This window comes from Onychostruthus taczanowskii, unplaced genomic scaffold (assembly GCF_017590055.1).
Source record: "Onychostruthus taczanowskii isolate IOZ18803 unplaced genomic scaffold, ASM1759005v1 scaffold8, whole genome shotgun sequence".
NCBI lineage: Eukaryota > Metazoa > Chordata > Aves > Passeriformes > Passeridae > Onychostruthus > Onychostruthus taczanowskii.
Window position 1 is genome coordinate 9386691 of NW_024505892.1, and position 72089 is coordinate 9458779.

Here is a 72089-nt window from a genome sequence, read left to right on the forward strand (position 1 = left end):
AAACCTTCACAAACCAAAGGCAGCTATTTGTCCTGTTCCACTGCCCAGGACTGTATCAGTATGCCAGTTTCTTCAATTATGACTACAATTAACAATCTCTTTCAACAGAAAATTCAATGATTATCAATGTAGGTCTGAAAAAAAACCCCACAACTCACAATTTTCTCTTCTTCTAGAACAAAATTAGGTAGAGGTGATAACTTCTCAGTGGCTCTAAACAGATAGAAGACAGTTGCCAATACAGGAACCTTATACAGGAATTGCAAGCCAGTTACTTTCCTCTTTAATAATGCAATTATATTAAAACTTTCAAGCAGTTAAAAAAAAAAAAAAACAGATAATCTTGCTGGTAAGCTGAGTATCAGACATACATGTGCCAATAGTAATGTACTTAAATGAGAAGCATGTTGGGATAAGAACCATTTTTAGGGGCTGAATTTATGTTCTGTTTGAGTTATCAGTCTGAGGCTTCTAAAAACCACCTTGGAAATATCAATTGTTGGCTAACACTACACTTTTTTCCTCTGAGTGACCCAGCTAGTACTTTCTACATCTGTCCTTAAATGTGGCATTTTGGTGCCTGAAAGGGTTTGACCCCAGTTTACAGATTAGTTACTGGTGTAGACTTCATTTTTTTTGCCTCAAGGGTTAAAAGGACTGACCATATTCTTGGCATAATGGAAAGAGAGAGAATGAATGGGGATGAATGAATGAATGAACTAATGAGTGAATGGAGCAGCTTATCTGCTCCTGCTCCAGTCTGTTTAAAGAGAGGGTTGTCGTTTTAATCACTCAGGAAATCCTTTCCATAGTGTAGTCCCTGCTAACAATCTCTTTCTGCTGCTTTGCCTCTGCTCTCTGGGTCTACCCAGACTTATCCAGAATACCTGTCCTGCTGCTAAATGGAAATGACTTTGTTTCTCAGGTCAAATAAAGAGTGTGCAGTATTGTCACTAGAAAAGAGTCAAAAAACCAGAAAGGACTTAGCTAGTGATGAGATAGAGTTACACCTGTATTTCTTTGTGGACAGCATCAAATAAAATGCTTAGAAAATATTTTCTAAATTCTGATATGTCTAAGTTAAAGAATATAAAAGAAAATAAAATCCAGGCGTAGCTCAGCCTTACTGTTTTCTCCTGCATGAATTATGATTACAGGCAAATTACAAGCTGTGAAGTATTTTCCTGAGCTCACAAATGCTTCTTTGTTCTCTTTTTTCCCCTACTTTGTGAAATGATGAATGGATGAGGGTAATGCTACATTTCAGGAAAGTAAATGGAAGGTGTGGAGGGAGTCATCACCCTTGGTGGATGTGGAGGAACGAGTCAGAGACAGGCTGCAACATCCCTGCACTCTGCTTTGGAGTGCATTATCCCAGCCTGAATAGCTGCCTGTATTGCGTCAAGCCCTGGGGTCAGCTGTGACAGAGATACACATTCCACAGCAAAGAGTGTTGATGTAATGACTTTGGAGCCCCCAGCCTCGTCCCCCTGCCCTGCTCCTCTTCACCTACACGGCTATTGCCCTTGGTGTTCAGCAGAACTGCCCATGCCATGGGCTCCGTAAAGTAGGAGACCAATGCACTTTCCTTCTTCAATGACTTTCTCGCTGCTCTGGCTAAGTAAGAAATACAGCAATAATAATAAAAATTAAAAAAAAAAAAAAAAAGGAAAATCTTACCCTCTTCTTAAAAAACTGAAAGGCTGAGCACTTCTTGACTGGAAATCCATTCATGTCTTTGTTGACCATTTTCCACAGTGAAGGGTACACAGTGATAGATCCAGTGTGCCAGTGTGGCACTTGCTTAGTGCATCGGTTTTCCTCTGTGTTCTTTCAGCTAATGAAGACAGAGCAGGGCAGGAGGCTCACCGGCACGGCTCAGGCAGCTGTCCTTTACACATTCATCCTGCTGCACCAGCTACTGCAGCAGCAGCAGCAACAGCAGCAGCAGCAGCAGCAGTAGAAGCAGCAGCCTTTTCAAGCTTTCAGATGCAGCTCTGTATTAGCTTCTTAAGACCATCCCCTAAATACATATACTCCTGTAAAATCCCGTGACAGCTTTCAGATCAGAGGCAGCAGACCTCAGGCTAAGTGGGGCTCACATAAACCCAGGTCCATCCATCCTGTGAGAGTTACTGGTACCACATGCTGTATAAGCACAGAGGATACCGTGCTTGATTTGCTATTCTCCTTCTTCAGGTGGTGCGATTCGCTGCTGCTTGAGATGAGAGCTGGTTTTGATTGTGCAAATTTCAGTGGGAGCTGCAGTTCAGCAACAGCAGAGAGAGAGAGAGAGAGAGGGAGGGAGGGAAGGAGGGAGGGGAAGGGGGGGAAGGAGGGAGAGAGAGGGAGGGATGCACAGGCAGAGCAGCCGAACACAAATAACCATACAAAGGATAGTAGGAAGGCTCAGGGAAAGAAACGCTGAAAGGCAATATCTTTCACCTGGGAGAGTGACAGGGGTAGCTGCCGTTTTATATGTGAACAGTCTTTGAATAAGACGAAAAGAAACACGGGTCAATTAAAAAAAATGTTTTCCTATGTTGTTCTGATTTAAACAGTGGTATTTTGGAAAAAAGCCCATCCAGTGATCAATGCCATAGTGGGTTATGTGACAGGACATGCTGTAGAGAGTTCAATGAGCTTAAAGGAAACCCACAGTTCCTATAAAGTACATTTTTTGTATGTGGTGCAGATAAATGTGAACCAAGCAGACACCGACACATTTGTCCAGATATTTCTGTAGAAACATAGATATATAGCTTTTAAAACACAAAGGGCTTTTTCATTAGAAATAGGACTGAAAGAATCTTGAAAAGGCACCTTTTTAACTTCCTTTTTATTAAATTCAATTGAGTTAAATGTCACCAAGTCAAATGAATCCAATAATATGTGTTTAACTAAACTGTAAAGTATATTTTAATTAAGCTATATTTTCCAGAAAGATTTGGGGGAAAAAAATAGGGTTTTCATGACCTCCTATCAGCCCATGTTCCAGGTTAATAAAAATCAGTTTCAAGAAATGGACCTAATTTCTAATATTGATCTGGCTTCTCATTCGACCCATAACTTCCAAGATTGATCAGCCCTAAAGAATGTTTTATATTTATATATATATATATATATATATATATATATATATATGAGGATACTGCTCTAATGTAAATCATCTCTCTGTTTAGGTAAATAGCATTTAGCATTTCACATTTTCAGTGGAAGCCATTTTCAGTAGTCTTTGAAGATATTGTGTCACTCTTCCCTGTCCCCTTTCATCCCCTCTTTTGAAGATCCTTTAATAATAAGAGCTGTATATCCTATCCAGTGCAAGGTTCCCCTTATTGCATGTAGAGAGGTGAAACTGTGAACATACATCTACTACTATGGCTGTTCCCCAGAAAATCCCACAGGTCTTTGGACCTGTGCAACTCGCTCGAGACCCCAGGCTGAGCATCTTGTAGCCTATGACCTTTTCACAAGTCAACAACATTTCCCAACTTTGTACCTTTAGCTCTCCATAACTGTTTATAAACAATTTGGCTGCACTCATCTTAGACTTGGAATTTCTTAAGGACATAGTACCACATCATTCATTCAAAACCTCTTTTCCTCATACCTATTTTCCCAATTTCCCTTTTCCTTTCCCATCCTTTTTCTGACCTTTCCTGCCCTTTTCCTGTCTTTCCCCTTTGTCTTTAATTGCAGTAGTCACAGTTGTCACAATAATACTCTGAGAAATATTTCTTGGGCTCAGGTTAAAAATTCTGGTCAAAATTATAAGGGAAAGGTACAGCCTGATCCCAGGTCACAAATGAGAACACTCATTGGGAAACTACAGTTCAAGATCCAAGCAGCACAAAAGACATAATCTTGATTTTGGATGTTCTTATAGGACTGTCTGAAGCAAGGGGCTGAAAAGCCAATATCTCATCAGAATTGTTTCACTTTATATAATTAATTGTCACTGGAGCAAGGACAGAGGGAATTTTCCACTCTGCTCCTCTGTCTGGGGCTAATAGATTTTGCCAAGGAGCAATTCAGCCCAGGCCTTGAAAACTGATCAGCAATTCAGAGTGCCCAGTTAGAGGGACATAGAGGAGATTTTTAGAAAATATGGAGTTCTCAGTATGCCTCTGCCAGGCTTCCCTGAAGTGAGCACCACCCTCCTCCACCTTGCAGCCAATCCCTCAGTCTCACTGATCTCTCATTAATCCTCTGCTGTGCTTTAGAGCTGTCAGAACTATATTCTGGTGCTTAGAGATGTAGACAATGGCGAGTGCCCAATTTCTACTGGTGGTGTCTCTCACTATTCTGAGCACCATGTGCTTTGTTGGCTAATCTGAAATGCAAGAAAACGATTGTCAAAAGAATGACTTTCACTCAGGCAAACCAGGAAGCTTGCTATGCACGTACATTTATTTTTGAGATCTTTGATCTATTCAGCCACAGCTTTGATCTGTCTCTCAGCCTCAGATATTTCTCCTGCAGGCACTGCCTTCTCTTTCACAAAAGCATTTGTGTTGTCTCTACCTCCTCCATAAGATTTCCAGACTGCTGACTGAAACGCCATTCTCCTTCCAGCCTCCTAAAGCCGGCACCCTGCAGGCTGCTGGGGGTGGTGACTGCCCCTGTGAAAATATCTCATGAGTCCTGGTGCCAGGGCCTTGACCTCCAGACCTTTTTGCTGTTTATTTTGTTTGGGTGTTTGCCTCTTTTCAGCTGAACAAACTATGCACTTAAGTTAATTTCCATTAGAGAGAAAAAATTCCAGCTGCTTTTAAAGTAGTGTAGGAGTTATTTTTCAATGCAGGTGCATTGCTGCAAGGGGAATGACCTAGGACACTATCCCTGAATCCCACAGAGCCCTCCTTGGCCTCTTCAGGATATCCATATTTTGATTAGAATTCTTAGTTGAAATTCTGTTGGCTCTGTGGCCTCCAAAGAGTTTATTTGCAAACATTTTTTTTTTTTTTTTTACTACAGGTATCAAAGTGCAACTCAGTGCCTGTAGAGCTTGTATCTAGCATAGGAATCAAAAATCTAAAAGAGGAGAAAAAGGGGAATACCGCATATTTGTTTTTTACACCAGAAGCCAAAGATTTAAAGCCAGAGATATTTTTACAAGAAAAAAAGTGTTTGACTTGTTTTATGATGCCAAAAGCATGGCTTCATAATTAAACCTTAAATGAGCATAAAACTCCATGTTCACTGCATTTAACTTCAATAAAAAGGCATAAAAATTGAGTAGGAAAATAAGAATTTCAGCCAAGACAACCCACTCAGCTGTGCTTTATTGTGATTGTCACGAAACATCAAGGGCTTTCATCAGCTTGGTGGACTGCCAGATATACCAAACACTAAACAAGTCCTACAGGTACTTCATGCTTTAACAGCCTTTAGCCGTTCCCATTAAATTGTCATATACTCCCTCAATGATAAAATAAGGTTTTTATTAGGGCAGTCAGGAGAGAAATACACATATATTCTAGCTACAGAATTTTGGAGAGCTGCAAAATACATGGTAGAATTTGAATCCCTGTGAGGGCGCCCTTCAGGGAGAGCATAAAGGTGCTTTTCTTGAAGATCTTCTTGAAGAAATAATATAACCTTTGACTGACATAGTATGCAAAGGGCACTAAGCCTGGACCAGAATTCTCATTCTCTTGTTGTGCCTCTTATGAACATAGCATACCAATAATTTGCCTTGCTTTTAAATGCTTACAAGCGTAATGTCACAGATAACAGGTGGTAAATCAATCCAGGGTTTATCATGGAACAAGTAGATTACATTGACGGGTTTAATTAGCTGCAGCCTTAACAGACTAAATCTTTTTCTCCCACTGACTAAGAAGAATGCTCAGTATGAAGTCACAGTTTTAAGCATCACAGCCCTTTTTTGTAGCTCCCTTTGCTGTGCTTTCAAAGTCGCTTACATCCCTGGCAGGGACCAAAACCACATGTGGCAAATAATTTCTAGAATATTATGGGTTCTTACCAGCTGCTCAGTCTGTGAGTGCTGCTTCCCTCACTTCCTTTGTGGGCAGGGAAAGGTGGATGTCTTCCAGCACGCATGACTGATATTTTACCCTGGTATCCAATGATGAAGAAAGGCACAGCTCATTTACCAGAGCACCCCAGCTCAGAAAGTAACAACAATAACTGAAGAGAGCAGAATGGATGTTGGAACATTTTCTATGTCCAGAAATGTAGTTGAGTGTCCATACGGCTTTCTCTCTGCTCTGCCTTAGAGCAGTTCTTGACACTCCTGCAGTTGCTCCTCTAGCTTTGGCCTTGTCACCACCTACCTTGGAATACTGTTGTGTGGACACTACCCTCAGGCCAGCTCTCATGTGTTCTTCATCTTGTATGGCTCACAAGCATCACTTGTTCCCCAGTTTCTACTTGTATTTGCCAACCCTGTCCCTGATCATATGCAGCTCAAGACCTCATGGACTGCATGGTGCAGCTTGTCAACCAAATTCTCCCACAGTTCTTCCTCTGTGCTTGCTCCGTGCTCTCCCAGTCCCTGTGAGGAATGGGGCACTGAGTGACATGGCAACAACTCCAACAAACAGCCACCACATTCACACTCTAGAAGTTGAAGGTGGAGTTACAAGGCCTAGAAATAAAATACTAACATTAATAAAATTGTTGGGAAGAAAGAAAAGCATTTTAGCACTTTGGAAGATTGCTCAAAACCAGCACTAGTTCTTTTAGGGGAAAACTAAGGTTAGGATCCTAGGGAAGTTATGGCACTTTCCTGCAGTAAGATAACACTCACAGTATTCTAGAAAGACAGAATAAATTGGGTAGGGGTGTTTCCTTAGCTGGGAGAAAAGAAGGATGAAGATCCTTCTGTACAGTGCTGCCCAGAAATAATTTGGCACAGCTAGAGGTCCTGAGCTGGGCCCTGCCAGAGCACTCCTGTCTTTCCTTCACCTGACCCAGTTGATTATACCCAGGCTTTCACAGCTTGTGCTGGTTGAATAGAAAAGGAAATCTATCTCCTCCCTAGCACTTCAAACTTCTTAAAAATGGCCTACAACACTTTCTATGAATACCCAATATCAGAAGCAATTTGAAGGTCTGATAGTCTGAAATCCTTCCAGGCCTGGAAGCAATATTTCATAGGGGAGCTGAAATCCCCTTCTGTCCAGCTGTATGTAGTTCCCATTTCTAGCCTACAGAGAGCTGGGGATATAAAACCTATTCCACAGGAAGAAAACATCAATCTATATACTATAGGCTACAAAACAATCACGAGAAAATAATGAACTTTGCTTGCTGCTGACCTGAGCAGAATTCTAACTGTGAAAATTTCCATGTCCAAGATCAGTCAGCTTAGCTAAAGTGCCTAAGTGAGTTTAATTTTTGCATACTTGACTTTCACTGTTTGATTATTTCAGGCATCTCATTTCCTCGAGTATTTCGTAGAGGAGGAATGAAAATAAAATGATACATGAAACCATGAAATGAAATAAAACTGACATTCACAAAAGAGAGAGAGGAGATCTGGTTCTAAAGCAAGCAAAATTTCACTGGAATAGACAGATGCTTTGTTTGTTACAGGACTCTGTTTTTCCCAGAGAAGTCCAATACAGAAAAAAAAAGAAAACAGGATAGAGGAAGGTCATCATTATTACTGTAGGCCCTAAATTAGATTTGCTAACTGTATCTTGATCGATCTCTAAGGTTTTTAGAGATAGGGAGCCAAAAAACATTAGGGGGAAAAATTGAATTTTATGGAAACCCTACTGAGTCAATAATTTTCCCTGGCTTCTTTTTCCACTCCTTGAAGCCATTCACAAAGCAAAACCTCCCTCCAAGCCCGGCAGTGCCCTCATGGCAGTGCCTGCCCGAGTTGGAGCCGGGGCTGAATGAGCTCTCTGTGCCCACTGAGCTCTCCCTGCTTCACCCACGGCGCCCAGGGCACTGCTGGCCTCGGCACAGCGCTCCTGTGCCACAGCCCTGGGATTTTCCCAGCTGCCTGCAGGCTGCTGCTGGGTGTGTTAACCCAGGCAACAGATAGAGCTTGTCAGGTAGAAGGAAGCCTGCAGGGAAGTAAAGCCCCTGCAAAATACCTTCACAAATGACAAATAAAAAACCCCATTAAAACTGAAATAAAGGTCTTACCATGAGAATATTTCACTTACTGCCCTTGCACCAGGATAGGGCTGTGTCATAACATTTACGGGGATGGGGATTTATGAACCATACAGCTTCTCAGCAGACAGAATTGGTAAAGGTCCAAGCTGGGACAGATTTAAACAAATCCATGGTGTTTTGAGAGTGGGTTAGCAGCTGCCCTGGACCGAAATCCGGGACTGAAAATCACTAAAAATACCTAGCTACCCACAGAAGACTTTGACTCAATCCTCCACCACTGACAACTGAAATGTGGAATCATTACTGGGTTTAGATGACATTACAAGTAAGCATGCTTTGTAATTTTTTTTTTTCATCATTTTGTAAGGATTTGGTAGTCTAAGCTTCCTGCTGCAGGTTCATTCAAATGTGTGCATTTTGTTTAAAAAAGAAAAAACAATCACATATAGGACACACACTTCTCTAGGACATTTGCCACTGCTGTCAGGGTGGAGATAGTGTTCATTTTCCTCAGCAGGCTCAGCATGCATGCTTGAGTTCTCATGCTGTGGAAATCTGCTCACTCTGACTAGCAGGTGGGGAAATGAATTACAGCTACTATCCCTCCAGGCAAAAACAAAAAAAAAAATATATTGGTTGTCACAGCAGTTAGGTGTGAGCTCTCATTGTCCTTCACTTTTGGAGGAATTCCTTTTGTCTGCAGATCAGCTACTATTGCTATCTACTTACTATTCAGGGTGTTGTTTTATCTCAGCTGCCTTTTTCAGTCATATCACAGAGCCATTAGATACAAACTGCACTGGATTGCCTAACCAAACCCAGTGACCGCCACCCTCAGTTTTTGCTCCCTCTCCCTAGCCAGCTGGCCCTTGTGGGAGTACCTCTAGATGTCCCTTTTTTGAGTCCTCTTCACCTATTCTAGGTCAGGCCCTCCACACTCTCTAAACTACAGCAATTTCCCTCTGCTTTAAAAAAGCAATTCAGTAGAATGGAATTTTCCAGCTGCTTCAGTCAAGTAAATAACTACATTTAATTTGACACCTGAAATTCCTTTGTTTCACTCTGCCTTGCCATGTAGCAGCAGAAGAAAGACACGATGGTACAAAATCAACATTTTGTAGACAATAGTATGTAGTCCATCTAAAATGGGCTGGCTTATGAGTCTCTGGCACAGGGATGAGAAAAAGATTCTGATATCACCAACATCAACTTGGAAATATTCTGAAGAAACCTGATCTCTCAAAAGTATCAGATGAGTCACAATTACTCATTCTCTCCTTCAGTTGGCTGGGGAGAGGGACTCAGAGAAATAGCTTGTTAATGCTGGCTCATAATATCTAACAATTTCAACAACCCACGTGCGGTACAGTTACAGTAGCTGTCATGCAGGGGAGACAGAGCCAAGATCCACTCAGTCTCCATTGCTTCTCTCCCAAACTCGCAGCTCCACCATTTCCCGTTACAGTCAGACCCAAGGTATGAGCTGTCTGTGTAGGAGTGTTTGCAAGTGGTATTTCTCCAAGGCAGTGTAACACTGACACATTCTGATAAGCCACATCATCATCCATCCCTGCGAAAGGGCGACTGAGGATAGCTGATTTTTGCATTGCAGCTCCAGAGCTGCCAGCCAGCTCTGCCTGCTTGTAAGACCTGGGCAAAGCAGTGCTGGGGTCCAAAAGAGCGTGTGACACATTCTCAGGAGGAAAGGGGGATAGGTTGCCTGTCCAGAAGACTGTGCTTTTGGCGGTTTGAAGACAAAAGAGGCTTGTATCAGAAAATATTTGTGTACAGGCCATTTGAAAACATTCTGGTAATGTTACAACTGAATTACTCAATTCTATTTTCACAGTAAACTCTGCTGTAGCAAAACTCCCTTTAGAGCAAGGCAAATTAAAGTCACTAATTGTTTCATATGTTCAATGTGGGAATTGCAGTTTCATTTATAATGAAACTTTGATTACACTGGAATTGTTCTAGCAGAAATTTTTTTCCATTTTCTGAGGCTTCTGCTGTGTTTTCAGACTCTGTGTCTGCAGTAATTTTTATACTTCTTGACTAGCATTGTGTACTCACACATCTTTAGACTTCCCCAGAACGGTGGTTCATATTGCCTGATTCTAAAATTCTGGACAAATGCAACTGAACCACTCTTCTTTAGTGGGAAAAACTAACAGAAATGCAGTGTTTTGGATAGCCTGCCCACGACCCCTGTGCAGAATCCATGGGGAAATACCAGCTCATGCTTTTTACTTTACTCAAAAGTATTCTGCACTTGACATGTCCTCTAGTGCTTTTCCAGTAACAGAAAGCCACTCTTCCCTTCCAGAAAGTGCTTCCATGACTTCCTACCGGAGTTTATTTAGTAATTGCCTACAAAGTGTGAGCATGCCTGCACTGAACATCTGGAATGAGAAGGCATCATTGAAAAGACCTTCACAGACTTGTTCCCAAGGTAATTAAATGCATGAATGACATTCCTCATGACCTTCTCCCTACTGTAATATGTTTTGCTTCACGCTCATCCATGAAGATCACCTCCAGGTGGTTATTGGCATAACTTTGAATGTTACAGTTGTTGATATTTCTCCTATATGTTTGTACTGGTGAAAGAGCGGTTTAGGACTCTGAACTGTTTGTAGAAGGTATCCAATTTTCTTGGATTTCTATGTCCAGTGCCTACAGGCCTGAGAGCTTCATAGAATAATACATAGTAATAAGCTGATGTTTATCACTTCTGTTTCCTTTACAGCTCTCCTATTACAAATGAATATTGTAGCTATCAGGTGGCATAGGAGGGGAACCCCTTTAGTTCCTTAGAAAGACTAGGGTAATTACACATTTTACAGTGAAGGAAGAAGTCTTTGTAATTGATGTCAGTAGCTATGAGCATAAAGTGACTGACAACAATGTGCAATTGTGGCGCAAAGCAGGGGGACTTGCAGCTGAGACCAAGGGTGTTGTTTCCATGTCACTGATATCAGGACTGAACTGTGAAGTGAATATTCACATCACTGGAGTGAGAAGTATTCAGTTTCCTCAAGATAAACTCTCTGTAGTCTGCAAGTGTGAAGAAAATGTGTCAGGCCACTTTCTGGGCATCCTTTTCTGAAAATGAAACAGGTTTTCAAGATATGAGAAATTAACACCCTAGATAAAGCTGTTTTGCCACGTGACTACAGCCTTTTCATATTAAACACTCTTCCACAATAAGAGTTGAATTCTTTTGAGTAACAGTTGTGGGCCTCAGAAGTAATGTCCTTTAGCACTTAGCTGGCATTACTAATGAATTTTTATGTGTGACATACCTCTGGGTGGGAAGGCTATTATACGAACCATTGAAAAGTGGAATCATTTTAATCTGGATTATGTAAAGGCTTTTCCTATGCTTCCGTTTTATAGATGACATGACTAATGACATGTTCTACTACTCATGTTATAAATTGTCTATGTGACACAGGTATTCACTTCTAAACATTTGACTTCTATGATGAACAAAATATGTCACTATTTTAGATTTCAGTGCTCTCAACTAGAGGAACTGGTATTTCTAAAAGTCTGTTCATCCCTACATAGGACTTGCAATCTTCTAAAAATCTCAGTGAAAATCTCTCTGATGACATTAAAAATCTGTCTTCAAATTTCTTCTTGTGATTTGTATTTTATTCTGAAGGTTCTTCATATTTATATTCATATATTTATCTCCTTGAAATTTCAGTAATTCAACATATGCAGAGGCTGAATTTAGAGTAAATACATCTGCATCTTTCAGTATATCTCAAAGTACCAGGTAGGCTAAAGAAATCCTTTGATCAGTTATAATAAACGTCTTGGTTCAGATAATGTCAAAAATATCCATTAGCAAATAACATTAGTGCCGAGATACATACCATAATGGATTATGTCCAATTCTTGATCAAACATGGAGACATCTGATGATGCTGGGAAAATATAATTAGCAAATTTGATTTTAATATATCATAAACAAAATTAACATATGGAAAATGATTCAGATAATACTTTAGGAATCTAAAGAGAATTCTTATTATATTACAATGTCATATGTCAGACATTGCCTTGAAAAGAAAGAAAGGTAAAACTAATTAGAGCATTTCCAGTAAAAAGCACTTTTCATTACAAAGTTCCAGATGTCAAAACTGAAGCTATTCACAGAAGGCAGTTGGTTTTAGTAAGTCCCAGCATAATTTAAATTTGAAAGTGTCAAAATACCTCTTTTTGGTTCTTTAAAGCAAAAGTCTTCTTTTCTGACATAAGACAGTTTCTGGGGTTTTTTCTGCAGCAATTTTTATTACTATATCATGAAAAAGTTTAAAAAATAAAAGTCAATTATCGGGGAAAAAATATTTTGACTAAAACAGTCTTTTTTATTATTATAACATCACACAGAATTTATTTTCTTTTTGTCCTGAGTAAGGACAAAAAGAAAATAAATTCTGTGTGATGTTATAATAATAAATCTCAAAAATTCCTATAGATCTGCTTTGCATTCAGCTCTTGCACAGATGTCAACATTTGATTATCTCAGCATACTGTACCATTGGTTTTAGTTAGGAGTCATGAGACAATGTCCATGTTGGGAAACCTATCCAAACTTAAAAATTCTTTATTTGAGGGCATATTTTTTAGCCTTTCTTTTCAGACAGATGTGAGTTTAAAATGGTTAACATTTTTCTCTTTTTGTTCTGACTGGACCTTTTTACTTTACAAACACAGTTATTATGTTAGGTCTTTCTCTATCATCCAGCAATAGACAGATGATCCATCAGTGTGTATTTCATGTGCAAATCCTTTGATTTTCTGTTATACAATTCCGTTGCTGGTTTCATGTTTTGTTTTTTTTTTAATGTCGTTCCTTTGATCTTAAATAAATTAATTTGGAATCACAAGTAACTGACTAATTTTTCTACCAAAAAAAAAAAAAAAAACATTTAATTTATTACTTTTTGACCTCTTCTCTCTCACATGCTAAGAAGAATGTTAAAATTTATATCACGTTTAGCAGACTAGCAAATCCCAGCTTCTCTACTTCTCACTGCTTAACTGGATGTTTTTAGTTAAGACTAACATGTTGCCATGGCCAAAAAGAAACTGCCTCTTCAGTAACAGCTCTGAAATCAGTGCAGGAACTACATGATGAAAGCAAAACTTTGACCTTCACACAGATCCTTATCATGAACCAAACCTAAGCATAAAAGCACAATGAACAACTGAGACTTGAATCAGAGGCAGCCATCTGTTGTATCAGCTTCAATTTTGCAGGATTTTATCATGAGCAGGAGAGCTGCCCATTTCCAAAGTGACTGAGAATTTTGGTCAAGAGTGAGGCAACACCTGTGCTGTGTGTTGAGGCAAGACACATCCATGGCCAGCGTTCCTAGCTGGCAGATGCCTTGAGGCCCTGAACCATCACTTTATCCAGTGCTACATCTTGGCTTTGAGCTCCATGAGTGATGGCTGTTCTTCATTTGTTTTACTCAAAGTTTGACAAAGCAATCTGCCATGCAGACCTGTCCAAAGTGACTGCAAGGAAGGTTTGTACCTCATTCACCAGCTGCAGATGGAAAGGTCCTCACAAGTCTAAGAGAACCAAATGCAAACGGCTGGTGCCTCTGGGCCAGTGGCACAGTGAAACTCTTGACAGTTGTTGTAATGTAACTCATTCTTTAACTGTTCATCAGCTAATTACTGCTGGCAGGACAGTCACTGAATCTGTGCAGGCACCATGTCACTTGTTTTGGTGTGTGGCAAGGCTCAGAGCAGATGGACATGCGGAGCCAGGATTCATTAACATACTGATGCATATCTATCACTAATTAATGAGCAAGAGTCTTATGCATGTTCCGCTGGACAGTTAAGGGGTCACAATGCCACACAATAATGCTTTCAAGGCAAACTGTGATCCTCTCAGGCATCATGTGAGGAAAGGAACAATAGCTTCAAATCATCAAAGAACCAATTAGGGTCACCTTGTCAGTTGCTGTCAGATTCTGCTGATTTCTACACTTACCTGAATTAACCTAACTTTGACTTGGGCCAAGGTCTCAGTGTCTATGACCCATATAGGAAACCTTGGACTTGATCTCCAAGAAAGCAAACTGACAAAGTTTTCTTCAGGATCTGGGCAGGCTTGAGTTGGGGCTACATAGGAAATAGTCCCCTATACTAAACAGCCTTCCAAATCTCCCTGCAAGGCTCTTCTGAGGGAGAGAAATGCTCTCTTGGCACTGTGAGAGCTGATGAGAACTATTAGCAAAATCTGGTGACCTTCATGTCTTCTGAGTGTGGATGGACAAGTGAAGGGCAGGGAGGACATGGGATGAGGTGCATTTGTGGGGGATGTTCATGTCCAAGTTAATGTAGGTGCTCAGACTCTGGCAGCCGGCACACAGGATAAACCAAAACCCAGTCAGTTCCTATCTTGCTTCACTTTTCTGAGAAATAAACTAGAAATAAGTCAGCTACAACCCATAGATTGTGTAACATGTGCAAAAAGGAAATTGAAGTTGGTTAACCTGTCATTAAAAGAACAACTATCCACTTCATTATCTGATAGCCTGTAGAGGGACTCTGAGGTGTCCTGAATACCACCTGGACTCCTAATGCACCATATTCTTAACTTAATTTCTCAGAAAATGAATGGCTCTTTCTAAAAGACTCATGTTTTCAGTCTAATGTTTGCTAGAGAGGGGCACCACAACAGCCTCCTTCAGACTGCAAGCATCCAGTCTGTGGCTAAAAACATTCTAATGCCTTCTTCCTCTCCACAATTGCTGCTTTTAATATTCCCTGTCTGACCAGCTGGGAAATCAGGCAAAAAAGAAAATCAAAATACTTTGATATTTACCTTATTGGAACATCTTAATGGTATGGAACTGCGTGCAAAGAAGAACACACAGTCACAGAGGCATCTTCATGGCAGAGTTAAAGACAACAATAATTTAGCAGCTCAGTCAGCAGCAAGACATTAACAGCCAAATCCAAAGGCAGATGTCTTCAGCTTTGTAGCCTTAGCGTATACTGTGGCTCACCTCCAGCCAGCCACCCTGCTATTACAGGAGATGAGATTTTGCACCCTTACACTCAAGCTGCTCTCAGCACAGATGTCTCTCTTATACAGGTTTTGCCATGTCCTTGAGGTTACGTTAAATATGAGAAAATTGTATCAACCATGTAACATAGCAGGCATGTTAGAGGCTCAGCATGCACATCTGTGAGCCACTATCCTAGACCACCATTTGAAACGCTGAAGCAGAGACAGTGAATTCTGACTGGAAGTCATCATTCACCTTTTACCCCTCAATTTTGACAGATTGGTCTGGCCTTTTCTCAGTATGCCTCCTCTGAGATACAGAGTCAAGAGGTAAGAAGGTTTGGCGTATTTGGGGTTAAAGCTGTATGACCCTCTAGAATTAGCCGGTGCTCGCTGTTAAAAGGTGAAACCTTTTCACACCAGCCTCAGCACCATGCATGCAAATTTTGGATCAATTAAAGCCAGATCAACTTTGAAATTAAAAAGGAGTTTTCCACCTGATACAGATCTAGATGTGAGGACAAGCAGAAACCGTAAAGATCACAAAAGCGATAGCAGAAAATATCAGCATCTCTTCAGGCTTCATCCAGAACAGACATTATGTTATGCTGTGTTATGTTTAATAGAACCCAAAATCTATCTGTGACTGGGTGAAATGTGCTGAAGTTTGACTGCTTCCTGTCATTATGCATAGAGATTCCACTTAGTGATGATAAATACTGAGCCATAAACCTCCTCAGAGTTCAGAAGAGATTTCTTGTTTTCAGAATGTTCTTCTGATGACACTACAATGTGACTCGGGACTTATTAAGTACAGCTGTTTCTTTTAATCTAGTGTACTTAGCTTCAATTTTAGGCACTCCCCCTGGAGCTACATGAAAAATAAAGTTCTTCATCATTGCCCAGCTTTATGGAAATTCAATGCAAGCAATCATGAGCTGAACCCTGAGAAGGTCACGCTTACAAGAGTGAATGAAGAGGCTTAGTGAGAATGACTGCTCAGAGTACTGAGCAGCCAAAATGAAGCGTAGGTGTGCTCAGGCTGCTTGCTGCTCCGTGGTGCATGCTGGCCTGATACCAACCATCCCCTTACCTCCGGGATCCCCTCCCCTCACCACTGCCTAGCTTTTGAAAGGTTTGGGGCAGGGTTGCCTTTTCTGAGGGATCTTTGGTTGCAATTTTAAAAAATCCTAATTTCAGTGTTTATGTCATGATGAATTATTTTGGCAGGAAAGAACTTAATCCCTCTCCTCCTTCTATTTTATCTTTATTTAACACCAAGTAAAATAAAAAAGTACAGATTAAAAAAAAAAAAAAAGCTTCTTTGTATTTTATTGCATTTTCTTTTTGGCTTTCTACACCATAACCTTAAATTTTTCCACTGTTTTTTGAAAAGTTGCCTAATGGTAACAAGTGAAACAGGACATTGCAGTGCTGCAGTAATTGATTCATTTCAAATGAATACTTTTGTGATGGAATGTTTTCCAAAGAACTCCTTTTTCATTCTGCCAGCCCCACTATTCAACTTGTAGACCTTGAAATTAAATAGATGTATAGTGTTCTATCAGTTCTGAGTGACTTCTGAAGAATTAGGATTGCTTATATATTTTTTTAATTTTTATTTCATAAGTCTTTAAGGAATATTTTGGGAACTGTTAAGTGCCTGTAATTTATTACAAGAAAGAACTGTTGAAGAATGAGCAGAGGTATCATTTATCACTTCTAGCCTACAGCAGAATTGCTGTATTACTACACTGTAAACATACTGAGATAACTGTTAATGTTAAGTGACAGAATACTCAACAGTTTGGCTATGGACAGGCTCACTCTGGGTATCACTGACACTGAGGAGTTCTCATGTACCACAGAGAAATTATTGTTTCTTTATGATCTTTCAACATAAAGTTGTGTTTTTATACAAACTGTAAACGTAGTAAAGGTCTTATATAGTATTTAAGGTGTTGTCCTGGTTTAGGGCAAGTTTGGGAGATAACCCCCAAAGGGGCTTCTCTACTAAAGCAGATTCAATTGCCCCTCCCCCCCCCCACCGGTTCGGGAGAAAATATCTCCTTGGAGAAAAAGTGGAAAGAAACCTGTTTATTAAACAATAGAACCCAAACAATATTAAACAATAAAACTTCTCACTGCTCCAAAAAAAAAAAATGGCAAACTGAGAACAGTCCCCTCCCCGGGTTGCAGCTCGGCTCACTCAGTTTTTGATCAGTCTCTCTGGTGCTGGAAATGCCGCGGCCCAGGCCCGGCCAAGGGGCCTCAGGTGGAGCTGCCGGTGCTCTGCTGGGTGTTCAGTCCAGAGCAGCGTTAAACAGATCCAAGAAAAAGGAAAAATCACAGTCCAGGGAACTTCTTTGCCTCAGCTAGCTAAAACTAACTAAAAACAAAAAAAGGGGGGAAAGAGGAACTCTGTCCTGCTGTCTGTACATCCGCAGACAACACAGTCCAGGAGCAGGAATGTGGAGGAGTGAGTGCAGTCTGAAAAACAAACTGCGCGCTTCTTCCCTCCCCTCTTCACTCTCTGGAAAAGAGTCTTAAAGGTGTAAAACTTATTATTCAGTATAAACAGAACAAGACGACTGGGGATAAAAGCATCATATAGTCAACCCAGGACAGGTGTTCAGTTCACAGGGTTTGTTTTGGATTTTTTTTTTTTGCTCCTTATGGCTTTGTATTTGAGCTAATAGAGATGTAAATTGCTACTGTTCTGCTTTCATTGTGTTTCAGACACTAACTACTAAAACCAAGAATTATGCAGCTTATATTTGTGAGGTGATTGGCAAAAGTGCTGCAAAAGCTGGGACAGTATAGGCAGGGAGTCCCAGTATGTTTACAAGACACATGTCTTTGTAAAAATTATGTCATGTATTTTCTGGCTATAGTTCATAAAAATTTATTTTATAGATCTGCTAACTTCCTACAAACAATATATCAGCCTGCCACTCATTCTTTTTTTCTGGTACATAACATTTCTACAGATCCTATATATTTTGGCATTCACAGGGATGATATTGAAAACCAGGGAAAAGAATCTTTTCATATGCACACTGTTTTAAGCCAGGAGTCTTGCCATCTAATATTAGACAGTTGATTTCATACTTGACACAGATTAGTAGTGCCTTAGACCTAGCATCTCTAGACCCATATTTGTCCATTAAATATCTTAGAATATTTTGCAATGCAAACTAGCTGGACGATAGTTTCCCAGGCATACAGAATTGCTCATTATGTCAGAATAAGTGTCTGTTTTGTGCTTTTGGCTCTGGCAGCAAATGGACCTGCAACTCCCATTTGTGCTAGATGAGTCTTCCTAGAAGGAAGAGAAGAAAATCGAAGGAGTTTTTTTTTTTTGTTGTTGTTGTTGTTTTTTTATTTTTCTTACTTGCTTTAGTCTTTATTTTTGTTGTCATTAAATAGTGGCTTCTACCGCCAGATAATAACATGGAAGTGCAGGTAATTAAATCAAAGGATTGTAAAATATTCAGTGCTGAAAAGAAAGCTGCCACAAAATCCATTTGCACAACATATGGAAAGAAAACAATAAAATAACAACTGGAGAAATTAATAAAACTTGACCACTGGAATCTTTTAGGGAAGACTCTTGAGAAGTGGGTGCACATGGACCTCATGAGGCTCAATAAAGCCAAGTAAGGGCTCTGAAAATGGGTCAGGGCAACCCCCGGTATCAGCACAGGTTGGGGGTGAAGAGATGAGAGCAGCCCTGATGAAAGGATTAAAGGTACTGATGGTTGAAAAGCTACACATGAGCTGGCAATGTGCACTTGCAGTCCAGAAGGGCAACCCTGTCCTGGGCTGCTTTGAAAGCAGCGTGGCCAGCAGGGTGAGGGAGGGGATTCTGCACCTCTGCTCCACGCTGGTGAGACTCCACATGGAGTGCTGTGTCCAGCACTGGAGCCACCAATATAAGAACATGGATTTGTTGAAGTAGGACCAAAGGAGGGCCATGAAGAGACTGAGGGATGGAGTAGCTGTCCTTTGAGGAAAGGGAGATGGGTTAGTTCAACCTGGAGAGGAGAAGGCTCCAACAAGACTTCATTGTGGCCTTCTGGTACCTAAAGAGGGCCTACAAGAAGGCTGGAGAGGGACTTTTCACAAGGACGTGAAGTGACAGAACTAGGGGAAATGGCTTTAAACTCCAAGAGTGTAAGTCTAGGTTAGGGAGTACAAACAAATTCTTCTCTAGGAGAGGGCGGTGGCACACTGGAACATGTTGGCCAGAGAAGATGTGGATGACTCACCCCTGGTTCAAAGCCAGACTGGATGGGGCATGGAACATCCTGATCCAGCTGAAGATGTCCCTGCACACTGCAGGGGGGTAACCTGGAACTAGGTAACCTTTAAAAGTCTCTACCAACCCAAAGTGTTCTATGATTCAAGATGCCATGGAAATTCTCTAGGATCTGATGTACTGAACAAAGTAAAGTTCTTAAGTTATGGTTTGGCCCTAAATGTTTAGGATTTTTTAAATTATCATAATATTATTCAACATGATTAATTTAATTTGAAGCAGGACCCATTCATAAGAACTGTGAAGGGAGAGCTGCTGGATGTGATTTGATAAGCTGAAGCTCAGTGATTTTTTTGTTTCTTTTCATCTGCTCAGACGTTCACCCTGGGTGTGCAGGATGGATTCAACCCAGATTGCACAGATAACAGTGGGCAGCCAGGAGATCTGCCTCAGTGCACACCTGCAATTGCCGACTCCGTGCCAAAGCTGCAGGCATGTTCAGCAGATGGCTGGGAGCTTCTAGGGCACAACAGAACACATGGAGCCATTGTCCACATCTAGACACAGGCAAGCAAGAGAGATTTTTCCCTCTCTCTCTCACACACACACACATGGTTATTTGGGGAAATAAAATGCAGTTTAAAAAAAAAATCTAACCCAAATTTGATAGAAAAAATAGGACACTGACACGAGAAATGAAGCTACCACAGGAGTTTATATCAAAAATTATCCCTAAATAGCTCCAAGGTGCATTAATATTTTCAAATTTGTATTCATAGTCCTCTAAAAGTCTTATTGCTTCTTTTTCTTCTTTACCTTCAGACCATCACATGCCTGTGAAATATTTTGCTTGACTTGGAAGTACACTCTTCTGCTTTTCTATGCTAGATTATGTTAAAGGCTTTTCTGCCTACTAGAGAGATGGAGCGGATGAGCTTTCACTGAGAACTTTTCTTTGAAGTTGAAAATCTTTGGTAGAGCCCTCATTTCTAAGGACACTATAATCATCTTGATGGGAGGAAAAAAAAAGAAAGAATTCTGGCTCTGTACCTATCTTCCTCCCACTCTCTCCCTCATTTTCTTTCTCCTTCTCCTTCATGCACACGCACCCATCCACACACACACACAATCTCTCTCTGTGGGGTACAGAAACAGCAACCTACAATGCATGTATTTTTTAACTGCACATTTACATCTACACAGGTATGGATATTTTGTTTAAAATGGCTCTTACCTGTAGCACATGCATACCAACACTCACACACCATACTTCAAGGACTTTACTTTTATCCTTTTCAGTACACTTTTATGGTTTTGACCTTTATTTTCTGTACACATGTACACATCCTGTCAAATCTTTTGCAAATGAATTTTATAGACACAAATATTTGCTTTGAAGGAATCTGGAATTATAAACACCCACACTCAAGGAGACTTCACTTTAAACATGAATACTTTGCTATGGAAATACTTGCATTCTTCACTCAGGGAATAAAATCTGCATCTTGTGTGACCGCTTCCAACCAGACAGCACAGCTTCAGCAACAATTATGCAGCATAATTCCCTGCAATAGAAGGATAGCGACAATAATCAATTCAAATGCCTTTGGATAAATAATTTTAAAGTAAATGCATATTGCTGGAGAATGTTCAGCAAGCAGAGAAAAAAAAAAAAAAAAAAAGCCGAGTAGCCTAATATGTTATTTCTTGGGAATAGTTCTTTCTGCCCTTAGGCTGATATATTCTTTGGGAAGACTTTAGTGCAGTTCCTATAATTAGCGAGTACTTCGCAATCACCTTCTAGAGAATTAAATCTCTCTGTGACACTGGTGTGCGCTTTGAAGGCATCGAAGCATACCTGGTTCTTGTATCAGCAGAAGAAAGGTTGCAGGGCAGGAGAGGGCTTTAAAACGTTGCCAGGAGGCAGCAACATGGTTTCACTGTAGTAGATGACATCCCTCCTCTTTGAGAAGTACTAGTGAGTGCTGCTCTCACTGAAGCCGCCGGGCATTTTGACAGCTGCTCCCGCAGCAATCCAGCTCGGGGAATGGCTTTATTTGCATTGAGCAGGGGTGGGGGAGAGGTATATCAGAGTCAGGTGCTCCTTTCCTCACCTGGACAAGGAGATCACACGGGGGCTGGCTCTCTGGGGAGCAGCTGGCAACTCTCTCCCGGCCATTTCCCTTGTGCCCTTCGGCCACTCCTGTTCTGCCCCCTCACCCCTCTCCTGCTCACACCCCGGGGCTATGATGTCTACAGGCAAAATGTGTTCCTTCAAGTGAGATTAACTGCCTGCGATAGTATGGAAACATCACCATGTGGTTTTTAACTCTTTGAGTGTCCTGGGACAAGCTCTGTCAATGGGAGCTCCTGCTCTGGCTGCCATTGCATCTTCTGTTGGATTGGCATGCCAAGAAATGTAAAAGCCATGTTTGAATATCAAGCTGAAATACTGTCATGCTTGGTAATTATTCTGTCAAGAGTTTTGTGGGAGGCAAGAGCAGAAACAGCGGTGGAAAACCAGGCAAGGACTGTTGTTCTTGCAAATATCTTTGAGCCTGTTGTTCAGTAATTGTAGAGCTGTAGAAAGGACCAGAGTTGATATGACATTCTGAGTGTAAAGTTGGCCTGGTGAAGGAAATGTCTAGAAAAGAAATAGTGTGAAAAAATCTTACTTCTGACGCTGCTTGCCAGGTATATGAGAACTTAAAAATAATAGACTAAGAAAGAAACCCAAAACTCTTTTAATGTAATTTTTCAAACTTCAGTTTAATAAGACAGGCTTGCACATTCACATAATGTTGATTACAGATCCATCCCTGGGGTCATGGATCCATTCACGGGGTCATGGATCCCTGTACCTCCTCATGTCATTAAGCATCCCTAAAAATTTCCCTATTTCTCATTTTGAACCACAAAGAAGGGTTTTATGACATTTCATGTTAAAGTGCATTTAGCTAAAATGATTTCTCAGAAGTGATCTTCAGGATTAGAATTTAGACTTCTCAGGAGTATTCTGTATGATTTAGACAGTAATAATGCTCTATGTCTCAAAAAAAAAAAAAAACAGAGAAAAAAAACTTGTAACTAAATGTCTCTGCGGTAATCTGATTAAACCTTCTCTTTATGTGTAATATAACACAGCTCTTTAATTTCCTGTAGAATTTCTAATGCACTCATGTTACTGTGGTTCCACAATTACTGGAATAGTTGGAGCAAAAAGTTGAAGACGACTGATCAAACGGTTCAGGCAGTATTTTTGAGATGTTCAATTAAAATGTTTAAGGGGTCTATGAAAACCTGAAAGCAGCTACTTCATGGAGCGATTTGTTCATTGTTGGAAGTTGAGGGGAAGAGCATTTGTAGGACTAACCTCTGTTGCAAGGATAAGTTAGATTAATGGTTTACAAAATGTTCTGGGTAATGTAGCTCTTTTACCTGCAGGGTTTTAGGTAGGCAGGCACGTGAGAAGTCTGCAGTACTGCAGGGTTGGCATGCACTGCTTATTTACATTCATACCTGCAAAGCGGTAGTGATCTCATGCCATCAGAATGAATTTGGAACAGAATTCATTACTTTTTCCAAGAGAGATCATTTTTGAGAAGCCCTCCTGCTGCAGGTTAGACTTGTTCTTCCTTTGACCTTCACACCTTTTGAACCATATACCTCTGAGGAGGATGATATAAGGACATTGAAGGACTTTGATCAAAGTGTAAGACCAGATTCCTAAGTCCTAGATCCTTTGTAAACAGTACAGACATCCTGTGGGGCCTGGAGCTTGTCATCTCATTTTTTATGTGCCTTAAATTAATTTTCTCTGAAATTGTGAAATTTGTCCATCTCCCAAATAGGTAGCTGATATTAAAACTTATTTTTACTCTAGGACATGACGTATAGTATGGACAAGAAGTAGCTGGGAGTTTCACTTCATCTCTGCTGCTATCACACTTTCAAATTACCAGTTCCTAAGGTGTAAGTTGAAATGGACACAGCTCTGGGACCTGCCAAGCCACATATTCCAGTAACTGAGGTGCCAGTAGAGAGAGCTGAAAATCTCCCATGAAAGCCCAGAGAATTAAATCACGCTATAGAGCAGAGTCGGTGTAGATGCACATGCACACATACATATATACATATCTATGCACAGATAGCAGTCAATTAGCCTGATAAACCCAAATAATTCTGTGATTCTATCATATAAAATTAAGGTAGAATGGTTTTAGCTATGGGTTAAAATGGCTATGTAAATCAGCCATTTCCCTTTGCAACCCAGCCACTGTCAGAGAAAGTATGTGGAGTTCACCCTCTTAATTACAGTAAGAGTAAAGAGCAGCCAGCTCTTTCCCTGCCCTCCATTTCCAGGACAGTTTTTCCAGAGCTCTTGCAATAAGAAGCCTGACTTTCCACCCCAGTTGAAGGTGACTATGCTTTTCTTACTATCTGTTTACTTCTTTCACAGCTTCCAAGAGGTGCAAGGACCATGAACCTTTGTTGTGGACAGCGTTTGCCATGTGATGAATTGCCTGGGGCAGCAAGTTCTAGACACTCCTATTTTCTCTTCCTACAAAGGGCTGTCATTGTCTCTTCCATAAATGTGTCAGGGAGGAACACAGTCTCTAGCTGTATGGCAAGGAAATTGTCTTCAGAGGGGAACTTGCCCATACTTAATAGACTATAATACCTTGTCCTGTTCTGTAACAATAAGCTTGATGCAAGCATCAAAAATCCATTAAGATTTCCATAACCTTTTCAAAAAGAAGGCTCAAACAGGATGGATAGCCATTAAAGAGGAAGCCTGTAGGAACACTGTAGGATCAGACTCTAAATAGATGTCATTTGAATTCATTAAATTCCACACAACTTTGTAAAACTTCCCCTTTTAACTGAGGAAGAGACATGTTCCCTGTTTTTTGTCCTACTTGAATAATTGCAGTATATTAAGACACACCAGGTAAGCCAGAGCAAAGCTTGTTTGGAGTTCTCATTTCAACTGCACATTATGCACTTGCATTGTAATATATTCAAACTGACAGCTTCATTATGGAGAATTAATCTAAATTATGTCTAGCCATATATTTGCAAGAACAAGCATCACAGAGACTGTTTGGTGGCTGACTGTTCAGAGGAATTAAACAAGAAAATCCCAGGCTTAAACCTTAATAAATAAACAGTTAAATTGATAAACAAAGCAATAAACAAGTTTAGATCCTGCTTTAGGAATAATACCGAAACCTTCACCCTAGAATTTTACTAGTTTACACATTGCTTTACCAGTTTACCATTTTAATTATCATCCCCTCTGCTGTAGGGATGCAACCCTGCTGTAATGCTACCACAGAAAACCACACAGCAAGAGTGTAGGAAAGACACAGCAAGCCATAGGAAGCATTACATGATTCCTACTTCTGTGCAATAAAAGTGCCTGGATATGCCCCATACTTTGAAAGAATATTGTGAATCTCATATGGCTAATTCATATCACATGTGTCAAGAGGGTTAGCTATCATTTTAACATTTGTGAAGTTGCAGACATAAATTTAGCACTGCTCCACCATTAATGGTGATAGGGAGAAAGGAGACTTGTAGCTCACTATATAGTTATTTATTATTTTTATTAAAGACAAAAGCTTTAGGATTTTCCATCTGGCAATAACAATTTTATTACCCAGCTGTAAAAAATCCACAACACTGCCAGTGGATCATACAATTAATAGTAAGTTTGAAGTCTCACTCTGTACAGTACTTCAGATTAAACTCACTGCAAGCTAAAAGCTAGGGATGGCATATGAGAGGTTCGGTGTTTCAATGTAGCTGGGACAGAATCAGATGCTGGACAGGAGAAATGTGAGACTTGAGACAGCTTCAGCACCAGGACTCCATATTCACAACAGTAAATTCAACTCCTTGACATGCCTCTTTTCTCCATGGGGAAGCAGGAAAAACTAGCATGGGCAGAGCCCTCAGTAACACGTCCTAACAGCTTCCAGCCTGGGGAAGGCTTTCACTCGTCTGACTCAGGGGGAAGGCAGAGCTACCTGAGCAGATGTGCCTGCAGATACACCAGGTGGGAAAGGTGCTCGGCAAGAATTGTACATGTCCTACAGGAATGGGAATGAGGTAACAATGACGGCAGCACAGGAAGGTCAAATGAATTTCTTAAGGGCCTGTGCCAAACACAGTGTTTGAACCCTGGCACCTCCTGAATTCTGAGTGAGTAACTGGGAGTGCAGTGGAGTTTTACCTTCAGGAACACTATTGCTGCTACCTGTAGTAAGTGCTTTAAGTGCTCTGTCAAAAGTGTTTAACAGCTATTTAGAAAGCAGAAGCAGAGGAGTATGGCATTAGTTAGCCACCGCTGTGTGCTGGGCTGCCCTTCTGGTCTCTGCTGCCATGGGAGGCTGAGGAAAGACTGAGGCAGAGGTTTCACAGGGGAGCCACAAAGCTGGATTGTGGGCTGCCAAGCAGACTGTAGGAGGGGAGACAAAAAGACCACAATTTATTAAAAAGAAAAGAAACGTGAAGTGGTTAGGGTGTTTTGTACAAGTGTTAGCACACAGGATGAATATCTGAGAGTAGAGGGCTTTTAAACTTTTACTGACAAAGACGTGACAAGATCCAATCAATGATAAATGTCCTTTGGTGGAAGAAACTCCAAATCACAGCCTGCAATCAGTAGTATCTCACATGATTGCCTTCAGGCTATGAAAGCGGTCCTTCTCCCTGCCTCCAAGATATATTTTGATTATTTCCCTATCAATCTACCACTTTCTGAAGTGTCAGAACCTGGTCACCAGTTAGAAGCAGGACAATGACAGGGTAGACCACTGCAGAAGGTGCTAAACATTCTCAGCAATCTGCTTTGTGTATCTTCCCCTGGTGCTCAGGGTCACAGCAATAACCAGATTTGGGGTGGGAAAAGTTTTTCTCCTAAAGATAATCAAGCAGGATCTTGAGGTTTGTTTTTTTTTCTTTTTTTCCTTTATCTTCAGCAAGGATTGTAGTTTGCAGGCTGGAATTCCTCATTGTCAGGGGTCTTCAGAGTTCAGTACTTGGTGGGTTTTTTATTTTGTGCCTGGTACAGAGCTTTTTCTCCAAAAGCACTTATTATAACCAAACAATTAGCATAACTGACTTCTTTGGGTCATGCAGGAATTCCAACAATTCTCTTGGCCATTAAGAAAACATCACTACCCAAGTAAACTTTTAAAACAAAGTCACACAAAGCCCTTCTCAGCCATTAGCCCACCCTGACAATGCCCAGAGTCCTCATGCTAGCCCCCTGGTAGAGATGAACAACTTGAAGCCCATCTCATTTCTGTTCCCTATCAGAATCAAGAAAATTGAACTCTTTATGCTCATCTCCCTTTAATAACTTAATCCAGCTGCAGTTCCAAGAATAACCCAATGTGACCACACTGCATTCAAAATGTAATTTAAAACATAGCTGGACAAGAAAAAGATCTTTATGTTTCTGGTAAAGGGTTAAAATGTCCAACTGAGTTGTGGTCAGTTGACACAGGTTCAACTGTCCTTTCTTTGCCTGGGGGAATTTAAACTTCAGAGAAAGAAATCTTTGCTTCAGGCACTCCTCTGAGCACTAGTTAAAAGAACATTTTACAACCAGATAAATGCCAACATCAATCATGGAACTAAAGAAAAATTTAATATCCACTCAGTGTGTTTGAAGGAAGAGCACTGACACAACCTTTCTAGTGTAAATTAAAGCTTGGGAACACTAAGTGAAAGGACTCAGATACCTGTCTGTAAGTAGATTTGGAATACAGGAGCTCTGGCCTGGCTGTGATAACGCTCCATCAGTTTGTCTTCCCTTCTGCTGGTTTGTCTTCCCTCACTGCTGCTTGCAGGGCTCCCCAATGCACCCTGTGAGGGGCCTATCCCAGGACTAGCAAACAACTATGAGATTGTGCACGGCAGCCCTTCTGTGAACTTGGAGATTAAAGTTTTCAAAAATTTACAGCTGGATAAGAAAGAAACAGAGAAAGGCCATGCCAGAAGAAGAAACCTAAAATTATGTTTGGTATATGGTCACTTCTATAAGCTGCCCATGAAAAAATACCTAGGTTCTGACAAAATTGCAAATGAAGTTATTCAGTGAGAAGAAAAAAAAACCAACGCAAACCCTTAAGAGTTATTGAAGAATTACTGGCATTTTTCTGTCCATCACATTTTTAACCTCTTTACATCTGAGCTGTATACATATACTCTGTTTCTCCTTAGCTTTTGAATCTATTCCTTGATTGGAAGTGAATTCAAGACATAAATGAAACCCTCAAAGGTTTTTACTGGTAGAACATTATTCTGGAGGGGAACTGAAAGGTGAAAAAGTACAAGGAGAGGGGACTGAAAATCTTAATATTGTTCTGTTAAATCAGCCAAGAGATTCATCTCTATAAGAAGACTGACTTGATGGTCTGTACTCATTGCTTTTATCTGACTTTCTCTTCCTCCTGCAGCTAATACTCAGAGTTTCTGAAGGTCTGAGCCTCACTCATAGGCCCCTCCACTGGCTGGTCTGGTTTTGTGACCCTTCGCAGGAACAATATACCCAAAGGTTGTCAAATTCCATTCAAATCAGCCAACAAGTTCTGTGACTACTGAAGGGGAAAATATATTCAGGGTGCAGTTCAGGCAGAAATGGAAAAGCTTGTCAGCCCTGAAGCCATGAGCAAACCACCTGATACCAACCAGAGTTAATGAAAGGAGAAGGAGGGCTCAAGCTTCTTTTACCCACTCCGACATATTCCCCTAAAAACTGCAGGTTGAAATGCAGGCTAGTAGAAACTGGTTTATTGGTTTTAAGTGTTTCAACTTCTGCTTGTGATTCATCAATGGAAGAGCGGGCTGCAGCATGCAGGGAGGTTTGTTTGGCCAGCTGTGAGCCAGAGCAAGTCCAGACTCATGTAACCAGTCATCACTTTCTCACTGTTAATATAGCCATGCAGAGCTCTCTGTTGATTTTCTTGGAAGGAGTGGGTAAGGATGGAGGGAACATGTGGGTGAAATCTAGTTCCAGGACAGCAAACATCATTTGATGAGCATGTGGAAAGACATGGGAGAGGATCATCTGCACTGTGCTATCATACATACAGATCACTGTATCCTGGCTGTCTGAATATTACAGACATATTTAAGAGGCTGCAAACTGATAGCTAACTTTCATGTCCAACCTTACAGGGTAAGAATCTTACTGAGCATTCATGATGGTCAATATGCATCCATTTAAAAACGCAAAATTCTTCTTTTTATGCATTTTTCTGTGCCCTTATGTATTTCAAAAAGATGTAGGAGAAGAAAGAATTAAAATATCGTTTTCTAGGCAATGAAATCTAAATAATTATAGGAATAATTATGTTTGGTGTCTGCTTCTGTGGTGTAAATATAACCCATCCTACCATGCAATAGAAGTTAATTTTAAACAGTGCACATTTACACAGCTCATGTGAGGTTTGATTCTATTTTCAGTTATTAGCCATGAAAGCTACCACTGTACAATCCCTCAGTTCAGTGACAACCATTTGGAGGGTAATTGCATGCCTTGCATTAGCTCAGTGCCACATGTCAGCTAAGGCATGGAGCCATTGCTCAGGAGTAGCTCTGTGTCTGATTGAAGTGTTCTATTAGACTTCTGCTGAGGAAATTTCTGCTGGCCTGGTTTGTGTTTACACTAATGACTTTATACACTGTCAAAGAAGAGAAAAGGAGCCTTAAACCACGTAGAGTTTTCTCATATTTCCTCCCCTGGATCCCTTCATACTTCATGGGCTATGTGATTATTATAACCTGCTGATCTGGATATGAAAGAGGATACAGGGACCTTTTTACAAGAGCAGCATGTAGTTACAGCATGAGGGGAAGTGGATTCAAACTAAAAGAGTGTAGGTTTAGATTAGATATTAGGAAATAATACTTTACAGTTAATGTAATGTGGCACTAGAACTGGTTTCCCAGCAAAATTGCAGATGGCTCATCCCTGGAAATGTTGAAGGCCAGGCTGGAGAACTGGAGCTCAGACCAGCCAGGTCTAGTGGAAGGGGCTTGGGACTAGGTTAAGTTCCCTTCCAACACAAACCATTCTATGATTCTACTCAGAGCAAGTAAACAAACCCAGCAGATGGATCAGGCTCTGCACAGATGCTTTGCAAAGCTGTATTCCTGTCTGGGAAATCACTGACCTCACCCAGTGCTGCAGCAAGAGGTAAGGACTGGGACCAAGTATGAGGAAAGGTGAGTATGAGTGGCAGTACAGCACCTCCACACTCAATATAATTTAAATCAATTTAATCTTTCCCTTCAAACTGATGAAATATTACCTTTGGCACAATGTATCCACACTTCCCTCTGTCTTTGCAGCCAGCCTGCATTCCCAGTGATGTTGAATTGACTGCATGTTAGACAGCCATGTCACCTTCTCTGACATCTAAGTAGGCATTTCCTTTGCCCCCTGACCGGCAACTTGACAAGCAGTGCATCAAGAAGATGAAAAGGCAGTGTTTTTATGGACAAAGAAATGCAATAAAAGCTGTTCCTTTTACTGATCACCAGCCTCTCTGGCAGACTCAGCTTATAATGTTGAAATGCTGAAAGGCTGGAAATTATCAAAAGTGAGAAGCCATGCTGCTGATCAGCTGCAAACAGCTGGACTGGCTGGTGGGGCTTCTGGGGCTGCTGTGCTGGCTGGGTGTTTGTGGTGCTGGGGAGGCATGGACACAGAGAAATGGGAGGGGAGAGAGAAGGGAAGCCCCCATGGCAGCACCAACATGCTCTAATAAAACCCCAAGCTGTGATGCCTGGACAGATATTTGTTTTTCAGAGTGTCCACATGGCAGGGTTGTTGATGGTGCTGCCTGACCAAGCACAAAGAGCTCCTTGTAGGGCTGCTGGTGACTTGTCCTGGAGTGCTGCCACTCCAGCTGTGTTTCTGGTCTCAGCCACTTGGTCACTTGCTCCTGAGTTTACCCCTGCCTCTGGCCACTGCGATTTTAGCTGGAATCCCACTTCACCAGCTATTAAAAGGAAGTGTTTGGGTGAGGGGCATGAGCAGTGGCTTGAGGCTGCTAGGGCCCCCTGCCTCCCAAGGGGTCTGGGAGGCACTGCTGGGCTCTCAGAAAGGCCACAGGGCTGTGTTCCACACGGGAACGCAGTGGGAAGCCCAGCTGGGTGTCAGGTCTGTTCTAGTGCCAGTGCCAGCTGCCCTGGTGATGGCATTCTGGTGCCCCCAGCATCCCCATGGCAGGGACAGGGGAGAGCATGGGATCTGCCAGTGATGGGTGGTGGTGGGGAGAGAACAGGGAGGCAAATGAGCACTGCCTGTGAACTAGCTTGGGAACTGGTGCCCATCTTAAAAACCTGGTCTCTGCTGCTACTATTATACAGGGACAGTTAGTGGCTAGAATTTGTCAAGGGGCTGAGCTCATCTGCTCCTGCTGCCCTGCCAGGGCCTCTGCAAGGGTGGGATAGCGATACCTGGGCAGCTGCTGTCAACTCCTCATCCCACTACGGCCTTTTGTTTGGGGCTAAGTGAGGTCACATCCTGGAAGCACCTGTTTCTTGGCCTTACAGATGAGTTACAGCAACTCTGAAGGGCTATCTTGGATGCAGAGGCATGCAAGATTAGAGTGCAAAGCTGCAGGGATCCAGGCTGTAATTTTCATCTCTTAGCTGAGTCTTCCCAGAAAAATGATTTATAGAACCTTAAAACTGGTACCGCCAAAGTGGAATGATTTGCTTTAGTATGGAGCACTCCCAGCTCCCAATTAACTCAAGTCTTGACCAAGGGCAACACCCCTGGAAACAGGTGGCTTGTAAGAAGTTGCCTGACTGTCAGCATCGTGTCAGGAAACACTGTCCTGTGTGTAGGTCACCTCCTTGGGCACAGCTGCTCTGGGTGGGCATGATGGCCCTGGGCCAGGCTTTTGTGTATGCTTAATGTGTGAAGCTGTCATCAGGAACGATGGAGAGGGCAAACAGAAGGCTCAGGTGCATGTAGCAGCCTGTTTTTCTGTCCTGCCATGTTCTTTTTCCTTGACCCCTCTGTCCATGACTGCACAAGCTGTCCTGGTTTGCACACCCCCCTGCATACCAAATTTGAAGCCAGTCACACCAATGTCAAATTCCCAGGTGTTAAAGCCTCTCCTACACATCCCAGCTCCCTAAACTCTAGGCAGCTGGTCAACCTGATCTGTGCCCCACTGAGCAGCTGCAAGTGGCGAGAGGGACCACAGCAGCAGGGTGTGGCTCTGCAGGTGTTTGTGATACTGGACATTTGGAAGAAGAGGAGAGACGGGAAGGGGGAGAAAAAGCAAGACATCCAGCATGTACTTCCCAAGTCTTATGGTCAGCCTTTGACACCTGACTGCTGTTGCCAGCATGACCATATAGGGACTGAGTATGATGATGGAGGTACTGCAGGAAGAATCAAGAGAGTCATGAATCTCCCTTCACCCTGTGCACGTGGCCTGTTTTACTGGGAGTAGCTTTGGCATTTAACGAAATCAGGTGGTGAAAGCAGGCTACAGGCATTTAGAAATGTGTAGTTAAATTGAACAATTTCTCCCTCTTTTATTAAAAATAGTTTTCCTATGCTGACTTAAATGCTAGGTTTTGTTCATCAGATCATTTAATCAGAACTATAGTCCACAGGATAATTAAAATTTAAAAGTTAATTAAACCAGCAATCATCTAAGAATAAGTCTATAAGGAAGGCAGGGAATTCAGATACCTTATATCTTCTCTTAGATGTCATGACTTCTATCACATATAATTACTCTCCCCTGTGGTGTGCATGGGAAAGATCTGTTTCTAAATGAGGACATTTTCTATTAAAAACAGCAGGAGAAAGGTTCAGACACCAAGGGCTTAATCTGTAAGGCTGATTTTTGAATGAAATCAGCCCCATTCTGGCCAAGCAGTGGCACAAATGTTTATTTATGACAGTGTGTATACCTCTGTTGCCTTTAATGCCATCACTTCTGCTAACTCAGGCATGTTCCTCAATCCTTTGTGCAAGCAGCCCCAGAACACACACTGGAGGTGTGTTTAATTGGCAACACACAAACCAAACACCTAGGAATCATGATCTTCAAAAATGTGCCATCAGTATACAGATCCCAAGAACCCAGCACCTAGGTGTTGCTCCAGCAATGACGCGACTGGCAAGTCGGCTGTGAAGGAGGTGGGACCTGGCGAGCAGAGCTCTGTAGAGAGTTGAGCACACATTGAAAGGAAAATGTAATGAGGATGAATTCCATGGGTAAGAGAGTTGACCTGTAGGGTTGTTCATGGAACTGGGACAAAATGGGCTGTAGATCTGTGTGGAAAAAGGATGAATTCATCAGAGGTGGGCTGTGGACTATGCCTGGGGTTGGGAAAAAGGTGATGTAAGGCTGGATGAAAGTCTATGGTGCTACAAAAGTATGAAAGTCCATGGCAAGCCTTGCGGAAGTAAACTGAGGACGGTACAGAACATTCCCCAGCTATCAGTGACAGCTGTAGAGAAACATCTGGGTATTGTTTCTCTTTCCATAAACACTGCCAATTTTTCTTTTTGTTCTCTGCAAGGTGAGATTCTGCACATATTACAAACTGACCTAGGTCATTTTGGTACCATGGATTAATAATGCATAATCCCACTGTACATGCAGGTAGTTTCTACAGCCTCTTGAGTTTTGTAAATGTAGCTGACATTGTGATCAGAGAATGAGATTGTTGTGGAAACTGCTTCAAGAAACTCTTGCACTTGAGATGAGGCAATGACCTAAATGCTCTTAAAGGGTACAGGGAGCGGCTTGTGCTGTAAACAAGTCTGTTGGTGAAACTGCACTTGAAAACAGACCTAAGGAACCAATACACATTTTTTCTTAAGTAGTCATTGTTTGATTTTTTTATAAATTAATAAATGGCATTTCCTCTTTCTTACAATCGTCAGTTTCTCACACTTCAGTTTTACCCCAGCCCACCTGGCAACAAGGAATGAGAGTCACTATTTGATCCCTCATGTCTCAAGGTAGAGGATGTCTTTGTTGTCTAATTCTGGGTTTGAGAAAGCAAGCAGAAGATTGCATGGGAAAATGGCTTCAATGAGCATCAGTTTAAACCACTCACTGCCTTCCCCATTAAAGCATTTTCTCCTTCTGCAGGCAACCTTATTGTCTGGAGTCTTGGCGATTTGCCTGCCTCTTGTTTTGATTCAGAAGATGATTGGAAAGCTTGTGCAAGCAGCTCCGAGGTTGTAGCACAATTTCATTGTTGATTACACATCATTTGTTGAAATACTGAAGAATCTGGGAAACATGGCAAAGGCATTAATGGGTAAGCAGTGTACAGAAGATGACAGTAATACTCACTGAAAAGCACTTAGTGCAAGTGATTTGCTGAGCTCTGTTTGCAGACCTTAGATAGATGCTTAGATAGATGTATATACACGTGTGTGTATATCAACAGTAAGGTCTGAAGAGGTGTCTGCCTGTTCACATGGTGTGTCAGCCTATCCAGAGAGTAGCAGCAAGAATATTGCATGAATTTCATGTCACTGAACTAATATCTTTGGGCACACTTGATCTCTTGCTAATTCCTGCCTGTAGCAGAGACACATTTCAGAGGTCTAAGTAGTTCAGGTTCTTTCTGTCTTCTTTTGCTGACTTAGAAGTGCAAGAGTAAGTGCTGCCAGGACACCTGCTTGGCATCACTTAGCTGAAAGCAATCAGCCAGCATCATCTGAACGTTTTCAGCCCCGTTGTTGCAAGCAGGTGCACTTTGCTTTCAGGTTGTGAGAAGCCAGGTTCATTGGGCAGGCCTTCACAATCATGTTGGTATCTATCCCTAGAAGGAACTGCCTGCACATGGACTATAGCTGGAATTAGCAGAAATCAGCTAAACTCAGAGCTTGTATGAAAAGTCACTGAAGGTGACAATGACAGATGATCGCCCTATTCTCTTGAGAGACAGACTGACCTGAGCTCTACAGGGCTCCCATTTTATATTATCATATAAGTCAGCTGGTTTGTGACTACCACTGTAGCTCCACTTGCATTTTTTTCAGCCTTCATGACCGGGTGGAGGTAGAGGTTACAGAGAGGGGTGAAATCTGAGTGTGGATGTGGGGGAGAAGAAAGGCTCTGCAGTCACAAGACCACAGCATCATATGACAGGGAATGTGTGTGTGAAGCAGGGAGGGTGGTGGCAGGAAAGGGCAAGAGCCCTCATGTTTGTGTTACGGATCTGCATCACTGTACTGTTCAGTATCACAATGACCCCAGCTTTCTTGGGGAAAGCCCCTCCTTCAAAGCAGTTGGCAGTGTCCCTCATTTTCCAGCAATGACTGTATTTCAAACAACCCTGTTGAGCTACTGGAATGAACTTCTCACCAGGTAGAGGTCACAAATGTTTGCCTTCTTGTTGAAATACTGGGTCTCTTATATGTGCTTATTCAATACATAGGCATATACACACAGCTACATCCAGAAACCAAGCAGCGTTTCAGTTTTGTGAGAAAAAGAATTGCAGAGGTTTGGTGAGCAGGAATGAGGCCCCAAGGTGTGGGAGTTGTGACTGGACCCTCCCAGGATCCTGACATTGGCAGATAGCTTGAAGAATCATTCTTCCCTGTCTATCCACCTCTGCCCTTTGATTGCATACTACGAGCTCCCATTGTATGCCAGCAAAATCCCTATGGATCCATGCCCAGCTAGATAGAAAGATGGAGTGGGGAGGGAGAGATTGGCTCCCTTTCTGATTCTGCAAGTAAACTTTAGTCCATATCACGCGTGGGACCTGGTTTAGTGCATGCTGCATGCGGGCAGGTGCAGTAAAAGAGAACAAATGTGGTAACAAGAAATTGAATGTGAGAGTGGACAGGATTTTTCTCATATACATGTCAGGTTTGCTTATGAGTTCCAGATAAGTAGACAGAGAATAGCATGGGTCTGTGAATTTTATTTCTCAGCTGTTGTGCTCTTAATGTAGAAAAACAAAGGTAGTGATAGAAAGGGATGCTGAGGCCAGCATTTCAGCAATGCCCTTGAAATCGTGTTTTACCGGTTCATCTGTAATTGTAGCTTATCAGAAGCACATCAGAAGCCTCAGGTAGAAATAGAGAGATCACTGGGCTTGAAAAAAATGAAGCCATGGGCTCCCAAGGAGCACAAGGCAAGAACAAATGCCATGCTTTCTTGAGAACGTAATGAAGTGCATGAAAGTGAGATAAATCCTTAAGTTATGCAGAGGAATGTCTTAGAAGCTTACAGTGTGCTTCTCTCCTCAACTCAAATATTTCATTTATTATATTTTATTTCTAAACGTGGAAAAGAAAGTCACTCTTTGTTTTCATCCACTTCTCTGGTTTATGGCTAAAATGCTTGCCAGGGTAACCCCTAGACTCTAATCCTCTGTTTCATGAAGGTAAGCATCACTGCTCCTGGGGGTCTGGGCTTCAGCATGAACTTGGAAGGTGCACTTGCAAATAGAGTATCTGCTCATCATACAGGAATACCACTAAAATTACTTCAGTGATTTCTGCTTAATGAGATGCATTGAGATGAGCACATAAACTCTGACAGTGCTTGGGAAATTCAGTCATAAGGTCAAAATGAGCGCTGGTTTTATTTAATCTGGAAGAATCATAAAGGATATGAGTATCAGAAATTCAGGAAAATTCTCACAAAGCATTCAGTGTCTCCTCTTAGAGTAGTAGAAGGGAAAATACACGACAGAAAATAGCACACTTACTGCAGATGGACTTTCAAACCTCCTGTAAACCTGACATGATTCAGAATTGCAGATTTGTGTCTTCTCAACAGCAAAAATATGCAGAAAATCTGCAAAATTTCTGGAACTCTCTCAAACAATCCTCACTTTTCCATCAAGTATTTACTTACAGAGATATTGTTCTAGAGATAGACCATACAGGAAAACAATTAAAAAAAAAAAAAAGGAAGCCTTTCACCTGACAAAAAAGTTGTCTTATGATTTCTCACACTTGCTTGATTATCTTGCAGAGTTTTTACGTAATAATCAGTATGTGAAAGACAGAGCCTTCACATTTTTTGTGCTGTAGATCTCAGCATGCCGAGACAGTAGTGCTCAGCAATATAAATCATTGTTGCACTAAGAACTTGTCCCCATGCCTTTAGTGGTGTGTATTATTCAAACCATGAAAGGTACATGACTACACTTGGTTCATCTGAGGACACGATCTCATGAAACTACTTTTCTTATCAGACTGGAAATAAGAATAAATGATCCATATGAATGCCACAAAGCCATACAAAACACTAAATAAATTAATCCTGATTCAGTCTTAATTAATATAGAATTCTGTATCATATCCTGAAAGGGATTCAGATAAGAAGTGTGATCTGAGCATCCCCTCTTTCCATAACTGTTCTGTAATACTCAGGTTGGAAGCAGAGACTGTGAATAAGTGGAAGAAGATGTCCTTTTGGAAAGGCCTGCAACCATAGAGTAGGACATTCCTTTCCAAAATCTTAAAATTCAGATATGAAATGAGAACTTTACTGGAATATTACTGCATTCAATAATGTTTAGAAAGTATCATATCACCACCACCACCACACTGCAGATGTTTGGGTTGCACTTCAGTGTATCGCAGAGATGCTCTTCCAGATTTAGAGACTTTGTGTGTTCAACCCAAACATTTCTAGCTTTAAAGAAGTGCATCCCATACCTTGGGATACCATCCTCATACTTTGCTGAGATAACCTGGGAAAATGCATATGGTCATGATACTGCCTAACCTATTTGTCTGCAAACTGAGTTTTGCAAAAATACTGGTTCTGGTTGTCACAGGGTAGCAAAGCTCAGGTTTGAGAAAATCAAAATAGAATATAATTTTTATCCTGCCTAGAATGACAAAAAATTGTAGATTTATCAGGAAGGTTTAGAGACAACAGAAATGGTGGTTCATCTCCAAGTGGCACTGCTTGGGGCAGCAAATGTGTTTCTCATGGGGTCAGAGGAGACATGGTGCAGGTCCCCACCCCCTCCTTCAGGTCAGTGTCCTGCTCTGCTCAAAGCTCTGATAAGCAGCAGATTATTTCCAGACCTTTAGATGCCAGGGATATCACCTGGGTGTGGTACCATAGCACTTCTTATTTAATACCGTCATGACCTTGTACATAGTAACTGCACTAAGATAATTGGTTACACAGACACAAAGTCCAACCTGTAGATGCTCCAAGAAATGTTTCCTCTGATTCCTGATAAATGAGTAAGTCTGTCATTCACTCAGATTGTCTTTTTTCCCCTCTCTCCTCTCCTCTAAGACTTTTAGTTCATGGCCAGTGCTTGCAACATGGTGCTTGCCTGGAGAATCATAATTCCTTGTAGATAAGATTATTTAGAGTGAAGCCCCCAAGGCTGAAATGAAATGGGAAGGGCCTTTCAGTTTTAGCAAATGTACATATGTTCCTATATGGGGTTTTTGCCCAGCTGATATTCTAACAAACTGGATGTTTTGTTAGGAGCACAAAGAATCTAATCCAATTCCCACAAAAGGCAATGAAAAAAATTCCTTTTGTTTTTCATGGGGCTCAGATTCTGCACTAATTATGTTTCCTCTCTCAGCCTAGCAGATATATGAATAAAAAGCTGCAGATGTGGTTTTGAGTGTCATTAGATGTTCTTTAGATCATGTTATTCCTCTAATGAACCCAGTTATATTATTAGAACTTCTGTTTATTCCAGATTTTTAAACTTTGAATACCTTTTCCTCTCTATTTTGAAAAACTAAAAGTTTTTCTTCTGGAGAAAAAGGAAGAAGCCTAATTTTTAACACTGTAGAGATACAACAAAGAAAAAAAAAGAGAAAAAAGAAAAGCAGCACAGTGTCAGGGATAAAATATTACTGCTTCTGAAACATGGAAGAAAACTGGTTTTTTTTCAAGACACCATGCCTCTCTCTTCTATTTAAAATTTAAGTGTCTAATGTATTAGCTATTGTGTCCTCTCTTGTTTCTTGACTGGTCTCCCTGTTTTCCCCTTTTCAGTCAGTGTAGAAAAGGAGCCCTTTCCTTTCTTGTTCTCAAGGACAGGTTTCTGCTTCTTTCAGAAATCTGGGTATGGATGAAAGGATACAGGTGTTGGCATTGTCTATTCCTCACCATTAATTCCAAGTACAGTTAAAACAGCAGAACCAGATGCAGAAGACAGCATTTGTAGATACCTTGAATGAATCTGTACATAATTTGTTCATTTTCTCCAATAATTTTTCACCTTCATGTGCATTTTATACTAAAGATTTCAGTATTCTGAAAGCAGATGGGCAGAAGTGTGTGTATACCTCTGATAAGTTAGAGTGTTATATATACATCTCAAGCAGCAATTATGAAAGGTCATGAGGAAGTGTGTTTGGAGCTTGGACAGCATCAATCTCTTTTTGTCACTTTATTGGACTCCTCTCATGCAAAGAATATTGGCAAAATGAGTTAAAATTCCTGCAGCAGTCAAAATAGTTTTTAGTTCTGTTTGCCCTCTTTCTGTGGCAAGCACAGCCAGAGCCAAGCCTCTTCTCCAGGCCCATATTTGAAAAGAAGCATTTGCCATGGAGCCTCCCTGATTAGACAGTGCAAGGAACCTGTGTTGGATGTGGTGCAGGAATGCACAGGTGGTTGGATGACTACTGCAGTGGTTTCCACTATGGTCTTCTTCATTGTTCCCTCTTCGTTTGCCAAAAAAAAAAAAAAAGCCTTTTTTTATTCAAACCTCTCTTCTCTTTAAACCCTTCATTGGTTTCCTAATGAACTACATGTCACACTCACACTCTTTCTACTGGCATGAAAGACTTCCTGTAGCTCTCCAGACTGCAACCGTAAGTGCCTCTTGTGCTTGTTCAATATTATGTCACATTCTTCACCTGGGCCTGCATGACTTCTTCTACCTTAAGCTGTCTGTCATGGAAGGGCTCCTGAAAACTTACTCACAGAGGTGTTGTGCCCTCTTTCCACATGTCAGTAGGGTTTGCTTCTATTGTGACGAAGCCCAAGTTTATTAATACCTTTAAAATGAATGGGAGCATCAATAAAACATTACTTGCATCATACCTAAGCAATTACCTTTTGAGGTGAAGGCTATGATTTTCATATTCTCTTAGTCCATAATGGCCATGATGGTTGTTCTCACAGTGGCAACACATCTAAATTTAGTGTGCAAATTCTTTGCCCGTTAGATTGCTTATTTGCCTTGCCAAGTGCAGAGCACAGTTTAGACCCTGCATAGTTTCGCTGTGGGTTGTGATGGCTTACAGCTGGGGTGGCATGCTGTTGCTGGCTTGCTGTCCAGGCTTTTTTAAAGGATGCACTATGTGCTAAGCTCTGCTTCCATTTCATTCCTGGGTGCAAATTAGGGTGCTGTCTTTCACCGTTAAACTTACACCAAATCTGGAAATGGCTCCTTCAAGGCTGCTCCTTGCTTGTGGGAGACCATGGAAGTGGAGGACTGAGAAGTTTCATAGGAACCTCTCATTTTCTATGCAAAAATTCTTCTGGAAAGTTAATTTCCACAAATACAGATGAACTCCAGAGCTGCTTTTCCTTTCACCTTGAAATGGCTAATCTGCAGAAAAAAAAAGAAAGACAAGAGCAGTGTAGTATATGAAACATTTGTAAATGATAGCATTAAAGACAAATTCTGACTGTTTTACTTAGTACAGCCACAAACTTTTCATTGCATTCTAAAATTTATTTGATGTCAAATAACACTAGGCTTGTGTTGCATTTAGGACAGTATTTAGTGACTTTTCTGGCTTAGTATTTAAAAAAAAAAAACATTTAAGGCCCAATAAACTGAAGGTACAGTTTAATCCAACTAATTTAAAAACAAATCCACATAATATTTGTTGAAAAATTTCAAAGTAAAACATTTGAACTTAAATAAGCACATTCCTTTATTTTTTCCCTTGCTGAAACAATTTCAGGAACTTGCTAGGGATTTCCATGCAGTTTTTCCTGATCCAGCATCCCCTTTTTTGCAGAATAAGATACACAGGCTGAAATGTTTCCAGTTCTTTCCATATTTAGAAACATGCAAGTGAAAAATTATATCTGTCAGTAGGTCTGGGAATTCTTGTCTTTCCAGTGCTGTGGCCTTCAGGGACATGGCTGGTCATTTGTGCCAAGAGCCACAGAAAACGTGAGATGAGCCTCACGGACACTGATAATATTTTGTACAGCTTTGATTGTCTGGTGCCAAGCAGCTGTTTGCTGAGATGCACAAGCCTTATCCAAGGCTCTTCACCTCCAGTCTCCCCTGGACCTGCCTCTGATGATTCCACTGTCTGTCCTGCCTGCCCCACTCTCTCTCCTTCCTATGCTTTGTCTTCTTCCACTTATCACGCTCCTGTCCCTGCCCCAGTGAAACCTCAGGTACCATCGTGTTTGCTGGTGTGGATCTCTGTTTTATCACCATGCTCTAGTTTTTGTTTGTCTTGTCTGTTTTGACTGTAAGCAATTCTGGGTTTTCACCACACTGTCCTCTTCTCCTCATCCACATGACATCTAGGACAGCAGACCTCCACTTCCAGTTTAATCTTAACAACATGAAAAATAAGAATGTAAATACAACCAACATCAGAGTTTTACCCACCTAGATAGAAACGGTAACACCCATGATCCTTGCCCCAAAAATTCTCCTAATATGAAGCAAAATAATTATCTCTTCCTATACTGAGTTGCTTACATGCCAACTTTAAGTGTGTTTTGTCTTCTTATCTTCAACTGGCAGTCTTATGTGGCTCTGCATAACAATCTTTCTAGCAAAATAATTTCTCACTCATATTTTTCTCCCCTTTCTCCTGCAGACCAAATTTAAATTCCTCAATCTCCATATCCAGAGCCTTCCATAAATTCTCTCTTCTATCCTGCTCTGCAAGCCTAATTAGCAGCTGAGTCCGGCAAGTAGTCAGCACATGGAAAAGCTGGGGTAGACTCCTGCACTGCAATTTCATTCTAAGTAGTGAGGAAACCAAGGTAATAGAGGTATTCAGTATTCCCTTATCTCCTGTGAGGTAGTTTCTCACACAGCTGCTTGCCAGCCTTTCTCTGACTCACCCAGCAAAGCTGGGATTGGAACAAAATGAAGGGAGCACAGTTTCCAAACTTCAGGCCTAATATCCTACACCTAGTTCCAAACCTCCACTTAAAAGGATTGCTTACATCCTTCCTCCTCAATCCACAAAGTCTCTTATATAAAATGTTTTCTTAGGTCACTCAAAAATCATTTCATGATGACTCCATAATCTTTAATGAGCTTTTGGCAGTTGTCAGTGACTGCTCGGAAATTTCATGAGTGCAAGTTGCACTGCTTAAGCGTGTGAGGGAAAATACTTCTTCAGTGCTCATCATTTATAGCTCAGCAAAGATCAAGCATGAAAATAGTACATTCTCAATTAGTTGCTGGTCTGGATGGTGCTGGGAAGCTGTAAATAAAACCCATCTGTGTTTTGCCCGACTGTGAATAGGCTGCTTTGAGGAATGCCCTGAGCTGGCTGGCTGTGACAGGCTGCTGCCCTGCTCAGCTGTTGGCAGCGACCTCATGGTTTGGGTTTGGTTTCTTCTTTTAAATCAACTTGTCAGAAAATTCAAGTTCACCTTAAACTGAGGTCTAGTCTGAGGATAGGTGGGTAATATATATGTGCCTCATGCTAAAAGTATCTAAAGGGTTCTGATTACTTTAACTCCTGTCAGTCTAGTTACAGACCTTAATATAAGATAGAAAGTATTCTGGTCCCACAAATCTCTAGTCTTCCTAGCAATAGGATAAGAATAGGTCTCTTGGCTATTTTTTTAGATCCTGAATTTTTTTTTTTTTTAGTATTAGTGATGAACACATGGTGTTCATTTCCCTCCTAAAGTGGAACAACGAGAGCTGAATGCAAACATAAACAAAGCATGTTTGCTGTAGACTAAGAGCTCCTGGACAAGGAAACTTTCTGCCTTTACAGGGAAAAAAAAAAAAAAAAAAAAAAAAAAAAAGAGAGAAAGGGAAAAAAGAAGATTGTCTGACTTTCCTACATGTTTATAAGGTCCACTTTTACAGAAGAGCCAAAAACCACGTGCAAGATTTTGGGTGATGTAAACTGCCTCAGGGAGGACTGTGATATAACTGATTTTCGCAAAACTTTGTCAAAACTTAGTGTCATAGGATTTGTTGGAGCAGAGGTGTTCTGATGAGATGCCTTTTACTGAATATTTAAAAAAAGTAGATATCAAAATTACTCATGAGTGTCAGTTGATTTAATTAAACTTCTACTTTGGAAAAGCATTAGAAGAATGTTCTTAAACTACTCAAGTACCACTTGTGTGAAAATATTTTTCTGGTTTAAAAAATTAGCTTGGTTTACAACAAAAAGATTTGGCCTTTATAAAATGGTTAGAAGTAAAGTTTGTTTAAAAGTTGCATTCATGGAATATTTAGATTTACCAAATCAAAACTATTTCAAACCTCACAAAAATAGTTACATATTCCACTTCTCTCTGAACAAAGTTATTCAAATCTAGAATGTTCTTGTAGAAGTACTGAGTGTGAAATAATGGCTTTTTAGGTGACATCATTTCATTTTACAGATCTGCCAAACCTATTCTTCTATCCCTGTGAAGTGGTCAGGTGTTAATCAGCATTACCCTATTAACTGTGGAGTTCTCTGTTGTAATTGCCTGGGGATTGTATTGTTTGCACAGGTGCCCTAGCTGAGGAACTGAATTAATATCCATTTTCCTTGGCTGAAAGGCTTGTTTTTCGTGTCTTGTCTGTCTTCTTGCAAACATAAATGCGGAATCTCTTATGGACTTGCATTTACAATTAGCTGTTTCCAGACTACAGGGTTTCTCTCCTGCTGCTTCATTTGCATGTAGATACATTTTCATACCTTCATCTAAGGGCCTGATCCTTTCCTCTGAAATGATTAATTTCATACTGAAATAATTAAATATCTTGCCATTAATATCAGTGGAAGCAGTGTGTGGCCACACATCAGTACTCCTGTTTACCTGAAGAGGTTGTGGGCTTTCCCAAAATTAGTGATTAGACAGTAGATCACTCTTCATTAAACACACCATTGAGGTGTGCAGCTTTTCCTGGTTCCTGGAGTTTTCAATTGAGCGTGCTCTCTCAGCTGACAGTACTCAGTCTTAGTCCCCATTTGTCCCATTCACTTGAATTTGGACACACTCTTCCAAAGTGGAAATGTTTCCTGTCAGACTACCTGGCTATCCAACAGTCTGCCACTGCTTAATACACTAGTTTATTTAACTTTCCTATAAGCTAAGAGTTCTCAAAAACAAATCCTATTTTTCTTATTTGGAGTCTTTGTTTCTAGTTTTTATTCTAGTTTTTAGTCTTTATAAAACAGCAAATCAAGAGAATTGTATTTAGCTTTGAAGGTGGAAAGGCTGATTTGTTCTACAGGACACATCCAGACTCTATGATTTATCCTCTCCCCAGTAAACTTAGGAGGGATTCCTAAGCAAGCTAGGTCGTTTATTAGAAAATTATGCCCATTTTCCCTGACACAGAGCCCAATTAAACCAAGTGTGAAGGTTCCTGAGGTTTCAGTGAGATTTGGCTTGAACTGTGAAAGGAGCTCTGTTCCACAAAGCAAATATGGGCTGTCTTTTCCAGGATATTTGGTCTTGCCTCCAAACAAAATGAAGCTAACTTGAGTCTACTACCAGGCATGGACATACTCTCTCCAGTTCTCTGCAGGGTGATTTTCTTTATTTATTTTTAATTCCTAGCAGTCTTACAGATTATTCAAAGCATTGAAGTGAAAATAATGTTATGGCAATAAAATGACTCAGTGCTCTGTTCAAGCATACCTTTTCCAAAGAAATGGCTGCTTTCTGCTGCAGCAGACAGAGCCTCCATCCAAGAACACCATGCAAATGCAGGAAGCCTTACATGCGAGAGCATTTGGTGTACAAATGACTCTTCTGACCACACCTGCTTAATTTTACCTCCAGTTTTGAAGGTTTTTCATCACTCTTCTGTGAAGGTGATGAAAAAGTGCATCTGAGAAGGAAAGAAGCTGGCAGTTTCTCATTTTACATCATCAGTACCAGACATAAGGCCAGGCTTAGTCCATAACTCCTCTAGAAATCCACACTATAATGGCAGCTGGGAGACTAGGTATTATGTGTGGAAAACTAGGTGAGAAGAGATGACTGTGGTCTACCCTAACCAGGCTATATATCCATCTGGTGGTGAAGTATATGAAGATAAAGGCAGAGTGATGATCTTGTGTACTTCATTACCTTGTTGGAGATCATTTCTCCCACTTTGTTGGGGGTGCTTGAGTTTTAGGAGGGAGGAGCTTGGAGTATCCAGTTTCCATCAGTCTCCAGTCTCTCTACTTGCATGGATGCCATTGAGTAATTCCTGAATCAAGTGAAACTTTCTTTCATTAGGAAGGGAAGGGAACAAAATGGCTGATCCATGTCTTTCGTATCCCTTGGCAAAAGTGAATATGGAAATGGGGGTAGGACACAGCAGATGTGCAGTGGTTGGAGAAGCTGATTTCTGGAGGCAGAAATTAAGATAGCCAGCATTTCCTTATCTCTGATTTTTGAAATATTATTGTGTGCATGCTAACTCCTTCATAAGCTGGTATTTGTAACTGCCTTAAGATATTGCTGTAAGCATTTTTTGAAATTGCTTTCAAGGGGAGAGTTTTCTGAGATGTTACCAGATACAAAGTAAATGACGCAGAGCTGAATTCCTTGCCTGCTTCTTCACTGCACCATTTTGGTGACACAAAAAGCCACAAGCATGCACAGCTCATAGGTCCTGCACCTCAGCTACCACTCCCTTGGCACTCGCCTGCTTCTCCCTCCTTCTGTCCCATCCCCCAGCTGCTCAATCCCTCCTGCCTCATTTTACTTCATAAACTCTTACCTCTCAGTTGTCAACAAAGTGGTTCTTACCTCTCACCTGAACCCCATAATCATAAATCAATAATTGCAAAATGACCCCTACATTAATAGAAATCTGGTGAAGATGCTTATTATTTAGATGACATAGAGAGTGTTTCCTGTTTATCTTGTTCTGGTTTATGAAGGATCCGGCTACAAATAAGTGCCTTGGCTGAAACATCAGCTTTCATAGGATCAGCCTGATTTTACTGGGGTGAGTCCATGTCCTGAAACCTGCAATTATATTTTAATATTCTGGAAACTCTTTTCTTGCTAACAAGATTTTTATTTGCATTGTTATGGTGCAGACATGTGATGCCATTGCCACAAGCAGCTCTGTTGTGATGTCACAGCGTAGCAAAGTGACACACTGGCATTTGCAAAGCAATAAAATTTACAACAAAAAATATGAGATATGGGAGGATTTAATTTGTTTTTAGCCAAGACTGGTGAGTCAAAAATAATTCAGCGGTTTAAAACATATCACAAAATTATCTAAACATAATTTCAACAAAATGTTGTTTATTAGTCATTCTTCTATTACTAAGCTGCATCATAATTATAGTTTATACATAGGAAGCTTGCTAATTGCTTTTATATTGAAATATCTAATTAAATATTTGGCTTAACTAAATCATAGATTAAAAATGACGTGAGAGGACATGATGTGAATACCTGACTTTTCTGGTAATGTGGAAGATGCCTTGGGAGAGAGGTGTGTAATAGCAAACAGCCTCTCTGCAGTGAGTGTGCAAGGAGCTCATCTATTTCAGTATAATTCCCCCCTAAAATTCTTCACAGAAATGGTCTCTTATCTTTGATGAAATTTTTATTTAGGTAGTTCTTACACTTAAATTGCTTGCTGTTTTTCAGCAGTCAAGCTGCACCCCATAGAGTCTCCTTTTCAACCTGTGTGTAGGGAATGCCTCTGTCACACCAGCTTCAGCACGTGCCTTGGGGGTTCCCACTTTCTTTGCAATACCTTGATTTGTCTGCTCTCAATGCAAACACCTTTATTTTTAAGCACTAGTTACATCAGGTCTGGGCTATTTCTGGAGCCTCACAAGCAAGGATAAGCCATTTCCTCTCTAGTAATCTAAATGGGGTACTAAATCTAAGATTAGCAGTCTTCCTGCCTTAAATGATCTTAGTGTCTCTGTCTATAAAATCTTCTATGTTAAAATAAGAATTTACCTGGGAATAGAAATCCAAATAATTGAATTTCAATTATTCTGTTGATCATCTTAAAGGAAACACTGTATAAAGTGCTAGGATCTCTTCATTTGTTCAATGAAACAATTCCTTCTACTTGCACACAATTATTTCAAATTAAAAACTAATTTATTGCAAGGTGAATTCACTTGCATAAGGGCTGCCACATTAAAAGGATTTCCCTTTAAAACATCTCATGTGTGTCAGATGTTAGAGCCAGAGCTTCACAGCTCAGTGGCCAAGCTGCTTGAAACAAATGAATTGGATCACTTCATTGATTCAGAGACAGGCATCAAGACAAAGTGTTTTCAGGTTGCTATTTTCAGGATTGGCATGGACTCTGTCAGAGATCAAAATGCTGTATTAGCCATCCAGCTATGGAATTACTGTTCATAAAGATCACCTTGCAATGACAGTGCTCGGAAGATTTAAGCCAAAGTGCACAGGTGCACGGAAACAGAGTTCTGTATTGAAAACAGCTTTGAAATTTGTATAAGGTATATTTCCAGGCAGTTCATGGCTTTTGAAACAAGAATTGTGACAAAATTGCCTTGGTCTTTGCCATTGTCACCTGTAGCTTGTGCACATCCCTGATGTATTCCAGCAGCCCCTTCTCCCAACAGCAGAATACTATGGGAAGTGAAACCTTGGTGCACAACATCACAGCATTGTCATCAGAGTTGGTTTTGCCATTGCATCAAATGGGAGCAGAATCTTGAGACAGAAGGCATGGACACAACAGAAATGGATATCTCAGGGATTGTTTTTGATTTTTATTTTGCCCTGTGTTGGACAGTCCTTTCAAATGTCAACCTCCCTGATTAATAAAGGCATATCACAACAATTAAAAGTAGACAATATCTTCTAAGACACTAGATTTTAATCTTTTGCAGGATAAGTTAGAAGAAGACAATATAATTTGTGGATGAGTCAACATCATTTCCTGGCCAAACTCTATTTAGGGTTATTAGTTTCCTTTTTTCTAACTCCACATTTTTAGAAACACTGTAGTTTACATTCAAACAGAGCACTCTGGCATGCTGTTAAAATTCTGTTTCTCCACTGCACAGGTGACTGTGCTGAGGTTGTGGGAAGAGCAATTCCTAATTGTTAAGTCATAGCACTCTGCATTCCAGGGCTAGTCTTTAGATTAAAAGTTGCACTATAAATATAGATTTCAATGGAAATGTATTATCCTTTTTTGACTTTATTATTATATGTTTATTTACTCCTATTAGGAATGAGTACTTTGAAATATTTTGTAATGTAAAATATCTCTTAATTCTGGCTCTGAACACTAAACTCAGTGATATCCAGCCAGATCTCAGCTGGAGCTTTGATCTAAATCTAAGTATTTTAGATCTTTCAAGAAGCGTTGACATGACTAAAGGGTAGAACTGCTGAAGTACCTCCAAGTCGTAAGCCCTATGGAGTCATATTGTATTGGCAAAATAATAGTATTATTAGTAGTATATAATAGGCCATCAAATTAGGGGTGGTAGCATGACTTTGTGTAAACATATCCTAGAACATCAATCAAAAGTCTGACAAACAGGAACATGCTAATTGGTAATAAAACCAATTACATTTAAAAAGAAAAACCTCAGCCTCTCTTTACCTATAAAGTGTGAGGAGATTGTCTTCATGATCTGATGACAGACTGCCCTTGAATTCCTACACCATAAACTAAAAATGGCAACTGATAAACCTCCAAAGGGATGAGCCCCTCTTCTGAAATGCGCTGAATATACACCAGCTATGCTTGAGTCACTCGGTGAAGTACTTACGGAGTCTTAACACATTGCTGCAGTATGCTTCAGGCACTAATAGCAGGGCAGAGAGATGGAGCTAATCTCACCTTCATGCAGTCAAGGCATAGTCACTGCTTACAGAAGTAGTACCATGTGTTGTCAGAACTTTTCTGAGACTTCTGCCCCACAGCACCCCAAAAATGGGCAGGGTGGTGGGGCTGAGGGGTGTCCCTGAATCAGCACATCCTTTGGCAGTCCTGAAAGAGCCCTGCCCTGTGGATTGTTGCCAGGGAAGATGGTGCCTGCCACCCTGCAGGTCTCCTCCAGGCAGGTTCTCCTCCTCCAGGGTTTCTTGACAGATTGGCAGAAATCAGCATGAACCCTTGTACATTTGTTTTCAGATGTTTACAGGCTGCAGGTTGCTTTGGCAACATCATGGTTAAATCCCAGTCTGGGTCTGTTTGATTTCATCTGTGTGTCATCTTTATTAGATGCCCAGGGTCTCTTTTCCCCTCACACTCATGTTATTTATGTGTGACTGGGGTCAGGCAGCTCAGGCAGACTAAGACTCTCACAGCATTGTTATTGACAGGACCTATGCCACAGCTTCATCTGTTTTATTTTCCTCAGCAATGCAGCCAAGCTAGCATGTTTCCATTCTCCCACAGCCAGCGGATGTCAGCCACACACCCCCTGCTTGGGATGAAGGGACAGTGCTGCATTTCCAGAGATAACTCAACTCTGACTATGCCCTGCAGGGCCCAGCCCAGTTCCTCTGTAAACCTCATGGTCAGATTTTCCATGTGTGATGGAAACCTGATTTTACTTCAGCCACCTCAGCTGATCAATATGCCAACATTAGTTATTACAGATGCAGGATCATGTGGTGAGGGGAATTGTCTCATCAGACACATCTGGAACAAATTGAAGAGTTACTATTCCCTGCTGTGCTTAGCCACAGTCACCATCTTATTTAGAACATAAGACCAGTAACAAGGTCAGTGAGGCACAGACAAGAAAGACTCATCCCTTTCATTTCGAAAAAGGATCATGTCATTGTCACTTAGACTTGATCCTCATTGTGAACGGAAATATTAAAGGATTAGTGAGTCATTTATACCCAGTTATGCCCCCAAACATTGGGATGGCTTTCATTGCAGGTCAGGGTCACTGCTCGCATGTGTGTGCAGAGAAGAGGATTGCCCAGTGTGACCACCACACCGAGAGAAGACTTGGCTAATGCTTTATTTTCGATGACTTAACAGGCTAAGGGAATCCTGTTTCTGAAGAGCTTCCTAAAATAACACTGCTTACTTGTTGTGACAGTAAATCCTAGATTAATGCTCTCCTTTCTACCTTTCCTTCTATTTCTTTCTCTTGCAAAAATAAAAATATTCTCCTACACCACAGATAGGATATTGAACACAATTGTCCAAAAATGTATCTTTCATCTTGGAATATGAGAGATGCAAGAGAAGGGCAAAATCCTAAATTTCATGGGAGGTGATAGACGCAGTGCCTGAAAACTATGTAAGATTTTTAAAAATTGTTCTGAAGCTAGACGTGGTGTAATTTTTTAGAACATCAGAATCTGAGATGGAGTAACATCAGAAAATCAATTGTTTTATGCTACTCTCTTGAAAGCAGTCTAGTGTCAGACATCTGGGGAAGTTTTATGTACTATTTTGATTGCTGAGCATTGAGACATGGCAGACTGCCATTCCAATCCACCAGTTTCAAAAGCAGGAGCAGTGCAGGCCATGTCACACAGCTTGTGAGCTGTGCAAGGCACTTTCTTCAGGTATTGTAAGATTTGGATGGCTACAATTCACTGTTTACAAATGATCAAGGAAAAGTACTGCTTTTGGCAAGAATCTGACTTAAATTTTGCATCTGGCATAGCATGCCTAAGTAGCTAGCTGTGTACCCAAGCCCTACTCAACAGCATATGTACACAAAGTTATTCTATAATAACTACACTCTGGGAACCTGAGCAGCTCATGAGGGGGAAGACAACTGCACCTCGTACTCACACTTCCCAGTTCATCTGTAACTAAGCTCTGACTCCCTAATTTCCTCCCTTATTAAGCTGCTCAGGACTGCAGTGGAGAGCCCTCACACCGTGATCCTGCTGTGCCTGGCAGGTGCTTTTAGGTGTTTCATGGGGTCTGTAAGCCCAGCACATGCCCTAGTGTGGTCAGGTCACTGAAGCGAGGCAGATGTTGGGGAAAATGTGTCACTATGGACATTGTCAGGTCCAACCAGGAGAAAAAAGTAAGGTTGATAATGGAGTTAATGAGATAAAACACTTTTGGCTGGTATACAGACAAAGTCCTTTTTATCTTTCAATGATGTTTTTTAAAAGAGAAATTCAGGTTTTGAATACAGGTTTTAAATTTACCTGTTATTACCTGGCAGTCTTCTTTCAGCTGTATAATATGTCAATAAAGATTCATTTAGGGTCTTGAAGACCAAAATCTTTTGGAAACCAAAAAGCCTCTGCTCCAGCTGTGGCTGGAAAAAGATCTCTCCTCTTTATTTCTGCCTCTGAGTTTCATGCTTGTCTACTTCCAGGTTGTATTCATTGCAGTATCATTAGCAAATGTTGCTTCTGGATGGACTACACAGCAGGAAGAAATAAAAAGCAATGAGATATCCATCATGGTTTGAAGACCAGATCAGTACAGGGCTTTACTTTATTGCTGGGACAGGTAGATATCCAAGCATACTCAAGCATTTGCTGGTCTTACGGTCCATGATGAATTTTGCACTTCATCCTTCTGCCAGTGGACAGCAAGGTGATGTGACTATGTTGTGCGGGAGCCTGGTTATGGCTGTCATTGGCAGAAAAGTGCACCAAAACTGATGCCTAGTTACTCAACAAGATTTTGGTGTCAGAAGCCCTAAAGGGTTTAGCAGGGATTTGAAGTCCTTGTTTAGGTACTCAGACTCTCTGTATGGAGAAGGTCAAGTAACTCAGGAAAAAAGGTGCAGAAAGGAAGGGATGCAGGGTGGGACTATGGAAGTCAGGGTGTACCTCAAAGTTCCCGACTTCTTTCCCTGGCTTCCCTTCCACCTCATTCCCTCGTTGCCAGACCAGAGAATGGTGGCAGCTGCATCATGCCAGGAGGAGAGTCTTCACCCCCTGCCTCTTTGAGGGACAGCTGGGGACTGAAGGTGGCTGCCTCCAGACTGCTCCGGCTGCACAGCATCCTGCTTTCAACAGGCTGGGCAGGACTTTCCTCTGAAATGCTTTTTTAAAGGAGCTAACTGAAGATTATGAGCTATGCTCTGATCATGTATCCTTTGATTCAGAGAGGATTAATCTCCACCTGGGTGGAGGTCAGCAAACGGTCGGTCTGTGTTGTATTCAATGTTCTCTGAGCAAGCAGGTCAGGATGACTCAGGTGACAGAGGCAAGAACGGGAGTACATGGAGATCCCTTGAATTCCCAGCAGTGTCTCTCTGAACACAAAGCAGGAATGAGTGTCCGCCTGGCCAGAGGTCATGTGAATCCCAGGCACAAATCAAGGCATGGTTGAGGAGTGTTTTTGGTGTTAAATTGCAGCAGGGGAAATCTCCTCTCCTGCTGTGTGACCCCAGATATAAAGCATGTTGGATGCTGAAGGAACAGCAGTGAGGAAAGGGGAAAGGAGAGGAGGGGAAAGGAGAGGGGAAAGGAGAGGGGAAAGGAGAGGGGAAAGGAGAGGAGAGGAGAGGAGAGGAGAGGAGAGGAGAGGAAAGGAAAGGAAAGGAAAGGAAAGGAAAGGAAAGGAAAGGAAAGGAAAGGAAAGGAAAGGAAAGGAAAGGAAAGGAAAGGAAAGGAAAGAGAAAATTAATCTGCTTTGGTGTGCATGGACTTCCAACCAGGCGTTAAATCCAAACTGCTTCATTGGAAGCATCAAGGCTTTTAGAGGTTTTTTCCTTTCAGGAAACAGAATTTCTGATACTTCAAGATCTTTAATGTTATAACACATAAAGTGCTTCTGGATATCTTTGAGATCTAGTCACAGCCATGCAGCATTACTTCTCTATCAGTGGAATTCGGAGAAATTCAGGAACCTCCATCACCCCATAACCATTTTATGCCATTCTGAAGTTTTAATGTCCTATGGGAGTAATAAAAGGTGACGCAAGAATCAGACTTTAATTCCCTGACTTTAGTGTTCTTGCCATCACTGAAACACCAGAGGAAGACAGATAAAGATCTCATATGAACCCTTCAGAGATAAAGAGCAATACTTAAAATTGTGGCATGTAAAGTCACACTGCCATTCACATTTGCTTGAACTTGACAGGTCTTTTATTATTATTTTATGTATTTTCCATTTTTTCTTTTATATTTACTTCTGTGTTATCTCATGGCATTTTTTGTGTTGCTGTTATGGCAAGTTTTGTATTCAGCATATTATTCTGTGGCAAGAGGATATGAATGAACTCTGATTCAGCAAGTCAGCAGTACTGCAAGAAAGACTTCAGGGTCAAAGCAATTGGCTGCCATAGACATAAAAGCATTACACTAAAATAGCATTGCAGCATTCACAGAAGGCACAAAAAAATCAATTTCTCTTTAGAGACTACAGAAATAATTATGATCTATTTTTACAGTACAAGTAGACTACAATTTTTTGATGATGTCAGGTCCTTTAGGTACTCAGTGATGTCATTCCCATAAACAATGTAGATATGATAAGAAAAATCAGTATTACAGTTCTCATCAGTAGTGGCTGGATTTGCAGTTTCGTTTCCAATAGATACAAGTCTAAAGTCTGGACTTTTAGTGAAATGTCACCTAACCACAAGGACCACACTTACCTGAAGAACTGAAAAAAAAAAAAAATCTTCCAAGGGAAGTCAGTGTCTTGTTCACTTTGCAGTCATTTGTCATTTTGGTTCAGAAAACACTGAAGCAGAGGAAAAGACACTGCCCAGCATAAGATTTTTTCCCCCCTAAGTGGCATATTTTGAAGTATTTTTCAACAAATTTGGCTCAGCCTTGAGATGAAGGCTCTGGTTGGTTTCTCACACATCTGACCTCATGTGTTCACCTCTACTGGGGAGATGATTGTTGCTCAGCCCCTCATAGCCCACCCCCACAGGGCAGGGCAGAAGCGCCCTCTGGATCAGAGCCTGCAGAGGATGCTGGGTTTGCCTTTTCTCAGTGACTTCAGCTCTGAGAATAGGGATGCACGGGACTACCAAAAGAGGCAATTCCTTTTCTCAAGAGCCATTTTTTCTGGGGGTCAAGTAGGCCAGGAGGGTCCCCAGGGTTTCCAATGAGCTGTCCTTTGAGAGATGGCATGTCACTCCTGGCAGCTGTGAGCAGCACAGTCAGTACAGGAGCACTGCACACTCTGCAAACTAAGCCTGGCAGGGCATTCAGCTCAGGGGCTGGGCAAGATGTATCTCCTGCTGTGTTTACTTGTTTGCAGGTGAAATAAAACACAGCCAGTCAGTGGGGAATATAATGCTCTAATGCACATTATCACTTCCCTTCTGAGTTTATATCACCAACACCATTAAATCATCTCCTTATTATATACAGCCAGGTGCATGCACTTTCTTTAAATCTATTTAATCATAAGACTACCTCCAAGAAGTTTAGGATACAAAAGGCATTTGACCATGCAGAGAATAGAAAATAACATCCCAAGGTGGTATTTTAAAAGTGATTACTGTAAAAAAATAAAGTCCAGCTAGAGGTGTAATAAAAAATGCAAATGAAATAGAAATAACTAAAAAACCCCAAAGCTTTTCCATTGTAAAATTGCCAAAGCACATTTAAGTAACTAAAAAAGGTTTTTTTAATGAATAAAAAAAAGTAAATTTTTTTTATACTTTTCCATTTTGAAGAAATTCTCAATGACTTAGTAAAATGTGAAATTTCTGAATTATGGAACTCGTTTAAAATAATGTTCAAAAGGTGATGATTGCAATTTAGCCTGTTAACAAACGGCTGTTTGACTATTAATGATGCAGTGAATTAATATATGCATTGGTTGGTATTTTTGGTCTATGTGAGCACTTGGTCCTGATTTGCATATCTGCATGTACAAGCAAAACCCCCACTAGTGTAAAATAGGTTGTTAAAGCCTTGTTCAAAAATACATGCAGATGCCCTTCACTTTCTCATTAAGAGATTGTTTCACATCCTAGGTCACCATTTTTACACCATTTCTGAAGTGATCAGTTACCATTAAAGACTTTTTCTGGAGAGAGGAAGTGGTCTCTGCCTCAGCCTATCCCCATTCAGAAGTGTCCATTGCTTGGGCTGACCTGTCTGGCTCCTGTGGTCAAAGCTGAGCTCTCTGAATGGGATGGAAAGTCATTTCTACAGGGGGACAATGACAGGGAAATGAGAGGTGCTCTGGGTGGGATTTTCAGGGCTGTTTTCAGGCAGCTAGAACAAGCAGCTAGGAGTGATACATGAAAAGGCCTCAGTTTTTGGCCAGTCCCAGCACTTCGGAGAAGGAAACAACTGCCAGGATGAACGCTATTGTCTGATTATAATAGAGGCACACATGAAAAGATTCCCCATAGCAGTCCATTTGAAGAATAGCTCAATCTTCACTTGGGAGTTGTCCAGCTGGTGGCCAGGAGCCTGGAGTTCATGAGCTCTTGGTGGCAAACACAGCTGAGGGACTGTGTCCTGCTGCGTTTTCTCAGCTGTGGCTTTTGAGTGGCTGGAATGTACAGTTCCATGTGGATGTAATTTGACCTCTGGGTGACAAAGATCAATAAACATACCAAGATTCCTAGCAGGAGATCAAGGATAAAACCTGCCAAACACCTAGCACAAAGAGCTTGGCAAATCTCTGAAGTTCATTATATTTAGGAGCTCACTATATTGGATTTGCTGTGCATGTTGCAAACAAGGAGTTTGAACTATTGAGAGTTTCTTTCTGAAGGATCCTGTAATGCTTTCAAAGGCATGGTGGTTATGGATCAGACTTATATATTTCAGGGTTGCCCACCACAAAGAAAGAAATAGAAAAAGCCAAACAAAATGTTTTGATTTTCTTACAGAATGTTGTATGACTTTTCAGAAGTATGAATTTGTTTCTCTATGTATAAAATGTTCAGAATGAAAATACTTAGAAAACTAGGCATGTTACAATTTTTCAAAAAGTGTTTATAGTTGTCTTAAGCATAAGAAATAGCTTTTTGTACTGTGAAGAGTGGTCTGTTGACAGATTTTTATTTCTGCTACTTAAAAATAGACAATGGCTTTTTAAAAATTTTCTAAATATTTTTATGTTCTGACAATATACGCTATATTTCTCAAATCAGTGAAGGGATGGATACATTCTTATCTGAGCCTTGGGGATGTTTGAGAAGGACCTGGGGAGATTTACCTTTCATGTCAGGTCATGGCTGTTTATTTTCTATTAATACAAGTCACTTCCCAGATGTTGATGAAAAGCAAAAGCTCTAATATTCCATTGCATGGATTACTTTTAAGAAGTGCTGCTAGAAAAACAGCCTCACTGGACTAAGTATGAAAGTTTTTACTTATTTCATTATTTTTAACCCTTTATGTCAGAGTTTTTTTTTTTTTTTTTAATATGAAACAATTGAATAAGGACAGAGATAGCAGGAGAGAGACCATTTTGGGTATCCAGTGGATGGAGCCGGGAGTGCAGGAATCCCAATGCTCTATTAAGAGATATCTCATAACTTTGTACCAAATATTTGCAGGTAGAGAGGCTGGATGACAAACCTATCTTTCCAAGGTTCTGATTCATCAGACACCAAAGTGATTCCAGTAAGTTTAATGTGGAGCAAAGAAATTATGTATGGTAGACTCATGCAGGCTCTTGACATTTAGCTTATTCTATTATTGTATTTCCCCTGAAATTTAGCTTATTCTGTGTCATTGTGTCTTTAATCAAAACTCTTTATTTGCTGACTCCATAGGAGTTCATACCGCTTGCAGGACAAAGAATGCTCATGCTCAGAGAAGTGACCAGCAGGCTGTACTTTCAGTATTCCTGCTAGATGTCATGGGGCATGACATAACATGTGCACAAAGGCTTACATTGTCTTTGAGAATATCAAATGAACATTATCCACAATCAGTAGGTTCTTTATGCATAATTTGCCACCTACACATGCTCTATTAAAGCTCTTGATGCACCTGAGTGCTCATCTCTAAGTTACAGCAGTAATATGAAACCCCACCAAGTTATAATTACATGATTTTTCTTGAAAATGTGATATTTTACTGCTGTAATCACTTCCATCTAGGATACTCCAGAAGAAGGTTTCTTCTCCATTATTGGTGTTTTATAGAATCAACTTTGTCCACATCTTGAGCTTTCCTGTGACCTGCTCAAGCACAATTAATGGAAGCTATAACAAGGAAAGTTGACTCCCGTCTCCCTACTAAAGAGGAAACTTTGAAAATGGGGTGTATTCGGAAGTTTCATACAAAGTAAAATGTCAGCAAGTCCCTGCTCTGTTAGGGAAGGAAACAGGAAGGGGGGAAAAATCTATTCCAGCAAGAGGAAAATGTAGAAGAACGGGATATATTACAATAAGAACAGTTGTGGGGAACCTGGCTACAATGGAGTAGAGAGGTGGAGAGAGAAGAATTATGATAAAATAAAAATACTTATGGTGCTCAGTAAACCCCTTCTGGCAAGGATTGTTTTTACACAGAGAATGCTATTGGCTTTGTTTTTAAAATCTCAATGCCCCATACATTAATGGAAGAAAAAGTCTGAGATTTTATTCTTGTGTTGAAAACTATATGAGCCAAACACCGGCAAAAAAGACAATGCCCTCTACACAGAAGAGGCTTGCTGCACCATTACTCTGAAGACAGAGTTCAAAATCTACTTGTCTTGAGCGATTCTTTGGCCAAGGTCTCTCCTGAGATTAGGTCTGGAAATAACACCACACTCTTTAAGGACAGGGAATATAGAGTGGAATTCAATAAAAATTCCTCTGAGTGTGGTATTTTCCTTCATTTCCTCTTCCACTCTGCTGTAGTGCAGTGTCTCTCCTCCTGGCTACAAACTGCAACAAAACCTGTCTGGGGAGAATAAGGTTTATGTACAAAGCCTGATTGCTCTAAAGCTGGCTGGGCTAGAGAATGAAGCCTCACATAAAGCTGCTCACTTACTTTTAAGACTTGTCTTTGTTGCTTCAAGCCTGTTGCACCAAAGGGGCTTGTACTTCCCTAATTCTGCAGCATGGGAAAGCTGCAAAACTCACATGTGGTATACGATGAGATGTAAAACATTATTACTTTTTAAGTGAAGTCTAGTGTTATAATTATTCACAGCAAGAAGTATGCTCTTGACTGCAGTTAAATCTTTTCTGGAGCAGATTTCCTCTATGACAGTAAGCTTACCAGTTATGGAAAAGGGATGCTTTCCTTTATAACCTTCATAATGTCCTTGCTTTACCCTTGTTTAGCAGAAAGAACATTTAAGAATAGTTTTCCGACTCTTTTTTTTTTTTTTAGCAGGTCCCAGGAGCTCAAAATTTACAGATTTGCTTTCGCCCTTGGAAATATATTTGCATGTTCACACTTTCAGATTGAAGTACAAATATTTTGGCTGTTTTGTAAAAGCCCTAACTTAGCTTTCCTGCTGGGATTTTGTAGCCAGAAAAGATATATCTGTTTTCTTTTTACTTTAGAAATATTTTGTGTACTTGAGTTGTACTATCTTTTGTTTAGAATTAAGTTTTCTGTTGTTTTGTCTTGAAGTAGTTCAAGGACTGGGTAGGGAGGGTCAGTGTTAGACTTTAAAGAATACATGAAGCAAATGCTTGCAGAAATAAGATCCTAAGGTGAGACAGTTACGAGATTTGCAGAGAATGTATTATTGCATTTTGTGAGGGTGCTGAATTGCAATTAATAATGCAGAGTTCTTATGATGAAGTGGAAGATAAATCTATGTTCTGGAAGAAGTCATCATTTGCAGCTGAGGTTATGGTATTATTTGAAGGCATAAGTTTACACAGACTCATTTATATGTCTGTTAGTTACTTGCTCCCACACAGAGGACTTTATTTAGGTCCCTTTTACATGTGGGATGTGTAACCTGTTTGTATGTACCATCTTTGTTTCTGCTTGGTTTTAGTTTTGACTTGTCTCTTCCACTACTTTTAGCTTCCAAATTTAATGTAAGGTAAGCACAAGCATGTACTGTTATCACACTGGGTGCTTAAACACCATACTAATGTAGGTATATATCATGCATAAGTATACTGTTCCTTAAAAATGACCAATTTGCCCACCACTTGGCAAAACTAGAGGTGCTACCTGTGTAAAATAAATGCACATACCATTACCATAGTAACGAGTGAAATTAATATAGTGAAGGTATAAAACTTAGTGATAGACTATTAATATGAAAAACCTTTATCCTGTAAGTCCTTCTCAAGGTCACAAGCTGTATCTCCTTCACCTACTGATTATTACATGATTAAAACTAAGAATCTAAATGCTAAATAAGAAAGAAGGAGGGAGAGAATTTGAGAAATAAAAACATTTATGAGGGAATAAATTAGTTACTGACTAAAAATTTTCAGCATTTTGATAAGACGTTTCTTGTGTGCCAAGAGACATTGCTGAGTAGATGTCAAAAGTCCAAGCAGATTCAATCTAACGATAACCTCAAAGAACATTCCCTGCCAGCACTTTGTTTATTTTAGCAGTTCAATATGTTTCACAACATGAGATGAATTTTCATTATGTATTGCTGGTAGTGTATCACTCTGCAAGAACATACAATGACCTCACTTAAAATTTTCACCCGCCCAGGAGCAATTTCTCCATTAGCTGGGCTGCATGGGGGCTGAGGGTGGAAAGTTCCTGCTGTTCTGAGGCTGAGAACAGTATGTTATAGTATACAAAAGCAGTCAGACTAAGAAAATGCAATGCTTTAATCTAATTTTCACCTAAGGGCTGTCTGTTAAAGCACAAACACCCTCTAAAATCTGCAGCAATATTTTCTATATCTTCAATAAAACACCTTTTATTTTTTTTTTCCCAAACAGGACAAAATATCTGACACAGGCACAGTAAAATTATTCAAGCATTGCTTCTATGCTGCCTTTACAACTATCAGTCTTTGTTTTTACCAAGAGAAGCGCACCAAATTTGCAGAAGACACTACACTACTCCCTGGTCTTTAGACCACAGGACAAAAAACTGCAATCATGGGATCATAGAGTGGGCTGGATTGGAAGAGGCATTAAGGATCATCTAGTTCCAATCATTAAGGATCATCTAGTTCCAATCTCCCTGCTGTGGACTGGGACACTTTTCAATGGACCAAATTACTCAGAGCTCCATCCAACCTGGGCTTGAGCACTTTCAGGGATGAGGCATCTGCAACTTCTCTGGGCAAAGAGTTCCAGTGCCTCACCACCCTCACAGTAAAGAATTTCTTCATAATATCTAATCTAAACCTTTCTGAAACCATTGCTTCTTGTCCAATCACTACATGCCTTTGTATAAGGAGAGTCGAGGATAAGTTCTACTTGAAAAAAGGGTAGATGGTTTTTTGTTCACACCCAAGCACAACATGATTCAATCTCTTTTTAAAGTGTGAAGTTTGACATGCCAGAGAACAGGGAAGAGAATTTCAAACTTACAAGTAGGATTTCAAGTAAGGTTTAAATCAAAATAAAGAATAATACACCAAAGAACTTATCTGTATACAGGCTGCAGGCAATCCTCAGCTACTTGGCTAAGTAGATCACATAGCTACTAAGGAAAAAAAAATTAATGCATAGGATTAAATCTGAAATGACTCTTGTTCCCCACTTGTATTTTATCATTTGGTTGCCCAAGCATCTCTTTTGCTAAGATTAAATAGTGTCTAACAGAACAGAGTCCTCAGCCAAAGGCAGGGTATCTGGGTCCTACTGGAGTAATATGGAAAATGATACTTTAACATTGCTCTTTGGAGACCTGGAATTAAGTCTTCTGTTTAGCTGCTATTGTTTTGTCATCACAGTTTCAGACACAGTTTGACAACACAGTTTAAGGTTATGAATGTTGCTGTTAAGGTTAATGTGGCTCTAGAGATCCAGGTTCAGCTCTTGGCTCAAGCACAGGCTTCAGCTGTTCAATAAATCTGTGTGCCTTAGCCTCTAATCTGTATAAGTCAGATAATAACATATTTTTTCCCTAAACTGTGTGACAGACCCTGCCATCTGAATGTGCCATCAGAATGCTACAGTCTATTGATCAAGGGAAAGATCATAATTTAGTGTTACGCATTCAATTAAAAAGATAAGGAAAAAAAAGGCACAGAGAATGTTTTCCAAGGTCATCATTGCCGGTCTTGCTTTCCTTTTTTTATTGCTGCAGAGTGAATGCCCACTTTTTCTGCATATTTTTTTCAGTGAGCAGTCAGAAACAAAACCATTTTTGAAGGAATGGCACCTTTCTAAGAGAATTGCAGTGTATTGACAGAATATCAAAATCAATTGACTTCAGATCCAGAGAGGAGTTTATGCGATGCCACTAGGTGTGCACGAGTACTCCCCTTAGCCTTCTTTTCTTATCCTCATAAAAAAAAAATTTATTCCTCATAACAATGCAAATGACTATAAAGTTATTAAATCCCGAAGACTGTAAACACATTCTTGCAAAATAGAGCATCATGTTTGTACATCTTTGCAGACTTTTTATCTGTGTTAGGCAGTAGGTGCAACACAATGCCAGCAAAATATATTCCTAACATTTATTAAAATAAGTATTCCTTTTTTCATTTTCTGCAGGTTCTTGACTACTTTGATTCCACAGCCCAATTATACTTGGTGAGAAAAAAACATGTCTTTGCCAGTTTTGTTTGCTGCCTCTCCATCTATTGACGGTTTCCTTGCTAATGAATGAGCAGAGATGCTCCCTATCTATCATCTCTAGGTCTTTCATTTTTCTATAGACCTGTATTATGTCCCTTCTTATTATTCACTGTTCTAGGGCCAATTAATCAAATCTTTTCAATTTCTCTGACATGTGAAAGATTTTCTGAGTCTTTGCTCAGTCCCATTACCCAAGTAGGAACTCTTTCAGTTCTGTCACAACCTCTCAGAGATCACATAGCCCATACCACATACTGGATTCTGGATAAGTCTTGAACATTGCTTTACAGACAGACATCATAAAGGAATATATGTTTTTTCTCTATCCTATTCTTAATTTCATTTCAGCTGGCTTTAAATTGGTTTTTATGGTGTGCAAGTTCTTCTGCGATGGTGCATAAGAATTTCTGAAGCTGGTGAGATGGTGGGTTTCTTGCTAGAATGTTAGAGAACATTTTGCTCCCTGGTAGGTGGTTTTTTTGGAGGACATTTATCAGGAGCATGCATACCTACACTAGGTACAATGAGATTGCCGCCCAGAAAAGAAATCCTTAATGATGTTTGAAGTGTTTGCAGGCAGTTGACATGTTTCTCTTGCTGTACCCCAAACTAATTTTACAAAAACCGACTAGACTGAAGAGATCTTGGCATGACAAGCAAAAGTTAAAAAAGAAAATAAAAGAAAAATCCTGGACTTCTTGAAAGTATGTCACGGACTTGAACTTTTTAGGTGAAGGTCTCTCCTCTCTGCAGAAAAGATATTCCTCTCGGCAGAAAAAACTCGTGAGATAATATGTTTTTTTCCTGATTACTTATCAGCTACATTTCAAAGTGAACTGTGTGCCAGTGAAAGATGCTAATTCAACAGACCAGAGGACTGAAGGTCTTTCAGAAGGGCAGAGAAACAAACACGCACCCACAAGGTGTTCCAGCTCCAGCAAACTGGCAATGTGGCTCAGTCCAAAGGGAACTTTCTCATCTAGAAAGAATTCATCTTCTGCCTAGATTATATATTTACATGGTCCTAATTACTGTGTTATCTAAATTATTTGTAATCTAGAACTGTATCATTGTAGAGTTATCGGCCGTTTTGCAGATACAGATACACGCGACGCACTGGAGCCTCACGGCAACAGTCCCTTCTCCAGCCATGGCTGCTGCCATGGCAGCTTACCAGGGAAGGCACATGGGAATGCATGGTTTTGCTGTGGGAGACCTGCAGAAGTTGTTGCACATGTGCTTGGCAAGTATTTGTCCATGGTCGTCTTTTTCCTGCCCAGCTGCTGAACTTTACCCAGGTTGCCATGTGAGTTGCAGCGCACTCGTTATCTGTCTGGCTTGTCTGCTGCTCTTGCCAATCAATGCACATTAGTGTGGCCTTTGCTGTTTTTTCAGTATGTGAATGTGCTTTCTTAAACAAGGGAGAAGCCATGATCTCATTTCATAAAATCCATCAGGTTTTTTAAGTATCAAACTTAAGGATATGTTGGCTCACTCACTGATGGAGAGTTCTTATCTTTCAGTCCATTTAATTCTCAATACATTCTCTACTTCCCCTGCAGCCTTCTAAATCTTTGTTTCCTTTTCAGTTCTGTTGGAAAATAAGGCCAGAATTACATACCATGCTGAGAGTAAAAACCTGCTTCAGGAGAAACAGTCTGACAATGCCTGAATTTCATTTCAGTGCCCTGTTCCTTCTTCTGGAGCAGCAAGTATGACAAACATCCATTTAAGACATGTTTGTGCACCACCCCCAGATCCTCTCAGCCCTCCTAATGGAGCACTCCAAGTAGTTTGGCTGGAGCCAGGCTCTGTCCATGCTACGTGAGGCTGCTGTGAAGGGCAGCTTTTCCCCAGCCCTGTTCATGGGACAGGGCAGTCAGGAACAGCCAGCAAAGCTGCCAAGCACTGAACAAGATAGGGTACATGCCAAGAAGCAGAAAGGGTGACCATGGGCTCGCCCAGTCAGATGTAGATATGTTAGTCTGAACGGTGTCCTGGCAGAGAACCTGCAGCTCCAAGGTTTCAGGCAGATGGGCACACCAGGCAACAGGAAGGCATGGAGTTTGCCCGAGGCTGAGAATGTGTCTTTGCAACGCAGCTGGGAAACTGCTGTCAGGGGACCGCCAAGTGAGGCCCTCAGCCATGAGCAGCTGTGACATCCTCCATGTCCCTGAGCAGCTGCCCACCTGCAGGTCACACCAGGGATGGCAGAGAGTGTTGTGCTTTCAGCTGCTCCAGTTCTTAGTACACATGGCCATGCTTCTGCACTTAACATGACTGACCATGCACTGCAATCACTTGGGACACAGGCACATTTTGTTATCCCCGCTTCATGTCACCTTTCTGAAGGGACACTGAGGGATAGAGCAAGCAAATAAAGCTCAGTATACATGAGTTGTAATGCTCAATCCAACCCAAGCCAGATGCACGGAACAGAGAAACGAAACACACAGGAAATATTTCCTGTGGGACTCAGGAGTCAGGCTGCTCAAGTTTATCCTTTTTTTAATGGTGATCTGTAAGTCTCCAGCTGCTGTGCTGCGAACATCTCTCAAGAAATACTGCCAGACATCAATTCACGGCTTCATTCATTGCCAGCTCTTATATCACCTGTTGTTGGCAGACTCCATCAGTGAGGACGGGTTTCTGGCAATGATGTCAGCCAACCTTCTTCTTTATATGGCTGTGTTGTTCTGTATTTGTTATCAGCTGTTGTGGTTTGTGAACTGTTTTCTGAGAACTTTCCATTCAGAAAAGCCTGTAGCTTCTGATGTTAATCCACCTTGACTGCAGGTGCAATGCTGTCTTTTGGGCATGTTCTGCTTTTAGTTTGGGTTTGGGTTTTTTTGGTTTTTGGTTTTTTTCTGGTGGGTTTTTTTTTTTTTTTGTTTTGTTTTGTTTTGTTTTTTTTGTTTTTTTTTAAAGTGACCTGTCAAACAATTAAAGGAAAAGCTAAAGAGCCTCTTTGGGGAAACAGCAGCCAGGATCCCTCTAAAATGTTCAGAAAGATCTAGGAGGCAGTTCCTGCAAACCTATCAGTCAGCTTCCAAAACCCCAGTGAGGGCTTGGAGGCTGGGGATGGTTGGCTGGGGATTAGGTGGAAGCTGTTATCACAAGCTGGCTAGGTTATGCATTTCCTTCAATTCAATCCCCACTGTGCAGAGAGTCTCAATGTACCTAAGAGAGGCATATTCTCTGCTTCCCTTTTGGGCCCTGCTCTGGCCAAAAAAGCCTTTATCAGAGAACACATTTGAGAACCGTTGTTCATTAATGATAACTGAAATGGAATGCAACCTCTTTTTCATCTCCATTGCCTTTGCTGTAATTCCTCATGGAATAAAATCTCCTGGGACTTTGCAGTAATACAAATTGATTCCTAAAGTGGATTTAAATAAACATTGCCAAAGTTTGATCAAAGTAATCAGTTAGGTTTTTCCCTTTGATGTCTACAGCCTCCAGTTGCAGAAAGTCTTAATCTCCTATTTTAAGAGAAAGAGAGCAAATTATCACTTCAATTTTGTGCTTTTTTTTCCTTGAGCACTTGCCTGCTTTCATTTATTCATTATAATGACCAGAGGATTGCAACCAGTCATCAGTATAGGAGGGAGCCTGAGTGCTGTTCTTGTGGGAATTCCACATTCCCTGCAAGTCTTGCATAAGCCAGTCTTTCCCTTAGACTCAGTCAAGGATTCCTTCTTGCCAGACACTCTTTTCCTTTAGGAATATGAGGAAAAAAGTATCCTTTGTTCCCTATTAGGAAACCTCATTTTTCCTCCTCAAACCTGAGATATGTTAAAACTCTCATTGTCTAAACATAAAGCAGCACTTTAATGAAATTGTCTGTGTTTTTTATGATGTCACAGTATTCTGGTTTGACAGGTTTATAAAACAGGTGTGGACTTTGCCAGTCTCCTTAAAGACCTTCCCTCTGCCAGTTAATGGCATTACTTAAGTAGTCTGTGTTATGACACTGAAGGTCACAGGTTCAAATTCTGCTGATCAGTTAAAGCAAATGTCATCGCAAAAGCCGTGGCTTCTTTTCTTACCCATTTTTTATCCAAGAATTGCTGCTGATGAGCAGTGCACACCCCCCTGGCATGGATGTCTCGGCAGGTGCCATTCTTGTTTCAGTACTGAAAAAACAACCTCTTATGTAATTCTCATACTGCCAAAAATCCACACCGCAGATGAACCATCAAAATACCAGCTGACTTTACTACATGGTCAGATGAGCAACCAGAAAACAAATACTTACCTACAACTGCAAAAAAAAAAAATTCTAAAACCCCCCAAAAATAAAGGCCCAGAGTTCATAGAGGTTAGTTACAGCAAAGTTGTGCAATATTTTATCAAAATTGTGTTCTAAGCAGAGATTTTCTGACCAGGAATATATTGAAAAGATTTAGTTATCTTTTATACCATAAACTTTGGGGGGTACACAAGTAATGATAGAAAATCATATGGAATAGAACACCAATAGTTTTGTTTGTAACTGCTTGCTTTTAATTTGCTTTGTTTCTGCTTGTGAACAGCTGTGAATCAGACTGTGTGCCTAGTGCCAGTGTGAAGCAATAGTATGTTGCACAGTTTTAGGTCAGCTGAAAGCTAAAGCATTCTTCATATCACTGAGTTTTTCCAGAAAAATTGCAACATTAGCTTGTGAGCATTATTAATAGGAAACTGTCTTACCCAGGAAAACTTATAGTTGAGTTTATACAGCACAATTCACTGAAAGATGTAGAATTACAGTCCAGGTGGGATTTGGTCAATGGGGAGCCAATGTCCCAGAGGAAAAGATGTTTTTAGCATTTCCAGGCGGCAGTGAGTGCCAGACTGTAGTGGCTGGAAGTCCTCAAGGACAGTAGCTGCTCCAGTGGGAGGTGTTCCCACTTCTCCCTCGTTTTCTCTTTTTTCTCTCCCTACCACTCTGGCCTTGCCCTGACAGATGCCAGGGGGATAATAAACCTCTTCAGTGTTGTAACATTAGCCTTTACCACAGGACAATTCAGTTTTTCCAAGGATAAAGCAGGGCAGTACTCCAATTTATGCTTTTCAAGGTAGAGAAAGAAGCCAGGAAGCACAGTAGAAGGAAAAACATAAAAAGAGAGAAAGATTACCAATAATACACCTGTGATGTGGCATCTCTGCAGCAAAGAAAAAAGCTGCTGTATAAAAGAAGTTGTCTGTTCGTGTGAGGAAGCTGATACACAAAACCAGAATGGATGACCACTCCCCTTCTAAAAAATAGCCTAACTCATTCTCACTCTCTGACTCTCCTGCAAAAAGGAGGAGGATTGCTGGGCTGTGTGATATAAGTATTTTTCTTACGAATAAGTGAGACAAATGAACCCTGTCTCCCCTCCATATGTTTTTTGAACTTTGTGGCTAATTATGGCTGGGGTCAGCACAGGTGATACCTGTGAGACACTTAAACAATTCCAAACAATAAACACATTTATGCCATGACACAGATTTCATCAATGCATGGAAAGTCCACAAGTTCAACAAGGAAAATATTCCTTAGATTAATTAGAAAATTAGAGTGTATCAGTGCCTTGAACTCAGCATTGGAAATGGACTTCTGCCTTGTTTGTTCCACAGGCTGTGAACCAAAGTGCAGTGGAGTACACGAGAAGTTGACGTGATGCATATATCATTACTTTAACATGGCAAACCACAGCAGGAAATCTTGACTATCATTTTGACCAAGAGTTCTTTTATAGAACTGATGTTCTCATTACTAGAGCGGGTTCAAGCGATGACACATTTTTTAATGTCAATTCACGTGTGACAAAGTTGTCAGATTTTTAAGCATTGTAGCTGCTTTTCTTTCTTCTCCTTTTCCACTTTTTTTTCTATGTACAGTTAGATGTTATGACCATAAACGCTGAGCAACAGTATAAAAGTAGCATAGAGGGAGGTGGCAAAGAAGAGAAATTGCAGTAACAGAGCAATTGCAATGACAAGTTGACTGACCTGAGTATATGCTCAAAAAAATGAGTATATGCTCAAAAAAAATCCCAGAAAATGGCTGTGGCCTTGCCTGTTCCTTTTGATAGATATAATCCTCTCCTCATATCAGTGGCAGAAAATATAAAAAATAACATGGTATAAAACTGTCAGAACAATGAACAACTTATGGAGATTGACAAAATAAAGCTGTTGCAGTGGCTAAACTGGGGACAAGAGCCAGTGTGCCTGACTAGCCATGCCTCTGCCAGCCTTGATTGCCCCAAAGAGCCTGCAGAGCCAGGCAGAGTGTCTTTAGTGCATTCCTTGGTCACCTTGCATGCACTGTCATGGAATGGTTTTAACCATTGTAAGCCTGGGCTGTTGTATGTGTTCTTTATGGCAGGGTGTTTTACAACGTTGTTGTGCTTTGGCCTGCTGCTGATAACAAAGCCTCGAGTCTGCAGATCTGTGTCATGGTGCAAACTGGCCAAAGGTTGGGGCTGGTGACATGCAAGCAATGCCAGCTGTTTGCAGTAGGAATATTACTAATTGTCATGTCCTGATGCAAAAAATATCTAGCTGTTTTAAGTGTGAAACTTGCCATTCCCCACATTTTAGAGAGGTGACTTTTTTTTGCTATGAGGCACCAGAGGAGTCAGACAACCATGAGGGACAGGAAGATATATTTAGCCTCTCTGCTGTGTGACTCCATTTAAAAGAATGAAGAGCATTTCATTTCGCCTTGAATCAGATGCCTAGGGTGGGATTTATCTTTCCTAGCTTTATATGTCTGTCAAGTCAATCATCTTTATCTGAGCTAAGCAACTTCAGATGCCTGCACAGTCAATTGAGGAGAACAGGAGCTTCCAGAGGGCAAATCACTCAGTCTTATTTTAGACTCACATAGCAGTCAAAAGTAGGACCAAATATCTGCAAGTTTTTCACTAGATGCTTTCTCTGGTTTGGTCCCAGGGACAGGCCATCCATAGGCAGCCAGGGCACATCTCCAGGAGACCAGTTTATACAACCCAAGATGATTTGCAATGTGATAGCATGCAGAATGTGAGGATGTCTGTGGGACACCTATTCCAAACACGCATTCGTGAGGTAGGCGAAGATGGAAATAGAGACATGCACTGTCTCATCTTTACAGAAGACAAGCCTTTGGATAAGCATCAAGTACAGGTTGTACCAGACAGGATGTTCTCACTGGGTCCTTATGTACCACTGCCAAATGTTGGTGGTCCACTTGCTTAGCACAAGCACTGATGAAGTATTTATCTTATGCTTTAAGTGCTACACATGAATGGTCTTTGAGGAAAGAGTATTTCTTCTTTTGCCTTCAATAAACTACTTCTCTGTGGACATAGGGATGACCTGATTTGGCATCCATGAACATCTTGTTCCATATTTTAATCAGTGTTATTGTTGGTATAAATACATGTTATTGCTATTTACACTCTGTTTACAGTAGGTGTGGCCAGGACAAGAGAATGAGAAGTGAGAAGTGCAGTGCACAGATTCATTCCTGATTTATTTTGATTTTGTTTCTGCCATAATTAAACAATTTTGAAGGTTCTCCAGAAGTAGTAAACATATAATTGTAAAATCATTGTCTTTGCTGATCTAACGGTTACACAGAGAGTCCAGTACACCAGACAGGGCAGAAAGTAGAGCATGATGGTAAATACTTTTGTCTCAGAAAGCTATTTCCACATACTCAGTTTTTCCAAGTTTTCCACATACATACATACACACACACACATACTCATACAAACACACATCCCTAAATGGCTATTGCTCTGTGGGTGTGTTTAGGGGAGCTCTTTTTGCTCTTACTGTGCATGGTGAATCAGGCTCAAGCTGATGATATCCTTGGAGGAGAGGTACTTAGCCTGGGCCTCAAGTCAATAAAAACTATTCTAGGCATGGCCCCCCTTTCACATAAACTAATGCCAGGCTGATTTTTAGTAGTTCTGCAATCTCTCTTCTTCCATTTAGCCCAAGCTTCCCCTGTGATAACACAGAGAGTCACCTTGCAGCAGTGGGCACTGTCTGTGTCAGCACACAAGCCACCTGTGCTGGCAAGAACAGCGCAAATAGAATGCACCGGGACTCGGAACAGTTCTCTGGATTTGGCATTTCAAAATGAGAGTTAATCTCAGTGAAAAGGAATGAAGACTTTATGCACGTTGATTTGAAGTGGCACTTTGGTAGCTCATTCTGAGAGCTGCCAGCAGGACATTTGCACAGTGCACAGCCTCTCGGAGCAGAGAGTGCAGTTACTTAGTGTCACATGCTCCATGCCAGAACAGCTGGAATCTCTTGGGAAGTCTTTTGTTCTAACATTATAAAGATATGGGTTCAATAATGCCCTTAATGAGAATACCTAAAATGTACAAAGGGTCAATCACCCTACAAAGGAAGAGGAAATAGTTGCAAAATGCACAGGGAGGGGCTGATGTTAGAAGTCCAAGGAAATGTGTTGCCTTAAGAAACTGCTGATGCCTTCTGTGACTAATGTATTATTGTTTGTAGAACAACACAGGTTATAGACTTACCCATGCTGAGGGTAATAAATGCCATAAATGAGGCATTGAACCAAACACTTCCATACCCTAAAGAAATCTGTTATTTTTCTTCGGAAACTTTTATGTAAGAACCAGATTCAAGGGAAAACTTCTCATCTCTGAACTCCTGTAATGTCCGAGAAAACAGGAACATATGAAATTGTGAATCAAGGGGAAGAAAGTCTTGTGTTTCAGCAGCAAATATGTTTTCTCAGTCCAGGAAAGAAGAGTTGTAACTGTGCAACTTTGAATTTGCATCTGTGTTCTTGCACTCAAAATTGCCTGAAGGCATTTGCAATCTAATTCAGACAAGTGCAAAGATGAGAGTAGCAGTTTCACTACAAATAATTTAAGTGTTGCATGGCATCCATGTGCGTGTGTGTGTGTGTGTGTGTTTGTGTATATGTGTAATAAAAATTATTTAAAAATTTGAAAACTAAAACGAAAGAGGCTTATTTCACGAGAAAGTAGAAGGAAGCACCCACAATGAGAAGATGAATGGTGAACCAGCCAGGAGAACCAAGATCCCAAGCAAGCAGTCTGCCTGGAGCTATGAAAATACATGATGCAAAGTACCTAGAAATGTAGCTGGAGAGGAAAATGCATTTTAGGTCTGCTGTGGAGGAAAAAGTCGAATATTTTGGTTCCGTTATTGGACATCTGCAGTTAATGTTGCTTGACAACCAGAAATAAGAGACTGAGCAGTAGGCAAAAGGTCAGAAGGGAAGAGAGTCATCATTTGTGAGTCATCATTCAGGTAACACCTGTAAGAACTGGAGCACATGAGGTCATGAAGAATCATACACACGGAAACCTGTAACAGCTTCTCCTCTCCTTCAGCTCAGTTCTGGGCCCCTTTCCTCCAGGACACTGAGGTTCTGGAGCATATCCAGAGAAGGGCAACAAAGCTGATGAAGGATCTAGAGAGGAACTGCTGAGGGAGTGTTTATTCTCAAGAAAAGAAGGTTTGGTTCAGGAGAGACTATCACTCTTTACAGATACCTGAAAGGTGGTGTAGCAAGGTGGGGGTTGGCCTCTTCTCCCACAGCCTCAAGCTGTGCAAGGGGAGGTTTGGGTTGGAAATCAGGAAGATTTTCCTCATGGAAAGGAAGGGTTGTTAAGTATTGGAACAGGCTGCCCAGGGTAGTGGTGGATTTACCATCCCTGGAGGTGTTGAAGAAGTGGCAGTATGTGGTACTTAATGCTATGGTCTAGTTAACCAGTGATCATCAGTCAAAGGTTGGATTTTATGATCTTACAGGTCTTTTCCAAGCTAAATGATTCTGTGTGGTTCACCTTTCAGTTAGTTGGACTTATTCCATTTCAAAGCCAGGTATTCTTTAAGGTCCTGGTTGTCTTCTACCTACCTTAAGCACCTTTTATCCCCTTCTTTTTTCACTTTTACACCATAGCCATGCTGAAAGCAAAGAACAGCCACTCTAAAACTCCAGAAAGTGACTAAAGCTGCTGTGTTTACACACAGAAATATCAGGTGTAACATCTGAAACACCTTTTCCTGCCAGAAAGCAAGATACTGAGGTCAAAGCTTTGGAATCCCAGTGGTGCTGTGTGTATGTAGCATGTACTGGCACAAACAGGAACATCTCCCAGTCATGGCTCACTACTGTGAAAGGAGGGCAGGTAAGCGGCAGCTGTCTTTCTGTTTCTCCCATGCAGGATATTCAACTGTTCACCTGTAACACAGCAACTAGATGCAGGTTTTGCAGAAATGCTTAGAATAGCTTATTAAGGCTTGTCACATCATCAAAATGGTTTTATTTTTTAAAGCATTCAGGATTTACGAATTTGTCAAAAAAAACATTACATATAAATGATGTCCTTAATCCTTGATTGCCTTAGATGCAAGCTTCTTTCCTGCTTCTCTACATAGACTGCAAAACTGGCACCTTTATTTTCTCTGTACTTGTAAGTGCTGAAAACATTGCTGCTGTGATCCAGATTTCAGGCTACAAGAGCCTGGAAACTTAAGTGAATACCATTCCACATTAGTTTACAGAGAGACTCCTTAGATGATCCTTTATTGAAAAGAAAAGAAAACTCTCCTATCCTGTCTCTCTCTTGGAATATATTTCACATACATACACAGTCTAAAAGAAAACAAATTCTACATGAGCAAGTTTATGCAAGAAGGTCATGACATTTCCATCAAAAGAACATGATCTTGTTCCTGTTGAGATTACTAGTTAAATTCCCATCAGTTTCACTCACTATTAAAGTGGAATGTGAACAAAATCCAGAATGGCTCCCTAAGCTACCTAATAAATTTTACAGAGTTGTTGTTGTCTTTAAGTATTTGGGTTTTAGACAAATGATAGAGATATGCAAAGTGGAGAAACTAGAAGAGAAACAGAGAGAACTGTTTTGTCTGGACTGAAGGAATGCTGTTACAACATGTCCTTT